Source organism: Triticum aestivum, chromosome 2B (assembly GCF_018294505.1).
Source record: "Triticum aestivum cultivar Chinese Spring chromosome 2B, IWGSC CS RefSeq v2.1, whole genome shotgun sequence".
NCBI lineage: Eukaryota > Viridiplantae > Streptophyta > Magnoliopsida > Poales > Poaceae > Triticum > Triticum aestivum.
The window spans coordinates 19,549,712-19,620,474 of NC_057798.1; the positions used below are offsets into that span (position 1 = coordinate 19,549,712).

General features: G+C 47.5%; 5 protein-coding genes and 2 pseudogenes across 5 annotated transcripts; 3 read left to right on the plus strand and 4 right to left on the minus strand.

Moving 5' to 3' along the window:
* Positions 1-8,911: 8,911 nt before the first annotated feature.
* LOC123038791 (probable amidase At4g34880) lies at positions 8,912-21,530 on the minus strand. Its single transcript, XM_044462253.1, has 9 exons — positions 21,352-21,530; positions 20,346-20,585; positions 19,712-19,910; positions 19,226-19,575; positions 17,428-17,597; positions 15,291-16,017; positions 14,832-15,071; positions 14,560-14,749; positions 8,912-9,459 (listed from the first exon to the last, which is right to left on the minus strand). The coding sequence occupies exons 1-9, from the start codon at positions 21,513-21,515 to the stop codon at positions 9,103-9,105; spliced, it is 2,637 nt and encodes an 878-aa protein (XP_044318188.1). The 5' UTR covers positions 21,516-21,530; the 3' UTR covers positions 8,912-9,102.
* Positions 12,485-14,158, minus strand: LOC123043170 (uncharacterized). The gene is made up of 2 exons (XM_044465535.1): positions 13,160-14,158; positions 12,485-12,986 (listed from the first exon to the last, which is right to left on the minus strand). Exon 1 carries the CDS (start codon positions 13,980-13,982, stop codon positions 13,401-13,403), a length of 582 nt encoding a protein of 193 aa, XP_044321470.1. The 5' UTR covers positions 13,983-14,158; the 3' UTR covers positions 12,485-12,986; positions 13,160-13,400.
* A 3,750-nt stretch (positions 21,531-25,280) lies between the features above and the next one.
* On the minus strand, positions 25,281-27,016 carry LOC123040037 (cytochrome P450 89A2-like). Its single transcript, XM_044462990.1, has one exon. The coding sequence runs from the start codon at positions 27,006-27,008 to the stop codon at positions 25,587-25,589; it is 1,422 nt and encodes a 473-aa protein (XP_044318925.1). The 5' UTR covers positions 27,009-27,016; the 3' UTR covers positions 25,281-25,586.
* A 9,789-nt stretch (positions 27,017-36,805) lies between these two features.
* On the minus strand, positions 36,806-41,181 carry LOC123038792 (cytochrome P450 89A2-like). Its single transcript, XM_044462254.1, has 2 exons — positions 41,065-41,181; positions 36,806-38,565 (listed from the first exon to the last, which is right to left on the minus strand). The coding sequence occupies exons 1-2, from the start codon at positions 41,179-41,181 to the stop codon at positions 37,120-37,122; spliced, it is 1,563 nt and encodes a 520-aa protein (XP_044318189.1). The 3' UTR covers positions 36,806-37,119.
* Positions 41,182-41,720: 539 nt separating this feature from the next.
* On the plus strand, positions 41,721-44,443 carry LOC123038793 (probable amidase At4g34880; annotated as a pseudogene).
* Positions 44,444-45,532: 1,089 nt separating this feature from the next.
* On the plus strand, positions 45,533-47,833 carry LOC123040038 (uncharacterized). The gene is made up of 2 exons (XM_044462991.1): positions 45,533-47,313; positions 47,422-47,833. Exon 1 carries the CDS (start codon positions 45,571-45,573, stop codon positions 46,312-46,314), a length of 744 nt encoding a protein of 247 aa, XP_044318926.1. The 5' UTR covers positions 45,533-45,570; the 3' UTR covers positions 46,315-47,313; positions 47,422-47,833.
* Positions 47,834-51,724: 3,891 nt separating this feature from the next.
* Positions 51,725-53,778, plus strand: LOC123040039 (probable amidase At4g34880; annotated as a pseudogene).
* The last annotated feature ends 16,985 nt before the right edge of the window (positions 53,779-70,763 follow it).

Below are 70,763 nucleotides of genomic sequence, written 5' to 3' on the forward strand. Positions count from 1 at the left end.
TAGTAGCACGCCACTAGAATTTTTTACTAATGGCGCATCACTGGTGCGTCATTAGTATGGCGCACCAGGCAGTGCGTCATTAGTATGTAACACCATGCGCCATTAGTATGCCTCCTAGGGGTCATATGTAATCATGTGCTTTGTCATACTAATGGCGCACTCTACCTTGATGCGCCACTAGTATCATTTGGCATAGTAATGGCGCACTCTGCCATGATGCGCCATTAGTATGAATATTTGGATTTTTTTTTTGCTTTTCTGATTTTTGCACAGGTTATAAAATATATTATTGGACAGAATATAGACAGCAGCACACAGCAACAGCAGATTCATCGAATACAATAGAAGATTAGTCTCCGAATACAATTCATCATATTAGTCTCCGAATTCAAAAGACCGAACAAAGATAAAACATTACAAGTCTCAAGACCGCGAGTATCGAGTTTGTCTTCACATTACAAGGTGATATCGATCATCTAAACTACCATCACATAAAAGAGAGCTGCGGTCATCACGGTGAGCATCATCGTGATCAAACTGGTCTTCATCCGGTTCCTCCAACGCTCCCTCCTCTCTCCCGCTAGATAGCGGGCGTATCTAGATTCGGCCTCCGCCCTAGTGGTGTACCCTTTGTAACTGTTACCGCTGAAACGGTGAACCTGTCTCCGACACTCCTCTCAGTCGTCGTAGACTCCGGGAACCTTACCCTTGTACACGACATATGACGACATCTCTATGCACAAGCCAAACAACAGACAATAGACAATACATAAGCAATATGTAAGTATGCAACAAAAGGATCGGAAGAGAAAAGCAAGACATTAATAGCACGATTCATGATCCTACTAATAAATAGCATCGATTACATCTAAGTTGAATGACTGTCCAAACCAAAGAGACATACGAAATCATTAAAGTTTAATTACAACATGAGCCAATCAATGTTTCAGAACTACACATCACCACTTTCGACTCGACTCATCGGACAGGAGCGTGGATGAAGCCGTCGTCTGTCGTGATGGTCATGAAATCGCGGTCGTTGTCACCCTGCATTTGTAGCGTTCCATCTATCTCATTGTTGGACGGTTGATATCTGAGGTAGAACTGCCCCGAGGTATGAAGGACATCTTGATGGATGATGTCCGCAAACTCCGACTGGATGTGAAAGAATTCTTGTCTGAGGTCCGCGTCCTGGGTTGCCGACAACCTCGCGGCCCAATCTTTGAGACTATCTGGTAGCAGAAGTTGATGATGGTCCCTTACGATCGCCCGCATGTGATGGAGGGCGTAGTAGGCATCCTTCTGACCGCCAGGCGGCTGCTTGACGCAGCAGAAATTCGTATTGTGTGAGAAGGTGTGCTTGCCGTACTTATGAACTGCCTTGGTGAAGGTGCCTCCAGATTTGGCGTAGCCGGGGAGAACATCATCAAAAACTTTCTTGACATTTGTGTAGTCTATCTTGAAGTTACGGTTCGGGTCGAAATACGTGGCCATGGAATATTTCGGGCTTAAGAGGATGAGTGTGCAATGTGTGTCACTGCACAGAACACGGAATGTTAGAAAAAAAAGAACGATCAAAATCTAAGAAATCATATGTTACGGGGCGATTAAGGGATGACTTACTCGGGAAAGTAAGCCACAAGGAAGTTATCCTTATCTGGATTTGCCAGAATGATGCCTTCGAGGTGTGAACTCACAACTTGGCGGTCCCCAGCGCTGCTCAAGTGCTTGGCACGCATGTAGAAGGGGTCGACTATCACGATGTCCGGGGTCTTGTCTCTAATGATCTGCATCTCCATACTCAGCGAAAACAGCCGAACGAAGGTGTAGTGCAGCGGATGAAGGTTAAACATAGCAAAGATGTCATCAAACCGCAGGACGATCGTACCCCCGATGTCGCCATCCACAAAGCCCTTGCCCTCTGGCACCTTGGCCACGAAAACCGGGTATGCCACATCATTCTCTCTGAGACGCCGCTTCTCCAAAGAAAGAGCACTATCGTGCAGACTCCGCATAGCACCGGTTGCAACATTCAGCATATTTGGCGGTAGCATCGCCCTACCCGCCACATGCACCCTCCTCGAGATATCCTTAGGTGAAGGTGGCCCGTCCTGAGCACGGATCAAACTCGGTGCCGGCTGGCTCGCACCGGCGCCCTTGTTAGTCTTTCGCTTCCGTCCCTTCTTCTTGATCTCCTGTAATGGGACCGAGTTCTGCTCACAGACCGCCTTCTTGAGCGTGTTGGGGCTGATAATATTTCGCACCTCAGCTATCTGAGGTCGGTGAAGGCGGGAGCTGGAGGCGTGTCCTGAGAACTGAACGCCAAACGACGCCTGTTGCAATTGGATTTCTCCGTCGTACCATCTAGACGGAGGTCGTCTTGGTTGGGTTCTTGAGAAAGAGGCCCGCAGAACTCGTCAGTGTACCCATGTTCGGCAAGTACTTGTCAACTTTGGTAAATGTACCGTCGTCGTTGTCGTCGCCGTCCGGATCCTGTGCCATAGGGTTGTCCGGATCCTGTGCCATAGGGATGTCCGGCAGGTCCGGTAGCGTTGCGGCGTTCTTGCCATGGCTTGGCGCCGGCACGACTGGCGGTCTTGTCTGTGGGGTGGTGTCCCCCGCCCCCAAACGAATCTGGCTCTTCGGCCAAAGCAGGGGCCAGTTTACGCAGGCGCTGAGGGTCATCTCATCTTTTTCGTCGGCCCCAGCGGGTCGAATCGGAGGTAACAGCTCGTCGCAGCCTGGTAGCACCCGAACCACTTCAACCCTATACACTGTGGGTGGCATCGGATTACCGTGGAACATGGGGTTGCCCGGTTGAACAATTCTGCCCTTGGCGACATCGACCAACTCGGCGCCCATGAAGTGCAGAAGACTGCAAGGAACATCGGCGGTGCCCTGCGAAAACATGTACAGGGCATCAGGGATGCCAAGTCAAAAGCAAGAAGATGAAGTCATCAGCCGAGAGGCTTAGTTACCGTGATGTCGTCGAGCTCGGCTAATGTCGAGGCACCGCCAACGGCGGGCGTGCAACTGATGGAGGGGGCGCTTGCTGGCCAGGTGCCGGTCGGCGTACACCCGGGTGCATTAGGCTCCAATGCCCGTGCCGGCGCCGGAGACATGAATACCGCCTCCGCCAGAGACACCAATGGCGCCGCCGCCGGAGACACCAATGGCGCCGCCTGCGCGCTGTGCGAGTTGCTGGCCGTGAAGCTGGGAACCGGGGGAGGCCCCTGTTGGCCGCCTGCAATCCACGTCGTCAGCCCATGAATCAACGTAGGCACCATGGTGTTGAGCTTCGTTCCCAGTTGTTGTTCCACTTGCTCTTGGACAAGCTCCAGAATCCGCGCCACTTGTGCCTTGAGTTCTTCAACCTCGCGCGTCTGGCTTTCCGAGCTGGTCTTTTTCTCCTTCCGCACACCAGCGGTATAGTATGACCCCCATTTTGTGGACAAGCCTTTGCCGGCCACACGACCAGCTGACGTCGGCTTAGTGAGCTTATCCTTGTTTTTCATTACGTTCAACGCCCTATTTAAAGGGGTGTCGAAAGGGGAGCTCTAAGACGACCCCGCGCTACTGCTTTCAGTGTCCTGCGAAAGGAACGTGAACCATTTAGAAATATTGGGGATTAATTAGAGTGCAACCATATGGAGCTAATTACGCGGGGGTGTATTCCTTACCATAACAAGCTCAAGCGCCCTGGTCTTCGGATCCGTGGCAAGCTCCGTTGTTATCGGGTCCTCCTTGTACCGGGCCCTGACATAGTTCCTGGTCTGCTTGTTACCGCTGTATTTCTCGAAGCGGGGCGGTAGGCCTTGCTCGGCACGCTCCGCGTCCTCCTTGTCCCATATAGGCTCCTCCACTCTGTAACCGCCGGGACTAAGTTTGTGTTCCCCTAAGTTCAACTCCCGCATTTCTTTCCCCCACTGACTTGATTCGGAGGTTGCACTGCTCTCGCACTTGATCTTGAACTCCTTGTAGTCATCTTCGCTCATCAAAGGATATTTCGCCTTGATCTTCTCATAACTATCACCTTTATCAATCATTCTCTTCACCGCGCTTCTCCAAGTAGACAGGGCCGTGCTCATCTTCGTGAGGGCGGCACTGTTCACTTTATTCCCTGAGAGGCGTGTGTTTTCAAATTCGGCGGGGAATTTGTATTGTTCGTGCAGCTTCGTGAAGAGGAGGTTGCGCAAATTCCCTCGGTCCTTATGCCTAAGGTTCTTGGTGTTGATCGAGACGGTGCTCCGGAGAATGCACCCGAGCTGAACCGAGTACCCCTTGACTATATGTTTGGGCTCCGTTGGATTCCCGTCGGAGTCCACTTGAGTGAATTCCTCCTTGAGGGTGCGGAGCGCATTCGGGCGCCGGTCCTTCCTTTGCTTCTTCGGTTGGCTGCCATCTGTGTGTGCGCCGCCATCATCAGTGGTGGCATCCTCGGCGGCACCATCAGTGGTGTCATCCCCGACACCACTAGGGGTTGTGTAATCAGGATCAGTGTCTTCCGCGGCGTCCTCATAGCGGTGAGGTTGTTCCTCCATCTCCTGGGACAGCTCCCAGAATTGCTTGCTGCCCGAACCACCGGCCTCATCGTTGTGGGCCATGTTTCGCTCTAAATAGGAAAAAAGTTTGGTCAAAAAGTTGGTTATTGTCAAGGAACAAGATCATGGTCTCATCATTTAGGGTTTGTCAATGCTGAGGCACCCTAAAAGTCTAAGCTTTCATCATTTAGGGTTTGTCGACGCCGAGGCACCCTAAAAGCCTAAGCCGAGGCACCCTAGGCAGTTTGGGAATACACAACTGGGGATATTGTCAAGGAACAATTGAGAGATGTTTGTGATATTACCTAGGTGTTTTGGGATGGAACCTGTTAGTGTGTTGTTGCTAAGGTCCAAGTCCTAGGCAGTTTGGGATGGAACATGTTAGTGTGTTGTAGCAAAGCCACAACTCCTCTAAGTTCTCAAGATAACCTAGTTGTCGAGGGATGTGTCCAGAAAGTTGGTTGATGTCAAGATACATGCTGATTAATTTTTGTTTCGGTTGAGAATCGGGCACCTTCTAGGTTAAGAAAATTGGGCATGACCTTTGCTAATTTTCTTGACCTAGGAGTGCCCCATTCTCAACTGAAACGGAAATTAATCAACATTTCAGGAGAAAGGGGTAACGAAATGATGGGGCAAATGTGCCGGGCACCACAATGTGATCACAGAAACAAAGCAGCACCACGATGTGCCTCTGTATATATGTGTGTGTTGTCTAGATGCCAGCCATAGGTCAATGGCCATGCCACTGCACTGCTCCATGTCACTTCCTAGTACAACATTTAACAATGCAGATAATCATTTTTTTCTCACAGTACTGTTCCCAAGTAATAATAAACTAAATAACTGAGTAATCCAAATGAGGAAACAGAAAACAGCTAGCTGCAATAACATAGCAAGCCTTCACTTACACAAGAATTCATTTCAGGCATCATTTATTATGTGAAACAGATCATGCTAAAGATACATAATACATCATTTCAGGCATCATTTAATATCAGTACTACTAACTGGCAGTACTTAAACAAGTTAAGCTACTCACTAAAGTACTGGCTACTCACTTAAGCTAGAAGCTACAACTTAAACGCATTTGTAGTACTGAGAAATAATGCAACTAGCAGCAAGGAGTATAATGGCAATCATGTAGCAAACTTCTCTGTTGATGCATTGGAGTGGTTACAGGGGTGGATCTCCTGTGCAGTTAATTAGAAGGGTGCAATTAGTGGGTGATTATTTAGAACTTAACTACAATCTCTAGTGTAGTTATAAGAAGGGGCTTCTCTGATTTTGCTTGCATTAGTTGGAAGAATGTAGTATTGCAAAGGAACTTCTAACTAGAATCTTGCTACACGATTAGTTGCAGCAAGGAAAACACTAAATCTTGACAGCATCATACACAGACCATGCATGGAATGAGATGAATGATTCCATTTATTTCATTAATGGCAATGTACCACATATATATCACTTGAAATTGCTACCAACTGTTTATGTTCATAATAGCAAAGCCAAAAAAGGGAAAAATCATAGTTAACCCAGATTACAACCAAAATGCAGACAACACTGAATTTTGGTGCACACACTACTGAATTTTGGTGAACTCACCTCGACGGACGCGGTCGCAGACGAGGTCATAGACGACGGTGGAGCAGAGACGAGGTCGCAGACGCGGTCGTGGTGCTCCGGTGGACGCGGCTGCATCAATCGTTTGAATTGACATTTAATCAAACACCTCACAGGCAAGAACAGAAGGTGGAGACAGAGAAGAGAGGGGATCGATCAGAGAGGGAGAGGGCAAGGAGGGAGGAGCAGAGAGGGAGAGGACAGGGCGCGGTGGCTCACCGGTGACGTCGGAGGAGAGGCCCCGACGAGCACGTCTACTGGGGGCGAGCGAGCATGTCTACAGCGGCGAGTTCGGCTCTGCTTCCCCAAGGAAGAAGAGGTGGAGGGGGGTGGAGGGGTCGAGCGCCGTCGCGCCCTGCTTCCGTGGCTCGCTGGACCGGTGTTGAAGCAGATTCCGCCCGCCGCCTTGCCTGTCGCCTCGCACGGTGGAGCTCGAGCGGAGAGGAGCCGCAGGTTTCTAGGGTTTCCAGGGCTGGGAAGGCGAGGGAGGGGGTGGGTGGGTGCGGTGAAGGCGAGGGAGGGGGTGGATTGGGAGCGGACGATGATGGGGGGCAGGGCAGGGGCTGACTGGGGGCAGCGACGAAGACGGAGGCGCGGGGGCGGCGGCGGCATGGGTCGTGGCAGCGGGGGGAAGTGGATCTGGCGAGGGAGAGGGACGAAGGGGATCTAGCGAGAGGGAGGAAATTAGCTAGGGGGGAATCTTACTAATGGCGCACCCGCGGTCGGTTCGCCATTAGTAATTTTTTTTACATAGCAATGGCGCACCAGGAAGAGGTGCGCCATTAGTAAATTTTTTTTTACATATAGCAATGGCGCACCAGCCAGAGGTGCGCCATAAGTAATTTATTTTTATATTTTGTCTCATGTATTAATTTTTTAGAAAATGAATATGAATATGAAACAGTAATATTTTTTTATAAAAACAGTAATAATTGTTGTTTAACAACTATTGTAGTCTACACTTTATTATTATTATTATTTTAAAAATGAATATGAATATGAAACGGGGGGTGCTCGTCGGCGGCGGTGGAGCGGGGGAGGGTGCAGGGGGTGCTCGTCGGCGGTGGTGGAGCGGGGGAGGGTGCGGGGGGTGCTCGTCGGCGGCGGTGGAGCGGGGGAGGGTTGCGGTGGGTCGTCGGCGGCGGTGGAGCTAGCGGGGGAGGATGCGGGTGGGATCGAGATCGAGATCAAAAAGTGTCCATGAAATTTAAAAATATTCATGATATCAAAAAGTGCCCATGAAATACAATCGAGAAATGAAGACTACGATTTAAATACAATCGATCTTAGCTAGCTATCTGTTCACAATTTTCTTGCCCTTCTTTTTCTCAAATGGAGTTCTTTTGTGGAACGGACGTCCTTTAGGTAGGGTTGTCCTACTTCTTCTTGTGGTGTGTGCTGCTACTTCATCGTCGTCGTCATGTTCGATCTTCGGGTCGCCGTACTTGTCGAAGTCTTGCTCATTGACTACTCCATCCATTCCGATGACCTTCCTTTTGCCTCTCCTCACGACAACACGACTGGGCTTTGACGGGTCGGTAATGAAGAAGCATTGGTCCACTTGGGAAGCCAGGAGGCGGCGGGCCCTACCGCCACCGCCGGAGGCGGCAACCCAGCCAGAACGGCTTCCGCACAGTACATCATGCCACGACGGAACGGGCCAGGCGTTGTGGGCCACGCCGCCACAAGACCAGGCGGCCTCCCCTGGCGCGGTCGCTAGCGGGCCGACAGCCTCTGCTGCGCCCGGGCCCCGCCAGTGGGCCACGCCGCCACAGCCGGAGGCGGCATCCTACTGGCGCGCTGGCTGGCCGACAGCCTCTGCTGCGCGTGGGCCGAGGCGCGGGCCAGGTCGCCACTATTTCTGGCGGCATCTTTTCTTCTGCATGCGTGGGAAACCGACACTGATTCTGTGACTGACGGCGCTGATTCCGATACAAACTTCGCTCATTCCGATGATTCGAAAATTGATGCTGATAGCCTGCTTTTGCTTGTTTTGCTTGAGTCATGCGTGGCGACAGGTTCCCTGTTGCAGACTTAGCTGATTCCCACGCGCGTGCTGGCTACTGCTTGAGAGGACGCGACGGCACTGCAGAAATACACTCACTCGTTGCGGGAATCCGAGGTTCCCTGTTGTACCGACACTACAGGGATCCTAAAATTTCCCGCCTAATTTCCTCTGTTCTCGCTTATTTTCTCGCCATCATTTATCGTCTGAGCCTATAAAAGGAGACACCGAGGCTCTCGTCCAGCCATCCTCGAAATCGTCAACCGAACGCAGCCTCAGCGGGCGCTCCACCTGGCGTCGACTGGACGGTAATTGGCCCACTCGGACAGGCTGGCCTTGCCAAGCACCACTGCGCCAGCACGCCGGGGACGGGCCGCGACTCTGGCGTCCCGCCTCACCACGGAGCCGAGGAGAGCGAGGGAGCCGGCCGTCGGGTCACGATGTTGTCCTTGAGCAGGGCGGGGACGCCGTGCAGCAAGCCGGTGGCATGGCCGGGGAGCGATGCTCTGCATCGGCACGCTTGGCCAGCCGGAGCGCATCCTGGTTGACCTCGATGATGGCGTGCAACAGCGGGTTGAGGCGGCCGATCTGGTCCAGGTAGAACCGGATGAGCGCCGTCGAGGCAGATATCCATATAGTCCGCTAAGAGTGGTACTGCAAAAGTACTCGCTTATGGAATTTTAGTTTCATAACTAACATACTATGTGTCAACAACATATACAGAACAAGGTCAACAAATACATACAAAAGAAATTCTCCACCTTTAGAACAACAGTCGATTTATTCGGAGTAGCACTTGCATACAATCCTTGTTGGCCCAAGAAGTAACATTTCGGATTTATTCTTTTACACCAAGAGAGAACAGTGCAAGTGGAGACTTTTTGGGCCATACTGCAACACATTATCGCTACTCAAGAAAGCCACGCGTCCTAGTTAAGGCTTGAACATGGGTGGCCTTCTCACTTTAGTAGCCTGCTCGAAAGCATAGGCCATCTCGATCAACCTCGGCTCATATCCCTGCAGCCCACCAAAGCATATGCCAAAAGGGACACCCTTCTCGTTGTACCCAGCCGGCACAATGATGCCGGGTTGGCCGCCAATGGCGAGATGGTTGGAAGCATAGTGCTCGGGTGCAACGATCGCGTCCAGTTGATGCTCCTTCATCAGCTTCTCCAGCCCATTTGCGGAGAGCTCCTTCAGCCAGCGGATCCGAGCTCTTTCCAGACGGCCAATGCCGTTTGTATTTTGGGCCAAGATAAGGTTTTGTTGCCCGAAATCTTTTAGCCTCTCCTGTACAAAATGTAAATGAATATCTAAGAAAGTATATACAGAATAAATGACATTAGCAACCATCTCCTTTTTAGAGTTTTATTGCCTGATGTCCTCCGCAACATGATTCTGTAAGATGATAAGCGTTCCCTACCCCTCGAGGGGGAGTCGCGGGCTGTATATATTGATGTGCCGAAGCCAAGCCTTGACGTACAAGGAAGGTTTACAAGAGTTTGAGTAGAACAAGTAAAGGAAAGAGTTGGAGGCTGCTACGGAAACTATATTCGCTAACACCCTCCCTTAATCTTAACTAACCTAAATTAAGATTACTCTTGAACTCCTCAAACGGTCTTGCTGGTAAAGCCTTTGTAAAGCCGTCCGCCACTTGATCCTTAGAGGGAATAAACCGTATCTCAAGTTTCTTTGCTGCAACCCTCTCTCGCACAAAGTGAAAATCAATTTCTATGTGCTTTGTTCTTGCATGAAACACAGGGTTTGCAGACAAGTATGTTGCTCCCAAGTTATCACACCATAAACATGAGATACGATTTTTCTTGATCCCCAATTCCTCAAGAAGTGATTCAACCCAAATGATTTCAGCAGTTGCATTCGCCAAGGACTTGTATTCAGCTTCTGTGCTTGATCGTGACACAGTTGCTTGCTTTCTAGCACTCCAAGAAATAAGATTGGACCCAAAGAACACTGCAAAACCTCCAGTTGATCTTCTATCATCACTGCATCCTGCCCAGTCAGCATCAGAGAATGCACTCACAAGAGAGGAGCCAGAATGTTTGAAGTGAAGTCCTGTTCCCATAGTATGCTTCACATATCTTACAATTCTCTTGATAGCTGACCAATGTGCGGAAGTGGGAGCATGAAGATATTGACAAACTTTATTAACAGCAAATGAGATATCTGGACGCGTGAGAGTTAGATATTGTAATGCTCCCACAATACTTCTGTACCTTGTGCTCTCTTCTTCTTGAAGTGGCTCACCTTCATATGCTGAGAGTTTTTCTGAGGAAGATAAAGGTGTAGGTACTGGCTTGCAATTCTTCATTCCCATGCGAGACAAAAGCTCAATGATATATTTCTCCTGATTTAACACAATACCATCTTGAGTTTTTCTAACTTCAATCCCAAGGAAGAAATGCAAGTCACCCAGGTCTTTCAAGGCAAACTCGGAGCTCAAGTCATGCAGAAGTGCATTAGTAGCATTTTGTGAAGAACTTGCAACTATGATATCATCAACATATATAAGCACAAAAATGACTACTCCAGCCTTGTTATAAATAAACAAAGACATATCAGCTTTAGAGGCAATGAAACCAAGATATTTCAACCGTAAGCTTAATCTGGAGTACCATGCTCTGGATGCTTGTTTTAGACCATAGAGTGCTTTGTCAAGCTTGCAAACATAATGTGGTGATTCCTTATCCTCATATCCAGGTGGTTGTCTCATGAACACTTCCTCTTCCAGAACACCATGCAAAAACGCATTCTGTACATCTAGCTGTCTTAGGCTCCAACCCTTGGATACAGCAATGGCTAGCACAAGTCTGATAGTTGCAGCTTTCACAACAGGACTAAAGGTGTCCTCGTAATCAATACCATAATGTTGCTTAAAGCCCTTTGCAACTAGACGTGCTTTATACCTGTCAATGGAGCCATCTGCCTTCTTTTTGATTCTGTACACCCATTTGCAATCGATGATATTTTTGCCTTTTTGGTTTGGTACAAGATGCCAGGTTTTGTTCCTCATAAGTGCAGAATATTCCTCATCCATTGCCTTCTTCCACTTAGGATCGTCAAGTGCACTACTCAACGTTGTTGGCTCTCCTGAAATACACAACATTCCATATGGTATAGTTCCATCTTTTCTTATTTTAGGATTCTGTATACCTTTCTGTAGACGTGTCATAACCCGTGAAGAAGCTGCTGGCTGAACCTCAGGAATGCTGGCCACGGAAGATCCTGACGAGCCTGCATGTGCTGACACAGGGGAATCTGCTGCCTCCTGCGCAGATGATCCTGCAGCCAAAGGTGTGGCCGCCTCCCCAGAGCGCACACAAGGGCCAACCGCCCGGTCCGGCACAGCCGATCCGCTGCCCGACCGCGGTTGCAGGCGCACGTGGGGCGAGGGGGATCCGGCCCCACTGCTGGTCCCGCCTGTTGTTGAGGTGGCGGCGCGGGAGTGGCCCTCCCTGGATTCGTTGCCGCAGCTGACAGAGGCGCGATCCGAGGCGGATCTGCTCGCGCGATTCGAGGTCTGCCCGCGCACATGAGTTCCAGGCGCCGCCGGATCACCTTCGTTGTCCGTGCCAGGTTCGTCTTCTTCCTCAGCATGCAATATAGGATCAATTTGAGCTATATTTTCAGGATTTTGATCAATTTGAGCCCTGTTTTCTCCAGTGACCTGCACAGGCAACAGAGAAGAGCAAGTACTAGTAGAAATATCATCACTTTGATTAGTACAATTGTCGCCCCCATGATCAAAAGACCGAAGATGTGGAGGAAGAAGAAGAATTTCCTTGCCAAGAAGTGCACCGGCATTGGGATGAAGTGATGCAAACGGAAACACGGATTCATCAAAGACAACATCTCGGGATATGTAGACCCTACCACTAGGAACATCAAGACATTTGACCCCTTTATGCATGGGACTATAGCCTAAAAAGACACACTTTTTTGAGCGGAAAATCAAGTTTGCGTGTATTGTAGGGTCTAAGATTGGGCCAACATGCACAACCAAAAACACGAAGAGATGTGTAGTTTGGTGTGACACCAAGGAGTCGTGTAATAGGAGTTTCAAATTTGATAACTTTGCTTGGAAGCAAATTGATAAGATATGTAGCAGTTAAGAATGCTTCATCCCAAAATTTAAGTGGCATGGATGCATTTGCGAGCAATGCAAGCCCCATATCAACTATGTGACGATGCTTTCTTTCAGCAGATCCATTTTGTTGGTGAGCATGAGGACAAGAGACATGATGTGATATGCCAAGTTTTTGGAAGAAAGAGTTCAATTTTTCATACTCACCACCCCAGTCACTTTGCATAGCAATGATTTTAGAGTTCAGTTTGCGTTCAACAAGATTTTGGAAATTGAGAAAGACTTGGAAAACATCAGACCGTTTCTTTAACAAATAAATCCAAGTAAATTTACTATAGTCATCAATAAAGCTTACATAATAAGAAAATCTCCCAACTGAAGTAGGGGCTGGCCCCCATACATCTGAAAATATGAGTTGTAGAGGAGCAGTAGACACACTAGTAGAGATGGAATAAGGTAATTGATGACTTTTTGCTTGTTGACACGGATCACAAACTGACTCAACACTATTCTCATAAGAGAGTTTATTTTTGCTAAGAACGTATTTAACTATGACTGAAGATGGATGACCTAAACGACTATGCCACCTTGATGATGATGGCTTGGTGACAATGTTGGCTTGCTTATTTGACCGTGAAGATGATGATGATGATATAAGTGGATAGAGGCCTCCCACGCACCGTCCTCTAAGAATGATTCTCCTTGTTCTCAAATCCTTAACCAAGAAAAAATAAGGGTAGAATTCTATGAGAACATTGTTATCAAGGGTGAATCGATGAACGGAAACAAGATTTTTTGATGTTTGAGGGACATGCAAGACATCATTCAGGTGCAAATTTTTCATGGGGGTTTTAACAATTGAATTACCAATGTGAGTGATATTCATACCAGAACCGCTTGCCGTGCGAATTTGGTCGCCTCCATTGTACTTCTCCCGTGTTGTCAGCTTCTCAAGTTAACCTGTGATGTGATTTGTTGCTGCACTGTCGGTGTACCAGTTTGTATCTACGCCATAGGAGACAGCATGCACCTCCTTCTCTTCCTGATCGTTCTCTTCATAGCGCCACCAGCAAACACATGCGCCTCCTGGATGGTGCCTATAGCATATCTGACATTCCGGGTAATCGTGCTATTGTTCACGCACCTGTTGTTGTTGTTGTTGTCGAGGGCGTCCTCTGAATCCGCCGCCTCTGTTTGCAGGAGAGGGCTGGCGGTCACCGCGGTCACCGCGATCACCACGGCCGCGCCCCCTTCCTCCTCGCCCACGGGGTCTGCCGCGGGACTGGCCACGGCCTCTGTAGACTGCGTTGGCCGATGAATGAAATCCTCCTGAAGATGAATCACCCAGCATCTCCATCCTCTGATCAAAAGCAGAAATCTGAGCGAAGAGGTCGTCGGCGGTGATAGTGTTCTTGACAGCACCGATCGCTGCAACCACAGAGTCGTAGTCGCGATCAAGTCCCGCCAGGATGTAGTCCACCATCTCCGGGTCAGAGACAGGGCGCCCAGCAGCAGCAAGTTCATCCCCAAGGCTCTTCATCTTTGCCATATACGCCGAGCTCGACATGGTGCCCTTCTTGGTGTTGGTGATGGCGATCCTCAGATTGGTGATCCGGGATTGTGGTTGCGAGGCGAAGAGATTTGTCACCGTCGTCCAGAGCTCGTAGGTGGAGTCCTTCCCGACGACTTGTGCAAGGATTTCAGGAGACATGGAATTGAGTAGATATCATAGGACCTGTTGATCTTTGGCGATCCAGGGCCCGTAGAGGGGATTCGGCTCTAGGGCCGTGGTTTTATCCGCCTTCGTGATCTCCACCACCCTCGATGGAGCGGCATCGGAGTTGTCCAGGAGCCCAGTAACCTGCGCACCTCGCAGGGCTGGGAGAACCTGAGTCTTCCAGAGGATGAAATTTCCTCTTGCGAGCTTCTCTGACGGCGGCGATCCAAGCTTAAGAGCAACGCCGGCTGAGGAAGCCATGGAGACAATGGTATGTGGTTTAGGGTTTTGATCTTTGGCTAGATGTTTTGGGAAGAGGTGGCTCTGATTACCATGTAAGATGATAAGCGTTCCCTACCCCTCGAGGGGGAGTCGCGGGCTATATATATTGATGTGCCGAAGCCAAGCCTTGGCGTACAAGAAAGGTTTACAAGAGTTTGAGTAGAACAAGTAAAGGAAAGAGTTGGAGGCTGCTACGGAAACTATATTCGCTAACAGATTCCACACTGTTTGAATCTATGACAAGAAGACTTAAGAGTTGAAAGCTAGAATGTTTTTTTTGTATGCTTGCCTCTATAGGATGCGCTTTGTTGAAAGCTATGATGTCCGCAAGAGAATGGACCGGAGAGTAGGACAAGTCCGCCAAGTACTCGTTTATGCTCAACTTGAACTCCGTCAGCATGGCAGTCCACTCATTGGAAACGATATCTTGACTGTCGATGGCGATGTCAAGGTTCTCGATCACCATGGCTCCTTGTTTCCTACAACGGATTAATAATGAATCCAATGTTTCATGTAAGTATAATAATTTACACTAGTCAGAGAGATTTGAAGTGTGATAACCTCATTGTGGCGAGGTGCTGTTTGTACACCCTCATCTGCTTCTCTCCAAGTCCTTGTTGAAATAATTCATTGGGGACGCCGATCCTCTTCCCTCTCAGCCCATCCTTCTTCAGGAACTGCAGATATCCGCCGTGAGGTATGTACTTGGATGCTGCTCGAGTGGCCGCGGCATCGAGCTTGTCGTAGCCGACGATGGCATCCAGTACGTGGACTGCATCCGACACTGTCCGACACATCGGCCTGCAACATTGCAAACAGCATGCTGAACTTTTCAAATTTCCAACTATTTTTTCAAAATCTAAAAATGCCCGGTCAGATTCTAATTAAATCTAAACAAAATTGAAGTTAGGTAAACTTCATTGAAATTTTATACTAAGTGAGTAAAGTCAAAGATTTTTACATGCTGCATAAATTTCAAAGCTCGGTGATGGGGACAAAACTAAGAAATATGAGAAGTACCCAACGCTGTCCTGTCTAGGGGTGATGGGGACGACGCCGGCGCGGCTAGTGAGCCCGAGGGTGGGCTTGATGCCGACCACGGAGTTGAACGACGACGGGCAGAGTATGGAGCCGTCGGTCTCGGTGCCGAGCGTCACGGCCGCCATGTTCGCCGCCGCGGCCACACCTGACCCAGAGCTCGACCCGCACGGGTCGGACGACAATACATATGGGTTGCGCGTCTGCCCGCCGCGCGCACTCCACCCATTGCGGACGTTGCGGAAGTTGGCCCACTCGGAGAGGCTGGCCTTGCCGAGCACCACGGCGCCAGCGCGCCGCAGCCTGGCCGCCACGCCGGCGTCGCGCTTCACCACGGAGCCGAGGAGCGCCAGCGAGCCGGCCGTGGTGTTGAGAGCGTCGCGGGTGGCGATGTTGTCCTTGAGCAGGACGGGCACCCCATGCAACGGGCCGGTGGCTGTGCCGCGACGGCGCTCGGCGTCGGCGCGTGCTGCCTGCCGGAGCGCGTCCGGGTTGACCTCGATGACGGCGTGCAGCAGCGGGTTGAGGCGGCGGATCTGGTCCAGGTAGAACCGGACGAGGGTGGCCGAGGTGAGGCTGCCGTTGCGGAAGCCAAGCTGGATGGCATCCACGGTGGCCTCATGGAACTCGAAGCTGTGCGTGACGCCGGCGGCCGTTAGCAGAGCTAGGACGATGGCAACAGCCTGCACTCGCAGCCAAGCCATGATTGCTTAGCTGAGCCCTGGACTAGACGGTGTCGGTGTGGTTGGTGGCCTGGCTATGGCTAGTGCTCGTTGCTTTTATATAAATTAGTAAAGTATGACCAGCTCCACGAGTACTATGTTGGATCCACTCAGCTTTTGTCTGCTTGGCACTTTCCAAAAGATCCTCCATAAGAGCATCTCCAGCCGCGCCCCCAACAGTCCCCCCCTCCCCCGGCGACTTTTTCGGCGCCGGCGGCAAAAAAACGACCCAGTCGCGCCCCAGGACGACGAAAAGCGCTGGTTCGGCCCTTTTTTCCGGCCGGCGGCCGCAGGCCGAATCCGGCGCGCTAGGGGCGCTTGGGGGCTCCGGCGCAAGGAAAAAGCGTGGCTGGCCCACGCCGTCAGGTGAAAAGTCAAGATTTTCTTCCCCGACCGCCTCCCACCCCCCGCGCTGTCGGCCGCAACTAGGTATATCCCGGCGCTGCCCCGCCGCCCTTCACCGGTAGATAGCCATTCCCTGCCGGAAAAATAGCTTAGGTTCGCCGCGACAACCCCTCCGACACCAGCTGGGCGTTTCCGGCCGCGGAGGGGCAGTTTAGCGACGGGTGCACGCCCACCCCGCGCAAGGTGTTCGGCGATTTGCCTGCCTCGGCGATGGACTCGGATGACGAGGAAGTGCTCGCCGCGCTGCTGGAGGAGGAAGCCGAGGCCGACGTCCAGGAAAAAGAGCATCTCATGGTGAAATATGAGTTTTTATTTGTTGAACTATATAATTTGTATTGAACATTTGTTGTTGTACTATTTTGTTGAAGTATTTGAAATTTTTGTGATGAAATATGTGATAAAAAAATATTTATGTTCATAATTGAACGTCGAGCCACGGCGAAACATGCCGAATATGGGCCTATTCTCGCCAATATGGGCCTTTTTCGTCAAAATCGGGCTTCAAAAGTGGGCGAAAATCGGCGACTGGGAGCGACGACTGGATGCAAAACCGCCCCCAACGCCGAAAGAATCGCTGGGTCGCCCCCAGGGCGCGATTTTTATGCGCCCCGGGGTGCCGAACGGCTGGAGATGCTCTAACATAAGCGCTGGAATCCTATGAAAATTGACGCTGGTAGTATCACTTGGTTTGGGCTCTTGGCCTGCTCTTCCTCTTAGCCTGCACATATCTCGCTTATATTATACTCCCTCCGTTTTTAAATATAAGTCTTAGGTTTCACTATGGACTACATACAGAGTAAAATAAGTGAATCTACACTCTAAAATATGTCTATATACATTCATATGTAGTTTGTAGTAGAATCTCTAAAAAGACTTGTATTTAGAAACGGAGGGAGTAAAAGAGAAGAAGTCAGCTCAAATGGTGGTTGGTGATCCGTCGAGGAGAAGAAACAGCCGCCAGATGGCACCACCGGCTCGGGTGGCCAAAATACATGTTGATGCAGGGCTCTTGCGATCGGCCAGTGGAGTTACTGCAGCGGCCGCGTGCAGGGATGACCAGGGCGCCTTCCTTGAGAGCTCTGCTCTGGTTGTACAAGGCATCCTACATCTGGCTACACTTGAAGCGATCGCGTGCAGGGAAGGATTCTCCTTGGCAGAAGACCTAAACATTCAGCGGATGGTGATTGCTTCTTACTCCAAGCAAGTGGTGGGTGATATAAACACAGCTAACCGAGGAAGATATGGTACGGTGATCAAGGAAATTCGGCAGAGTGCTTCTCATTTTACATGTAGTTTTACGGAGGCAATAAATGATTTTTTTTGCGGAGGCACGAATTTGCTTTTCGTGGAGGTACAGATTTTCTCCTGCGAAGCACATTTGTACTTCTTTGGAAAGGGAAAAAGTCGTGAGTATTTTTGTGCATATTTTTCTGCTTCCACAAGAAGCATAGATTTGTATCTCACGGATACATGAATCTGTGCTTCTCGAAAGGGAAAATAATGGAGAGAAAAATTGTGCCTATGGCTCCGGTTTTTCATAAAAAGAAAGTTCATTGAAACCAATTAACATGGGATATAATTTCAAATATCTCAAAACTAAAAATCCAACGGTTAAAACAATTCGTAATTTGAAGACACGATTCAAGAGATAAAAGGTTTTTAAAAAAGAATCTGCAAAAAATGGGAAAACTCCCATGTTGCAGTGCGCCACTTGTAAGCGCCAGAGAAGCTGAGAGTGACCTTTGCAAGGGGTACCCCTTAACTAGTGATTCGGGAGTACCTACCGTCTGACACTTTTTTATGCATATTACAGTACTGGGTCGGCCCTTTTTCGTGTCCTCCTTCGCTGACAAGTCATCGCTCATTATGTTTGCTTCACTAGTTTGATTATTTTTTCAGGTTTTCTCTGTTTCTTCGCTCTTTTTTTTCTTTGTTTTTCTCTGGGGTTTTTTATCGGTCTTCCTAGTTTCTTTGGTTTTCTTTGTTTCTTTTTTCATTTTTACTTTTAAATTATTTTCTACAGTTTATTTTCGTTTATGTTCTTAGTTTTTTCTCATTGCATTGGTTTTTCTCTTGTTTCTTGTTTTCTTTTTTTTGTCAGTTTTCTTTTGTTTATTTTCCTGCATATCTATTTTTCTTTGTTATAGTTTGGTTTCCTTACGGATTTCTTTACGTTTCTATGTCTATTTTTATCATTTTCCCTTTTTGCAAAACATACCCTATTTTTATTTCTACATTTTATAAAATTCATATTTTTATGTCCATACATGTTATACATTTTTTATACATCAGAAACATGTTTTATATACATGTTTAAACTTTTTTAAATACGTGATTAACAGTGTTTCATGTATATGTTTTGATGTATAATTTTTGCCACACACACGGTACATTTCTTGTATACATCAGGGACATTTTTTTTACACGTTTATCATTTTTTAAGTGTGCGATCAAAATTTATCAATACTTTATGTAAAGTTATTTATAAAGTAGATATATTTAGAACATTTAGGAATATAAGAAAAATAGAAAACCAAGAAAAATGAAAAAAACACAGAAAAGGCGATGAAGGCCTCTCTACCTCGCTGGGCCGGCCCATTTTGGCAGCTGTTGACGCGAGGCTGCGCTCTACCTCACATGAAGCGAGAGGAAGTCACGACCGTGCACCCAACCGTAATGTTTATGAACTACTAGTTTGAGAAAATGATTATATCATGGACGTGCATAAATATTGTGACACAAAAATAAATAAGTTCCAACACCACCTTTCCGCATTGTCAGTTCTATGGCAAGAACGTAGGCGGCTTCCTGACCATGGTGACCTGCTCGAAGGCATATGCCATCTCGATCAGCCTTGGCTCGTACCCTCTTAACCCACCAAAGCAGAGACCAAACGGCACCCCCTGCTTGCCATACCCGGCCGGCACGGTGATGGCCGGCATGCCGTCGATGGCTAGCACCGAAGATGCTGCATTATTAGGTGTCATGATGGCATCTAGCTCATGCTCCCTCATCAACTTCTTCAATCCATTGGCGGACAACTTGTTTAACTGTCTAATCGCCGCTCGCTCCAAGGCACCGATGCCAGTCGTGTTCTCAGCCACCAGGAATACAGTTTGACCATTTTCCTTCATGTTTTCCTACAAGGCATGGAATTATCAAAAGTTAAGTTGCACTTGTTTTTCAAAAGGCTAAACAGGTAACTACAAAGGAAATATGCATCATAACGAGAAACAAATACATTAAAAATAATAATTAACTCTAAATTAAGCTGACCTCAACAGGATGTGCATTGTTGAAAGCTATGATCTCTGCAAGCGACCGAACTGGGGAATGTAATACGTTTGACAGATAGGAGTTGAGGCTTAACTTGAACTCTGCTGGTAATGCAATCTGTTGGCCATTGTTTTGGGAATCCAATAGGACACTTAAATTCTCTATGTCAAGCTTCTCAATAACGATTGCACCTTGTTTCCTTCAAACCAAACAAAAATATACAAGTTGATGTGATATGACACCATAGATGGCATATGTTTTGATTTCCTCCTAACAAACAAACCAATATTTAGGGGCATTATGCCCCTCGCAATGAAGAGGCCAAAGTATTTCACTTCTATGACAAAAAATAAAGATAAATGAAATCAGCTAAGTTGTACTCTATCGATAATGGGTCACAAGACTCATTTATCAAGTCATAGGTTCCAAATATTTAAGTTTGACCAAATTTGTAAAACATAGTAGCATCTATGATTTAACGCAAATACAATATGAAAATATAATTCATGATAGATCTACTCACATTGATATGATACTGTAAATACTGATATTTTTCCCAATAAATTAGTCAAACTTAAAAGGCGTGACTTAAGACAAATCAAATGAGCTTTGTAAACCCAGACAGTGAAAGTACCTCATTGTGTTGAGATGTTGCGTGTAGACCATCTGCTGCACATTACCATTTGGGAAGTTGAAGAAGCCATTAGGAACGCCGATTCTCTTCCCTCTAAGCCCATCTTTCTTCAAGAACTGTGTGTATCCACCAGGAGGGATGTATTTGGAAGCCGCCATTGTGGCTGGAGCGTCAACTGGGTCATAGCCAACAATGGCGTCCAGCACGTGGACCGCATGAGCCACCGTGCGGCAGATCGGCCTGTTTGTTGATAAAATGTTAATTCCATTTTTTTAACATGGTGTAAATCACTTTGACAAATCGATGCAAGCGATGGCCATGTGTGTGAGCCTGTGAGCTGTGTATCATAAAAATGAAGCAAAAGCAATGTTGGCAATATGAAGGGAAACTACACAGGAGCTCCCGGGTCCTCCACACCCCTATACGGATATTAAATGTAAAAACTATCAATAAAATTCAAAAAATCAGAAACTTGGAGATATCAAACCTGGGTTCTCAATATACCCGCATGTGAAATGTCCTGAGAAAATACCAAGAAACGTATCCGTTGTGAAGGAAATATTGTCCGAATAAAAATCCATCCAAACAGTTTTTTTCGATACATAGATTTTTTCTGTCTTTTTTGCCATGAATACGTTTCATGATATTCTTTCACGAAATTTCAAACAGGAGTAGAACGAAAACCCATGTTCTATATCCTAAAATCTCAAAAAAAAAAAAACGAAAAATCTCGGTATTTTTTCTAAATTTAATGTTCGTACCCAATATGAAGCCTGTGGAATAAAAGATCACAAGGCTTTGATACGATCCACAAGGTTTGAATACAGGCCACGTGAACCCCTCAAAAAAAAGAATGCAGGCGCTGATCCGTATGTGGTCATTACTCACTCCGACGGAGACCAAGGAGCGTTTTGGTTACTGGATCTGTCCGGTGGGAGATGGTAGCGCGGGATATTTTCAACCGGTTTGGATGGCGGTCATGTAATAGGATAGGCGATTAGTTTACCTATCTTTGTTATGCCAGCCGGTTGAGGCTTGGCGTGGTGTGGTGGGAATAACCCCAGCCCGGCTGGTCAACCCCACCATGGGCTTGATCCCCACCACCGAGTTCAGCGACGCCGGGCAGAGTATCGAGCCGTCCGTCTCCGTCCCCAGCGTCACCGCCGTCATGCTCGCCGCCGCGGCGATCGCTGATCCCGTGCTCAACCCACACGGCGTCGCCGACAGCACGTAGGGGTTCTACACGAAAGCGAGAGACGATCATACTGTTCTTCGTTACAAAGGACCCATTAACTCAAAATAGAAGGATTTAAGGCGTGTTTAGTTACCCCGCCCTTGCCGCCGCGGGCGCTCCAGCCGCCGCCGGAGAAGCTGCGAAAGTTGGCCCACTCGTCCATATTCGCCTTGCCGAGCACCACGGCCCCGGCGTGGCGCAGCTGGCGCACCACGCCGGCGTCCCGCCGCACCACGGAGCCGAGCAGCACGAACGACCCAGCTGTCGTGTTGAGCGCGTCGCGCGTGGCGATGTTGTCCTTGAGCAGGACGGGCACGCCGTGCAGCGCGCCCCTGGCCCGACGGTGGCGGCCGGAGCAGCACTCAACGTCAGCGCCGGCCGCCTGTCGGAGGGCGTCCGGGTTGACCTCGATGACGGCGTGCAGCAGCGGGTTGAGGCTGCTGATCCGGTCCAGGTAGAACCGGACGAGCTCCACCGAGGTGAGGCTCCCGTTGTTGAAGCCTAGCTGGATGCTGGCCACGGTCGCCTCTGTTGGCGCCGCCTCCTCGCAGTGCCGCTTCTTCTTCTACCTTGAGCTGGCTCTCACAGCTCTCTTGTGGTTTCTCTCTATCTTCTTCTCTTGTACCTTCTCTCAAGAACACACACACACACGCATGGACCAAGGGAGGAGTACGAAAGCTTTGCGATAGGCTCTTCTCCTTGGCGAACACACAGGCTACATATTTTTTGCTGGACCTCGTCGGCCTCTTTGCCATTACTGAATGAGATGACTATTTATACAAAGTTTGGCACTCAGCCAAGACCCACGCACTCACGTCCGGCCATCACGATCGGCCACTAACAGCACGTCCTGCATGCACTAACTAGTCCTATCTACATGCACATACTAACTGCCTTATCCTACTCCTAGCTAGAATCACTCCAGCAGCCACAAGACTCGGCCATATCTAAAACCAATTCCACGTCTCAACGTGGCCTACTACTACCATGCAGCTAATCACCTACGTATGCATCGGCTACTTGATCAACACAGCAGCCGAGAACTTGCCAGATCACCTGACTTACTTGGTCATACTTTAGTCCATCACACTTCAGCCTTCGTCGCGCCTTGCCACTTCACACAGCACCACGGCTTCACGCCGCCTCGGCATCTCGTCATACTCGCCGCTTCACACGGCATCCTGGCATCTCGCCTTCTTCGTGCGCTCAACCAAAGTTTCGACGACTAGCTACTACTAGACCATGTAAGTTACATGCATAACAAAAACAAACTAAATGTTGATACAATAATATCAAGATTAGCTCTAACAGCCTCCTCGATCCAGAAGCTATGAGCACCCGCGAGCGCGGGCACGAGGGCGGCGATGACGACTGCCGGCCGAGGCATCCTGGAGGGCAAAGAAATGTGAAGTCAATGTGCCGGCTGAAGTGTGCTCAGCTCCAGCTGCTCACTGAACCTTGGATTTCTCCTTTCCCTTTGAGCTCTCACTTTGTACCGTACGATGGACTCCAATTGGCAAATCATACAAGCAAGCAAGCACACAGGCTGCAACGACCCGCCGTGCAGATGGTGGATAATGCAAATTAGAGGCACGTGGTCAACACAATTTTCGTATGACCAACGGAATCAGCAAGACCCACCACCAATTCTTTTAGAAGAAATTGTGGATTATGATAACATATACTACATTTGTAACTTAATATAAGACGTTTTTTTGGCACTAACATAGAGAGTATCTTCTTTCTAATCCGCGATTATAAAATAGTATGTTCAGTGCAATCTTCCACATTCCCTTTTAGTGATGAACTAGATGAGTGCCCGTGTGCTCAATGTGGATATATATCTTTTTTTTGATTTCATCAATTGTGTCTAACATTTTTTCTTTTAGGAAAGGCATGAGCCCGACTTTATAAATAAAGTCACCAGGCGACAATTGCGTCTAACATATGATTTAGCATCCTCATACACACCAACGACATTTTCATCGTTATAATTCTCTTCTACTTCTTTCTTCACCCACTATCTTTGCATCTCCGCCATAGAAATCAAAGCTTGCCATCCCCTCCCACTGGAGCATCTGGATCACAATCTGCCTTCGACCCCATTTCGATCTACCCACACTTTAAATTTCAAACATGTAATCATGCAATTATGTTATTCAACATCATGTGTTTCCTAGCATGGCATGTCTTCAATTTTTCATTGCAAACAGAGCTCCTCCCCCCCCCCCCCCCGCCCTGCCATCATTGAGAGGGACAAATATGTATGTCGGGTGTATTGCATGGGTAGGGTTGAGGTATGATCAATTACGGTCACAACACAAAAATAACACACGAAACAAACAACCAAATGTATTTTTTGTATTTTTGTATGTTCTATAACACACAAACACAGGACAAAAAGTAACACATTTTCATGAGCAACATACAGATCTAGCATGAAGCAATTACAATCAGTAGTTACACACCTCTCTGTTCTCTAAAGCAACTAGCGGCTATAGTTGATAATCAAAATTTAGAAATCATATAGTGAGTAAATATCTCAATTTCTCTTAAGTTCTCTCTATTGCTGTTTCATAATCCTTTCCCCGAGACAACACTCAACAATAACATCATATGCACATGGTTAGCAAATAGACATCATATACACATAGCAGCAACATCCTATCCATATACCTCACTTTCTCGCTCTTGCTCCCTACTACTCAGTCTTATTCCTCTCCTAAGACAACAATCAGCAGCCGGAGTTGCATATCTGCATAGCAACAACAAACTAAATCTATTATATTCCTCGCTTGCACCTTCCCACCACCACACACACCTCACCTCCTCTTCCCCTCTGTCGTCGTCCCCGATATACATGACATTTATGTCTCCCATCATCTCCATGAGGAGACACTGGACATGCAACTTAAGACCTTGAGAGTCACTAGACCACAACCCATCATGAGCTGACATGGAGCTCGCCTGAAGGTCTACACCAACAACCCCGATGACATTCATTTCTCCTTCGAATTGTTCTCATATCTAAATCTTTCCTCCACCCATTGCAAGATGATGAGTCTATATGCGTAGGTAGCAGAAGCAGTCTTGGTCACTTAGGCTAATGTTGTGACGTGGTACTCACAACAGTGATCATAGACAAAGTAGCCCGACCAAATAAGTCATCGTAGCCGAACTAGCCGATCCATGAATAGATTGCAACCGTATAAGTTGATTGACAAAATGGTAGATGGCAAAGCAAACTATGAAATGAACCATCACACCAAGACGCTTCGAAAACAGCTTAGCACTGCTCACAAGTTGCATGTCTTCATGGGACATGGTTTCTGATACACACTCTTCTAGATGGTTGTGCACACAACCGCCGGGATGAGATAGCCTTCTAACAATGGAACGAAATGTACCCGCTAAATAACACAGCAAAGTGATTTTGGCAATGTGTGAGAGAGGTTGCGCAGGAGACCGGGAGATCAAACCCGGCATCTGGAGATGAACTGATTAGCTTCTCTGCATGAATACTTCTTTAACTACAGATCAACAAAATGAAGTAGTAGTTGATGGTTACTTATTTAATTTTCATGATCCTAAATGGCAAAGAGTCCAATTCTCAACGAACCAATACTTGGTATAGGTCGGCTCGTCATGGTCACAAAACACATGTGTGCGAGCTGAGGGAAGGAGAAAAAAACAAGAACAGATGACAAAAAACACATGTCATGCTATATTCGTGGTATCTTATACGGAGATCCGTGCAAAAGAATTTGGTTTTTTCTTTTTTTTCTTTCTTACATGTTATATATCATTTGACTTAGACTTGGTTAAGTCTTAGCCAATTGAGACGTAGCCACACCCAAACTAGATAGGTTCCTTGCCGGAGACGGCTGAAACCGACAGAAAACGGCAGAAGGACAAGCTTTCCGCGGATCTAGGCTCGGCTGCAACAACGGTAGAAAACAACTTTTTTATTATGCACAATCGTGCAGATTCGCGAGATGTTGAGATCTTTAGATGGATTTGGTGCGTCGCGTGACACGTGCGGTAAGAGGCTTCTTCATCACCTTGAAGAAGGAATCCAGCTCCGTGAGGTCAAGGGTGTTAGTGCCAGTCGGCGGCGCCCACTCGAACTCGCGCACGAGCGCCGCCAAGAAGCACTTCATGTTCACCATCGCCATGCCCACGCCGGGGCAGAACCTATGCCCCGCGCCAAATGGCATCATCCTGATCTGCTTGGGACCCGGCACCGGGCCAATGCCCTCCCCGTCGCCGCCGGCCAGGAACCGCTCCGGAAGAAACTGGTCGGGATCCTTCCATATCTTGTTGTCCCTGCCAATGTCTCCGGCAGAGAAATTGACGTAGAAGTCGCCGGCCGGCGGCGGCACAGCCATTCCTCCGACCAGCACCCCGACGGCATCAGCATGGACATGGCGTGGGATTACCGGCAACGGGGGGTGCATGCGGAGGGTCTCCAGCACGACGGCATGCAGGTAAGGCATGCCTGCACCTGCACGGGAGACCACGCCGTCGTCGACCTCGCCGCGTAGCTTCTCCTGCACCTCCGGCTTGTCGACAAGGTGGGCGAGGGCCCATTCAAGGCTCGCCACCACCGTCCCCGTGCCGGCGCCAAGGAACTCTGAGATCAGCCGCACCATCTCCTCGTCCCTAAGAGCGCGCCGGCCGCCGTCCTCATTGGGGACGCGGAGATCGATGAGTGACTCGACGTACGGACGACGGCCGTTGTCGTCACGTGGTCGAGGAGACCGGACCGCCCGCCTCCATGCCTCGATGGGAGGGAGGAATAGCTCCTTGAGCCGGACGTCGATGGCGAAGAGCCTGCGCAGCCACCTCCACTCCTCGAGCTTCTCCATCACGGAGCCGGTGGCCGAGAAGGGCTTGACCAGCCCAATGGCGAGCTGGAAGCGTTGTATGACTTGGCGCATAGCGCGCACGTGGTCCTCGTCGACAACGTCACCGAAGCACAGGCGCGCGACGACCGAGAACATGGCGCCATAGAGGTGCTGGTGCAGCTCCGTCACCTCCTCCTGGCTTCCCCGGGGGGCGGACGACAGCGCGGCGATGAGGCCCTGGACGGCCTCCCGCTGCAGCGGCGCGAGGCAGGCCAGGCGCGACGGGTGGAGGGTCTCGGCGGTGAGGTTGCACCGGAGGGCGCGCCAGTGCGGTCCGTGTGCCAAGGTGTTGAGGTTCTCGTTCCGCTGGCCGCGTCGCCGGGCGGCCAGGGCCACGTGCAGGCGTGCGGGCGGGCGATTCGAGAAGGCGTCTGCGTTCTCGACGAGCGCGCTGTGGGCGACAGCTGGGTCGCTGATCTTGTGCATGACGAGTGAGGGTGGAGGGGGAGGAGCACGGCCGCGCCGGAGGACGGCGAGGAGGCCGCACAAGAGAAGCGCGAGAAGCAGGAGGAGCTGATCCATTGATCTGCTGGAGCTAGCTGCTGCATGCCTGCAAATGATTGCGTGTTTCGATACTTATAGGAGTGAGCAGAGAGGGAGGGGGGGGGGGGGGGGGGGGGGGGGCCTCGCCGCGTCATTGACTTTTGATCGTTCCAACCATGAATCATGAATGGTCATATGCTGGGTGACTATCTCTGGGTGTGAGTGCGATATACAGGCATGCACGGCCACTCACACCCAACACTTGCCATTATTGTATCATCCACTCACACCTAACGAGTATGATAGGATGCTCCTCACACCACTCTGTGTTAGTGTTCTTTTGCTTACTTTTTGGAGTGCTCTCACTAAGAGGGTGTTTGTTTTTAGGGACTTATTGGTTTAGGGACTTAAAAAAGTCCCTATAAGTCTCATCTAAACCAAACAGGAGGGACTTATAAAGACTTAAAGTGTTCATTTGGGACTTATAAAATAAGACTCTCAAGGAGGGACTTATAAGGACTTATAGTTGTAATATGGTCTTATAGGGACTTATAAGTCCCAGGAACAAAACAGGTAGGGACTTTTTAGGGACTTGAGACTTATAAGTTAGGTCTAAAAAAAGTCCTAGAACTTATGAACCAAACATGGCCTAAATACACTAGCCATCAGTAGTTTACAAATAAATACTTCCCCTGTTCCTAAATACTCCCTCCGTCCTAAAATTATTGTCTTACATTTGTCTAGAGACATCGCTGGGAGATGTTGAACTGGGTTTTCCCAGCGACAAATATTCCAGTATAGAGGGAGTACATATGTCAATCTATAAGTTCAAAGTTGGACGAAAACAAAAGAAATACGCATGCACAACTCACTTTTCGAACATACTCCCTCCTTTCCGATTTATAAGGCTCAATTCAAAAATCTCACCAACCAAGATAGATGGTGAATGATGGAATATTTTTTGTAGTTTGCAAAAACACCCAATTAATGTTCTTGTTTTCCTTAAAAAATTATGTTTATCAATGCGTTAATTGCAATGCATGCATGCATAAAGTATATGCATTGGTCGATTTTGTCTTAATACTTGCATGCAATGATTTAATGCACCTTAAAATCTGAACATGTGATGGGAAACAACCAAATTGAGCCTTATAAAATGGAAAAACTAAAATTTTGAGATAAGTCATATAAACCGGAAAGGAGGGAGTATAGAGCACTGGAGGATGAAGCTATGAACTGCATGGATGCGTCAATTTTTGTTCTTGATTAAAACTCTCATAAAGCAGCAATTACTGCATGCATGCATCAGTTACTACATATGATGGGTACAGCAGCCCAGAATGTGTAGATCGGATGGATATTGTTGAGTGATCTAGTATATCCAAAGGCTACATTAATTTGGGTGATGTGACATAAGAAGGAGCTACAAATTCTTTGTAGTGGGGGTTAGCTATTTAGATATAGTAGATTTCAGTTTGTTTTGATAATGATTGTTGACACTTTAAAAATAATGCACTAGTTAGGGAATCTTTAAGGCGGACCCGTAAACCTCCCGCAGCCGTCTGGACTGGGCTGTCCGGATCGTGGAAGTCATCTAACGCCGACATGTATAAGTCCGCGGAGCAGTCCGGACGCGATTACCCCGCAAACCGGAGACAAAAGTGGGGGAGGTTTGCGGGAGTCCGGGCGGCTCCCAAGCCTGCTTGTGATCGCCTTGGCCCACCAAAAACCCGTCAACCGCCCCTCCTGCGCTTTTCTTCCGATGCACGCGCCGCTTACCGCGCCGCATTCATGCCGGAGGCCGACATTGATGTCGCAATGTGACCGAAGGGAGGGAGGGAGGGCGGCACTAATCGACGCGACTTCTCGGCGGCCGCCTCTTCAGTGCGGCGCACTAAAGTATTTTACCATCCCTTCGCCTGGTCCTCGTCGCCGCTATTTAAGCCGTGCACCGGAGTTGCACAGAGATGCACCCCCCTCCCCTGAGTTAATTGCACAGAAGTACCACAACTGGGGCATCACATGCAGATTGATACCACGATTGCTAATTTTTGCGTGTTAGTACCAACATTGCTCCAGGCTGTTGCAGATAAGGCTAAAACTCTATTTTATATGTATTGACGCTAGATCAGATAGCTCAGGCCCACCCGTCAGGTGCCACGCTGGCCAATCGCGCGTGCTCGCGCGCTGACTAGGACGACCCGCTCTCCAAACCTGACCCGGTCGCACCAGTTCGTCCCCCACCGCACCATTCCCCTCCCCTCCCCTCGACTCGACTCGAACCCTACTCCGGCAGGCGGCGGCGAGGGTGTCGACGGCGATGGTGACATGTCGTTCTGGCCTCCTAGCGGCCCGGCTGGCGTCGACGGCGATGGCGCGACGACTCCAGCTCCGCGTACTCGACCGAAGACGAGGAGGAGTCGATGTTACTCACCATGGAGCAGCGGTTGCGGTTGGCGCAGCTGTGGGTGGCGAACCCTAGCAGCAGCCATGAGTTGACGCATGGACTTGGCGGCGTGCTGTAAGTACCCTTCTCCTCCTCCTCCTCCTCTGATTATTTATCCAATTGGGGATTTTTAGGGTTTGTTCATCTTCTGCTTTATCCAGTTGGGGATTAGGGTTTGTCCAATTAAAGTGAGTAGTATAGGAAAATTACAGTAACCTAGTAACGTAGTGTAGTGCACTCTCAAATTAGTTCAATTACGGTAACAATTAGGGATTAGGGTTTGACTAAGTGAAGTATTGCGGCCTTGTCTTTTTCCTTGATTTTGCTATTGTGCTGAAATAGTAAAGTACATTGATTCATGTTCTGTCATTTGTAATAGTAATAGTAAATTTTAGACTTACAGGTTACTTGAAATTTTCCTTTACTGTACTATTGCTCTCCAAATTTAGAGTTATGCTAATGAATACATGAAATTTAATTTGTTCTGTAGTTTGGATGAAGATATTTGGCAAGTAAGGATCCATTTTGATGCAAGAGAACCATTGGAGATGAAGCTGTGTAGTTTAGACATTACTTATCTGAATTTGGTTGCAGTGATGGAAACCCAAGGATTTAATGCATATGATTGTTTGTATCACATTGAAAAACCATCTTTAATAGAGAAAGGGCTGGATTTGGTAGACAGTCATGCAGAATTACAGATGATAAAGAGGAAGATCCAGGACAAATTGGTGCTTAATTTGCTAGTTAGGGCTTGTCCACCCCCTGATACTGATTTTGAGAGGCAACATTGTGAAAGGCCAGAGTTGTCCACTATTGTGTACCAAGAGCCTGTTGTTTTTTATCTGAGTGAGCCTCCTGTCTTAGCTGTTGATCAGCAAGGAGTTGTTTCTGATAGTCAATGTAGCAGCTCTAGCACACATCCTCCTCCTGGTGTTTGCACACAAGAAAGCAAGAATGCAAATGCCAAGTTGAAAGTTGTTTTGGAAGAAGAAGAAGAGGAATATCAAGGATTTGAGGTATATGAGGACAGTGATGCTAATGCCTCTGATGAGGATGGTCAAATTGGAAGTGACACCCTTATTATATGGGTGATGATGAAGATGTAGAGGTGGAAGAGGGAAAGAGACAGAGAGAGCTAGAAGTACAAGAGGAAGAATCAGATGATGAGCAATCAGAGGAGGAAGATATGCTGCATTATGAGGGTGACACTGAAGTCGAGGACCCATTTGAGGTAGAGGAAGATAGAACTTTTGAAGAAGAAGAACAAACTATAGTTGAACCTGTAAAGAAGAAGCAGAAGCTGCCAGTTAGAAGAGGACCAACAACTATGTCACATTCTAGTAAGCTACCAGAGGTTGAACCTGATTTCAGACCATCATTAGATGAAGAAGAGAAGGGATTGTTGAGGGAGAGTGATGATGATGGTTTTGAGCCACTCTCATTTGTTCTACCAAAGAAAAGAAAGAGTGGGGCAAAGAAAAGGCCTGCTAGGAAGTGGTACAATGAGAAAATGGAGCAACCACATGAACAATTGTGTCTAAAGTTGTGTTTTAGGGATCAACATCAATTCAGAGATGCTTTGTTGAATTTGCACATCACTCAGGCCAGGAATTTTAAGTATCACAGGAATTCAGATCAGAGGATAACTGTTGAGTGTATAGATAAACAATGCCAGTTCTTTATGGTGGCAGCAGTTATAAAAGGGGAGAAAACCTTTGTAATTAAGAAGATGAGACTAGAGCACACTTGCCCTAGTACTACTGAGACCACCAGGGTTAGTGCTAAGTGTCTAGCACAAAAATATGAGCATCTCTTTAGATCTGATATCACTACTGGTATTCAGACTATAATTGATTCATGCATGAAAAAATACGGTGTAGATGTGCCCAAGTGCATGGCATATAGGGCAAAGAACATAGCTATTGAAGTTGTGTTAGGAGATCACAAGAAGCAATATCCTAGGCTTAAAGACTATGCTCAGACTGTCATGGACACAAACCCAGGGAGTAGAGTAATAGTCACTACTGTTACTCCAGTACCAACTGCAAAAATACCCCACCAAGGCCTAAGATTTCATGCCATGTTCTTTTGCATGAATGGAGCAAGGGAGGGGTTTCTCAAGGGGTGCATGCCATTCATTGGTTAGTTTCTGAACCTTGTGCACCACTTACATATTGTAGAGTACTCCATATTGTATCTCACTTAAATGTATTTAATGTTGGAAAATGTTGATTATACATGTGTTGATGGATGCTTCATTAAGCTCACTACAGGTGCTCAACTCCTTGCTGCCACTGGTAGAGATGAAAACAACAACATAGATCCACTGACATTTGGCATAGTTGGACAAGAGGACACACCTAGTTGGTGTTGGTTTCTACACCAACTCAAAATTTGTCTGGGGGGGGGGGAGTGGGCCAGTTTGGACCTTATACTATAATGTCAGATAGACAAAAGGTATGTGTTTGCATATTTCATTATGTTTTCACAAGTGTTTACATTAGCTTAGAGTTTCATTGGTGCAAATTTCTTTAGCTTGTAGCTTAGACTTGTTAAATTGTGTGTATCAGGGGTTACTGAATGCAGTGAATGATGTGTTTCCAAATTGCAACCAAAGATTCTGCCTTAGACATTTATATGCAAATTTCCAAAATGCTGGGTTTAGGGGTGAAGATCTTAAAAAGTGCATGGATTATGCTAGCTATGCCTACAATGAACACAAATTTAATATTACAATGAATGATCTTAGAGCTGAAAGTGAGGAAGCTTGGGAGTGGCTTACTGCAATACACAAAAAAACATGGGCAAGGCATGCATTTGACACAAACTGCAAGACTGACTTGGTAGTGAACAACTTGTCTGAGGTGTTCAACAAGTACATTCTAGATGTTAGGAGAAAACCTATAAGGACAATGTGTGATGGGATAAAAGATAAGCAGATGGTGAGGTGGCACAAGAACAGAGAGAGTGGAAAGGCAGCAAGATGGGAGATAACACCTCATTAAAGTGAGAAGCTAGAGGTTGAGAAGGAGTGGGCCAGATACTGCAAGCCAATACAAGCTGGGGTGAACTTATGACAAGTTACAAGTGGGCAGCAAACACATGCTGTCAACCTGGAACTTGAGACTTGTGGATGCAGGAAGTGGGACCTTAGTGGCATACCATGCAACCATGCCATCTCTGCAATAAACAAGGCTAAAAGGAAACCAGAGGATTATGTTAGCAAATTCTTCAAGAAAGATTTTTATGTTGCAGCTTATGAACCAATGATATTTCCTGTGCCTAGTGAGCATGATTGGACAAGGATCCCTGGTCCAGACATAGAACAACCTGCATTCAAAATCAAGAGAGGAAGAAAGAAAGAAAAGAGGATCAAGGGCAAATTTGAAGTACCAAAGCCAAAAGACACATCAAGAATGGGGACCATAACATGTGGCAATTATGGTCTCCAAGGGCATAGGTACACAAACTGTCTTAAACAGTTGAAGCCTGAGCTTGCTTTGAGGAAGAATAAACATGTGGTAATAATTTTGCACCTTGAAATATACTAATGTTTCCTTTCTTGTACAATTCTTTCTAGTATTATTAATTGTTTTCCTTTTCTTTGCAAGGCTACTCCAAGCAACTCACAGCCAGAGCTGCTGGTCCTTCTCCTACAACAACAACAAGACATGCAAGAGCTGCTGCTTCTGCTCCTACACCACCATCAAGACAAGGAAGAGCTGCTGCAACTACTACTACACCACCACCATCTGGAAGAGGAGGAGCTGACAGAGGAGCTGGAAGAGGAGGAGCTGGCAAAGGAGGAGATGGCAGAGGAGCTGGAAGAGGTGCTCCAAGGCCATTCACTGCCCCCAAGCAATATGCTGCCTCCACTTATGTTGATATTCCTACAGATGTTACACACACTGGCTGGATGTCCTACTTCACTGCTAGAAGAGGAACAGGTGTCATGTAATGTTGAACTAATGTTGTGTTATTTTGTTTCATGCTTGAATGCTGTAATGCTACAAAATGATGCTCAAGTTGATGGAGTACTCTAGTTGATGCATATGTGGATGCATATGTTGATGATTACGTAATGCTAAAAAAGGAAAAAAAATGTGAAGAATCCTCACCAGAGGCCGGAGCGGAGCCGGACAGCAGGGGGCGGAGCAGTGATGGGCGGCAAGGCGCCGGGGCGGCGGGCGGCCGGAGCTGTGCGGGGCGGAGCGGCAACGGGCGGCGAGGCGCCGGGGCGACGGGAGGCGAGGCGCCGGGGGGGCGGCGGGGGCGATGGTGGTCAGGTGCGCCGGGGGGGGATCAGGGGCGTCGGGGGCGGTGGGGGTCGGCATCGGGGGCGGTGGGCACGGGGACGGCGAGCACGGGGGTGGCGCGGGTGAGGTGAGGAAGAAAGAAAGAGAGAGTGGAGAGAGAGGGGTGGGCGCGGGGAAACGGCCGTTGTTTGGTTAGGTTTAATTTCTTTGTCGTTTGCTAGTAGACGGCAAAGAGCGTAGCTAGTGGGGTGGGGCCAAGGGGAAACGGTCGTTGGGTTGGGTACTACATGGTGCTACCAGCATATCCTCGTCATCATTCTCATATCTAAATCTTTCCTCCACCGTTTGCAAGATGATGAGTCTATACGCGTAGGTATGATGTCTACTACACAACCTTCTTCTTGTAGATGTTGTTGGGCCTGCAAGTGCACAGGTTTGTAGGACAGTAGCAAATTTCCCTCAAGTGGATGACCTAAGGTTTATCAATCCGTGAGAGGCGTAGGATGAAGATGGTCTCTCTCAAACAACCCTGCAACCAAATAACAAAGAGTCTCTTGTGTCCCCAACACACCCAATACAATGGTAAATTGTATAGGTGCACTAGTTCGGCGAAGAGATGATGATACAAGTGCAATATAGATAGTAGATATAGGTTTTTGTAATCTGAAATAATAAAAACAGCAAGGTAACTAATGATAAAAGTGAGCGTAAACGATATTGCAATGATAGAAAACAAGGCCTAGGGTTCATACTTTCACTAGTGCAAGTTCTCTCAACAATAATAACATAGATAGATCATATAACGAGCCCTCAACATGCAACAAAGAGTCACTCCAAAGCCACTAATAGCGGAGAACAAACGTAGAGATTATGGTAGGGTACGAAATCACCTCAAAGTTATTCTTTCGGATCGATCTATTAAAGAGTGCGTACTAGAATAACACCTTAAGACACAAATCAACCAAAACCCTAATGTCACCTAGATACTTCATTGTCACCTCAAGTATCCGTGGGTATTATTATACGATATGCATCACAAAATCTCAGATTCATCCAACCAACACAAAGTACTTCAAAGAGTGCCCCAAAGTTTCTACCGGAGAGTCAAGAAAACGTGTGCCAACCCCTATGCATAGGTTCATGGGCGGAACCTGTAAGTTGGTCATCAAAACATACATCAAGTGGCATGTGATATCCCATTGTCACCACAGATAAACACGGCAAAACATGCATCAAGTGTTCTCATCATAAAGACTCAATCCAATAAGATAACTTCAAGAGGGAAACTGAATTCATCACAAGAGAGTAGAGGGGGAGAAACATCATAAGATCCAACTATAATAGCAAAGCTCGCGATACATCAAGATCGTGTGAAGTCGAGAACATGAGAGACAGAGAGAGAGATCAAACACATAGCTACTGGTACATACCCTCAGCCCCGAGGGTGAACTACTCCCTTCTTGTCATGGAGAGCGCCGGGATGATGAAGATGGCCACCGGTGATGGGTTCCCCCTCCGGCAGGGTGCCGGAACGGGCTCCCGAGAGGTTTTTGGTGGCTACAGAGGCTTGTGACGGCGGAACTCCCGATCTATCTTGATATTCAATGTTTTTAGGGTACGTAGGCTTATGTAGGCGAAAGAAGTCGGTCGGGGGGTGCTCGAGGGGCCCACGAGACAGGGGGCGCGCCCAGTAGGGGGGGGGTCCCTATCTCCTGGCCTCCTCGAGGATCTTCTGAGGTGAACTCCAAGTCTCCAGGATCATATTCTTCCAAAAAATCACGCTGCCGAAGGTTTCATTCCGTTTGGACTCCGTTTGATATTCCTTTTCTTGAAATACCGAAACAGGCAATAAAACAGCAAATATAGGCTGGGCCTCCGGTTAATAGGTTAGTCCCAAAAGTAATATAAAAGAGTATAATAAAGCTCGTAATCATTCAAAACAAATAATAAAATAGCATGAATGATTCATAAATTATAGATACGTTGGAGACGTATCAAGGTAGTAGAAGCAGTCTTGGTCACTTAGGCTAATGTTGTGACATGGTTCTCACAACAGTGATCATAGACAAAGTAGCCCGACCAAATAAGTCATCGTAGCAGAACTAGCCGATCCATGAATAGATTGCAACCGTATAAGTTGATTCACAAAATGGTAGATGGCAAAGCAAACTATGAAATGAGCAATCACACCAAGATGCTTCCAAAACAGCTTAGCACTGCTCACAAGTTGCATGTCTTCATGGGACATGGTTTCTGATACACACTCTTCTAGATGGTTGTGCACACAACCGTCGGGATGAGATAGCCTTCTAACAACGTAACAAAATGTACCGGCTAAATAACACAACAAAGTGATTTTGGCAATGTGTGAGAGACCGGGAGATTAAACCTGGCATCTGGAGATGAACTGATTGGCCTTCTCTGCATGAATGCTTCTTTAACTACAGATCAACAAAATGAAGTAGTAGTTGATGGTTACTTATTTAATTTTCATGATCCTAAATGGCAAAGAGTCCAATTCTCAACGAACCAATACTTGGCATAGGTCGGCTCGTCATGGTCACAAAACACATGTGCGCGGACAGACATGGCAAGGTGAGGGAAGGAGTGAACGGGCGTTGTTGCTCGCTTTGTCATCTGTTCTTGTTTTTTTTTTTTTGACCTGATGTACTCTTATAGGTTTATCAACGCAGTTGGATGTTCACTAAAAAACAATAATGCTAAACATACAAAGGTTTACATGCTTTTACACACTGACTAGGATCTTTTTAAACTAACTAACCTCTCCCCCCCCTGATTTTCATGGGGGTGGGCCCCATCTCCCCCTTAATCTTCAATCAAAACCCACCTTTATGTAAAAGCATGTATCCTTTTGTATGTGTAGCATTAACCAACCGTAGGTTTACAATTAGCAGAAAATGAACTACACCAGCATTAACCAACCGTAGGTTTACAATTCAGCCCATAACTACTTCCGTGCGGAAACAACCCTTAAGTGTAGCATTCTCCGTAGGTTTGCACGGGTGAACCAACAATTTGTGGGACCAAAACCCCATATGTCAACCACGTCGCGTCACACCATGAACGTTCTCACCAGGACGGGGGTAGAGGCCGCGGAAACTAGATTAGGATTGCTAAATCTCAGTCGACTGAGAGTCATGTTATATTTGTGGTATCTTACACGGAGATCCGTGCAAAAGAATTTGGTTTTTTCTTTTTTCTTTCTTACATGTTATATATTATTGGACGTAGTCAACTGAGACCTAGCCGCACCCAAACTAGATAGCATTGTGTACAAATCCGGGGTTCCCTTGCCGGAGACGGCTGAAACCGACAGAAAGCAGCGGAAGGAGAAGCTTTCCGCGGCTCTAGGCTTGGCTGCAACAACGGTAGAAACACAACTTTTTTTATTATGCACAATCGTGCTCGCGTGATGTTGAGATCTTTAGATGGATTTGGTGCGTCGTGTGACACGCGCGGAAAGCGGCTTCTTCATCACCTTGAAGAAGGAATCCAGCTCCGTGAGGTCAACGGTGTCGGTGCTAGTCGGTGTCGCCCACTCGAACTCGCGCACGAGTGCAGCCAAGAAGCACTTCATGTTCACCATCGCCATGCCCACGCCCGGGCAGAACCTATGCCCCGCACCGAATGGCATCATCCTTATCTGCTTGGGCCCGGGCAATGGGCCGACGCCATCCCTGTCGCCGCCGGTCAGGAACCGCTCCGGAAGGAACTCATCGGGATCCTTCCATATATTGCTATCCCTGCCAATGTCCCCCGCGGAGAAATTCACGTAAAAGTCGCCGGCCGGCGGCGGCACGGCCATTCCTCCGACCAGTACCCCGACGTCATCAGCATGGACATGGCGCGGGATGACCGGCAACGGTGGGTGCATGCGGAGGCTCTCCAGCACGACAGCATGCAAGTAAGGCATGCCTGCACCTGCACGGGAGACCTCGCCGTCATCAACCTCACCGCGGAGCTTCTCCTGCATCTCCGGCTTGTCGACAAGGTGGGCGAGGGCCCATTCGAGGGTTGCTACCGCCGTCCCCGTGCCGGCACCGAGGAACTCCGAGATTAGTTGCATCATCTCATCGTCCCTAAGAGCGCGACGGCCGCCATCCTCGCCAGGGACGCGGAGGTCGACGAGTGAGTCAACGTACGGACGACGGCCGTCGTTGTCGCGTGGTCCAGGAGACTGAACACCGCGCCGCCGTGCCTCGATGGGAGGGAGGAACAGCTCCTTGAGCCGGACAACGATGGCGAAGAGCCTGCGCAGCCGCCTCCACTCCACGAGCTTCTCCATCACGGAGCCCATGGACGTGAAGGGCTTGACCAGCCCAATGGCGATCTGGAAGCGCTGTATGACGTGGCGCATTGCGTGCACGTGGGCCTCATCGACGGCGTCGCCGAAGCACACGCGCGCGACGACCGAGAACACGGCGCCATAAAGGTATTGGTGCACCTCCGTCACCTCTTCCCGGCTTCCCCGGGGGGCGGACGACAGGGCGGCGACGAGGCCCTGGACGGCCTCCCGCTGCAGCGGCGCGAGGCCACCGAGGCGCGACGGGTGGAGGGTCTCGGCGGTGAGGTTGCACCGGAGGGCGCGCCAGTGCGGGCCATGCGCCACGGAGTTGAGGTTGTCGTTCCACTGGCCGCCGCGCCGGGCGGCCAGGGCCACGTGCAGGCGCGCGGGCGGGCGGTTCGAGAAGGCGTCGGCGTTGTCGACGAGCGCGCGGTGGGCGACGGCTGGGTCGATGATCTTGTGCATGGCGAGTGAGGGTGGAGGAGGAGGTGCGCGGCCACGCCGGAGGACGGCGAGGAGGCCGAACAAAAGAAGCGCGAGGAGCACGAGGAGCTCATGCTGATACATTCTTAATCTGCTGCATGCCTGCAAATGATTGTGTGTTTCGATATTTATAGGAGTGAGAGACAGAGGGACCTCCCACCATGAATGGTCATGCTGTGTGACTCGGTGCGAGTGTGATATAACACCGGCATGGCCACTCACACCTCACGAGTATGATAAGATGCTCGTCACACCACACTTTGTTAGTGTTCTTTTTGCTCACCTTTTGGAGTGATCTCATTAAAAGCATCTCGTTTCGTTTCGAGGATGAATGTTGGCACTTTAAAAATAATGCACTAGTTATATTCTTAAATATAGCACTAATCAAGCGATTCATTTTGAGAATGAGCACTAATCTCGGTTTGTGCCCGTGCCAAAGCCAAAGCTCTGGCCCTTCCAACCCTAGCCGCCGCCGCCCTTCCCCGCTCGTCGCCGGCGGGATCCGGCCTCCCTCGCCGGCGCGCGGCCCGGATCCGGCCGTTCCTCCCCCCGCCCCTCCTCCCCTCCCCCTCCTTCCGCCCCCGCGCCGCCTCCCCGGGAGGCGGCTCCTGCGCCGCTGCTCTCGGCGTCGATCCGCCCTTCCCCTTCCCTGCCGTCGCCGGTGGGCGCCCCTGGCTCCGGCCCGGGGGGTGCCGGCGGCGGCAGGACCTCCTCTCCCCGCGCGCGCGTCTCCCTGGTCCGGGACGGGGGGGCGGCGGCGGTGTCCTTCGGCTTGGCGGCGACCCGGCGACCCGGCGCGGTCGCCGGCAGTAGGCGCGGTGGTGGTGCTGCCCTTGGCAGCAGGGCGGCATGGTGGCGTGCGGTGGCCGGTGGCGCGTCCCCGACCCAAATCTGGGCCTTCCCGGCCTCATCTGGGTCCTAGCGGGCCGGTCCCTGGCGTGGCTTCGTCGTCTTCTGTGTGGTGAGGCGGAGGAGCGGCTCGGACGGGGGGCGGCGATGCCGATGGCGTGCCAGCTGCAGCGCGATGGCGGGAGCTGTCCGGGAATGGAGTTCCCGGCCGGGCCTGTGGGCACATGGGCCTGGTAGGCTCCTGCTTGTGTGTCCGGTCGGCTACCGTCGTTGACGGCGGAGGTTGTGCCCTCCCGCGTGCCGACGGTGCTGCGGCCCCTAGTCCCGGCTCCTATTCCTCGTCGTGCAGGCCCGTCCTCGTGGTGCCGTGGTGAGACGGCGTGGAGGCTTCTTGACCATGGTGGCGCAAGATGGTGGTCGGTTTGGTGGCAGGCTCCGGAGCACCCGAGGTCAAGGTTGGGATCGGGGGAAACCCCTGTCGGCCTGTCCGACACCGACGCGGCGACGCCAGTGGGTGCCGCCGGACCTTCCTGGAGGGCGTCGGGGGCGACCCTTCCTCTCGCCTCGTCGTGTACCGGGGGAAACCCTTGGCAGCAGCGTCGTCCTCGTCGCGGTCCTTCTTGGAGGTGCTGATTGGTACCGGTGCTTCAGAGCCTTGGAGCTTGGTGGGAGATCTTCAGTGGGCGCAGTGGTCATGAAGCTTCTCCGTTTCCGTCGAACCGCCGTTGTCGGCATTCTTTTCTCTTGTTGTTTCTCTTTCGTTTCTTTTAGGTGTGTCTGTGCTGCTTCCGCCCCAGCACCTATCCTTGGTTGTATCGGTTGGTTTCTTTGGAATACAAAGCGGGGGAAACCCTTTTTCGTCAAAGCCAAAGCTCTGGGGCGCCACCAAGCTTCTTACCTTACTCTCCCTTTGAGTCATCAAAAACGGATGAGCCTCAAATCAGTTTATGTTGATCTTGAAGGCCACACCTTCACAAACTTCCCAAAGCACACCACAAGCAAAGAAGCTTCCGGGCCTTGATACCTAGCTATCATCTAGGAGCCCAAATCTCCAAGAATAGCAAGTGTTGGCAATGAATGTCAAAGGTGCATATTACCATTTATATGGTTTGTGAGGGGGTTGTACGGAAGCGGGGCTCATACATCTGATTCGATATAAAGTTAGAACATCTTATATTTATGAACGCAGGTATAGATGCTTAACTTTCTATTGCTAAGCTTCCTTCTCTTTTAATTATTTAGCAACTGAAACTGCCTCGCGTAGATCCGTAAGCTTGGCATCGTTTCTTTACAAAATGCTTGAGCAACGGGCTGATTTTATGTATTACGTGCAGCGAGCCTTCTGCTAATTCATCCCTCACGTTGAATTTCGGGGAGGCACCTGCGTATGCTCGTCTCCCCGTCTCCGTACAGAAGTGCCCGTAACAGTAGCATTGCTCGTTTCTTTATGAGATCTTCAAAATGGTCTCTTCTCTTTAGTTGCTTTGACACGTGAGTCTTTTGTCTATGTGACATACATTCTTAGCACATGTACATTATAAAGCATCTGGAAGGGCCTTAGGTATTCAACGCAACATTTCATCAAATCACTTTTAAGTATCCCAATTTTGTATATTCCATGGCTAAATCCCTTTTAGCCCTTCCCTCGAAATTGTTTACTTCTCAAAACTTTAAAGAATTGCCTCTCAAACCTTCTCTCTCCTCTCATGGCATCCTCTTTCTTTTGGCGGGCATGCAACCACTGTCACCAACCTTCATGTCGGCGACACCCCCGGCCCTCCCGCCATCCGTGGTGACCTCACACGTCCCTGCCAAACTCCTCCGGGCCCTCTCCTCGCCCGATGGCTGTCCCATGACCAAAATCGTCATCGCTCCATTGACACTCCAAGATGCATCCTTTTGTCGGCTACTCCGATGCCTCGCTTTCGCACGCACGCGTCTGCCAAATAAGCAGGAGACCACTAAATGTACATGGCCAAAAAGGCTGAAATAAATCAGAAAAAATGAGTACCCTTGCCAAGTCTAGAACATGAACTCTAGCTAGTGGCCTGGTTCGACCACTTGCATTTTAACAACCATTGTGTATGCCCAAAGAAGGAATCAGGGCGTTTGCCGATTCCGTTGGTCAAACGAAACTTATTTTGGCCCGTTCCGTTTGGACTACCCATTGGCAATTGGCAAGACATGTACTGTGCCTTGCAGCATTTTTTTTCACTTGAAGCATGTGCGCTTCCTTGCTTGTATAATGTGCCAATTGGAGTCCATGGCGGGTGCCTTCCTAGCAAAACAGTCGGGTTTTTTTTATCATGGGAAAGTTATTAATCTATATGTTGATCTCATCGGTAAGCTTGTGTTCAGTCAGCAGAGCACTAGACTTCACACTTGGACAGGCCGGCGTTAGCTCCAGGATGGCTCGGCCGCTCCTGGCAGTGGCCGCCGCGCTCATGCTCCTGCTGTTTGCCGCCGCCGGCGCCCATGGCTTCGAGATCGAGGAGGCGACCGTGGCCAGCATCCAGCTCGGCTTCAACAACGGCAGCCTCACCTCCGTGGACCTCGTCCGGTTCTACCTGGACCGCATCCGCGGCCTCAACCCGCTCCTCCGCGCCGTCATCGAGGTCAACCCGGGCACGGTCCAGCAGGCCGCGCGCGCCGACGCAGAGCGCCGCTCCTCCTCGTCCGGCAAATGCGGGGCCCTGCACGGCGTGCCCGTCCTGCTCAAGGACAACATCGCCACCCGCGACACGCTCAACACCACGGCCGGCTCCTTTGCGCTCCTCGGCTCTGTGGCCAGGCGGGACGCCGGCGTGGTGCGTCGGCTGCGGCGGGCCGGCGCCGTGGTGCTCGGCAAGGCCAACATGGACGAGTGGGCCAACTTCTGCAGCCTCGCCGGCACCGACGGCTGGAGCGCGCGCGGCGGCCAGGCCCGGGTAAGTAATTGTACAATCACCTCTGTTAATCTTCTCATTTTGCTTGCTCTAGTGGCGAGGCGAACGAACTAATCCTCGCATTGTGGTCTGCATTCTGTGGTGTAGAACCCGTACGTGCTGTCGGCGAGCCCGTGTGGGTCGAGCACGGGGTCGACCATTGCGGCGGCGGCGAGCATGGCGGCGGTGACGCTGGGGACGGAGACGGACGGCTCAATACTGTGCCCGGCGTCGCTGAACTCGGTGGTGGGGATCAAGCCCACGGTGGGGTTGACCAGCCGGGCTGGGGTCGTCCCCATCACACCACGCCAAGACACCATCGGGTAAGTGATTACTCCCTCGGTTAAGACACCATCGGGTAAGTGATTACCGTATTATGCATTACTTTGTTGAGTTATTGCAGATGAAATGTTTTATTTTTTCCGTTTGTGCAATTTTGGAAGATAGAATCCATGTCAATTTGTTTTTTACATATCAACTTAAATATCAGGCTAAATACTTGGCCACTTCTACCAAGATATAAGTTCATATCGACCGACAATGTGGTTTTTCTTAAACTATGTGTTGTATCACTATAATTAACAACCCATAGCAAAATATCGACAAATTTATTAGTTGCTATTTGGAAGATTAGTTGCCGATACACCCTATATTTGCCTCTTCGTTTTTCTATCTTCCGTGTTCCCAAAAATAGAGGGGGGGGGGGGGGGGGGGTGGCAGCAAGTCAGCTATATCTTGTGCACCTGCAATAATTCATCAAAATAGTGATTATTTGTGACCAAGGAAAAAAATATGAGAGGTCTTAGTTATACCCACAAAATGATCTTTTTACATGTCACAAGTGCTCATATTCTCAGCATCACTACTGCAGGCACGGATGATATACCATGAATTACATCCAAAATTTTGTTCAAAAGAATTTAATACTCATGCAATGGTTTTTAAATAACTACGATGCAGTGAATTGCATAAAGTCTGACTGTGAACACCGATTGATGTAGAGATTAGGGTGCAACCTCCTCTTCCTAAGAAGTATGAAATGTTGCACAAAGACCACTTAGATATTCAACTGACCAATTGTACTTGCTACTCCTTACTAGAATTATAAACACTCCTAGTGGTCCAAGTAAGAGAAAACAACATGCCAAAATGAAAATTCTTATTGTGTAGATGAACTAGCATGTATGATATTTTTTCTACCGCAGGCCGATTTGCCGCACCGTGACGGATGCGGTGCACGTGTTGGACGCCATTGTTGGCTATGATGAGCTCGATGGGGCAGCCATGAGCGCAGCTTCCAAGTACATCCCTCATGAGGACAGATGGACTAAACGGGAAGAGGATCGGCGTTCCTAATGGCTTCTTCAGCTATCCAAATGGCAGCGTGCAGCACACAGTTTACCAGCAACATCTCAACACAATGAGGTATTATTTACATTTCTTTTCTTTTATAACAGCAGATAAATCATTCGGCATCTGCAATGTTTGTGAGATGCGCATTGTCCAAATAATTGCAAGGTTTATTAAAAAAATTACATCAACCCATGAGCTATATATGATACCATTTAGAAAAAAAAGGAAAGTATACCACCGGCCTATACGTTGACTCTACATCATATCATAACATTTTCATTTTGTTTCTTTTTTAAGGAAACAAGGAGCAAACGTGATTGAGAACCTCCACATAGAGAATTTAAATGTCATCCTTGATACCCTTAACAATGGCCAAGAGATTGCATTAGCAGCTGAGTTCAAGTTGAGCCTCAACTCCTATCTATCAGACTTATCATATTCTCCAGTTCATTCCCTTGCAGAAATCATAGCCTTCAACAATGCACATCCCGTTGAGGTCAGCTTAGTTCATAATTAACTACAATTTTGTTACTGTGACACACGTTATCTTTGTAGTTACATTTTCAGCTAAACTTAAATTGTGAGGTATACATTTGTGGCAGGAAAAGATGGATGAAATAGGGCAGATCATCTTCCTGGTAGCCGAGAACACGACCGGCATCGACGTCACCGAGAGAGCGGCGATCAATAAGCTGAACAAGTTGTCGGCCGATGGGCTTGAGAAGCTGATGAGGGAGCATGAGTTGGACGCGGCGCCCTGCACGGCGTCCCCGTCCTGCTCAAGGACAACATCGCCACCCGCGACGCGCTCAACACCACGGCCGGCTCCTTGGCGCTCCTCGGCTCCGTGGTGAGGCGGGACGCCGGCGTGGCGGCCCGGCTGCGGCGCGCGGGCGCCGTGGTGCTCGGCAAGTGAGTAAATTGCTGAAAGCCACCACATTTGTGGCACGGATACTGCAAAGCCACCACTATTGCCGAAAATTTCAAAAAACCACCACTTCCTCGGCAAGTGAGTAACAAAAAGCACTAAACGTGCTTGAGCCGCGACTAACTGAGAATCTGACTTGTCGGGCCCACCTGTCGGAGCCACGTGGCAAAGGGGAAACGGAATGGCGGAAACGGCCGTTAGGACACCACGCCGGCCCTGGTGCTCTCATTCCCCTCCCTCTCTTCTCTGTTGCACGCGCAACCATGGCAAGTACTCCCTCCGGCGATGTCGAGGGTGGTGACGACGGCGGCTCCAGATCCGGACGGAGTCGCGGGCGGGACCTGCTTGGGGTCGACTATGAGTCGTCCTCCTCAGAGGGCAGCCCGCTATCGCCGTGGCGCGGGCAGAGGGCGGGTGTGGCGGCTGCGGGGGCGGCGGTGGCTGCGGGGGCGGCGGCGGCTGCAGGGGCGGTGGCGCCGCCTGCTGCTCCATTTGGATCCAGATCCATTCAAGCTGAAGGCGCGGGAGACCAACCCGATGAGGATGAGCCACCATCTTCTTGCCGTGCAGGCAAGGCTACCGCTGCGGCGCGGAAGCCGTCGGCTGCAGCAGTCGTCCCTACTAACGCCGGCGACGACACGTACAGCTTCTATCTCCTCCTTCTGCTTTCGTTTTATGATTTGATTTTCGTTCTTCAGGTTTAGGTCGATCTAGGGTTTGAGTACAGATTAGAACCTACAATTATTTTGTTCTCCAAATTTTGTGCATATTTACATTGTTAGGATTGCAGTGTGCTTGTGTTGTATAAATTTAGGTAATTACACTGTTAGGCTTACATTCCAGTAGTACAATGTGTTGTTCAAATTTATGTTATAGTAACTTGTACATTTTAATTGGTATTGTAGGTCGAGCTATGAGCAGTGGGACGTGCATATTGATTTTGAAGGGATTAAATACCTCAGGACAAAGTTCTTTAAGAAAGACATAAGATATTACAATCTTATGTATGTGATGCTTGACAATGGGTATAGTTTTTCAGACTGCCTCTATTACATGAGCTGTGGTGGAATAGGATTGGATGGTTTCAAACTGCTTGACAGTCAGATGAAGGTGGATGAAATGCTTAGGCAAAACCAGGACATCAGGAGGATCACATTGTCAGTTACTAAGGGCAAGAGGCAGCAGGCAATTGTTGTGTCTCCAGCAAAGAAGGGAAAGAGAAAGGCAGCAGAACTAGTTCAGATATCTGATGAAGAATATAGCAGTGATCCTGATATAGTGTTTGCAGTCAGTGAAGATGGTGTGGCCCATAAGGAATCTGGTGATTATGTTGGTTCAAGTTCAGGCCGAGGCACAAATGAGTTTTTGTTCTTTAGCACACAGCAGAGTGTAAATTACCAGCCCATCCAAACTATGCCACCTCCCCAGACAGAAGCTTATGATGAATACCATAACTCTCAGATAGAAGACAGTGCCAATTATGCAGACATGGATCTTGATTCAGAAAGTGAGGAGGAAAATAGCTCTAATGAAGATAGTGCTGACCTGCAGTCAACTGTAGCAGATATGAAGAAGGCAGCACTGCACTTTGAGGGTGACACAGAACCAGAGGACATTTATGATGTTCCTGAGGAGCAGGAAGAGGAAGAGCACAGTGAACAAGCTCCAAATGTAGCTGAAGAAGAACATTTCACTGAAGATGGAGTACTGCAGCAGCCTGTGCTTAGGATTGGAAAGAGAGTGGGGCCAACAACAAGAACACACTCATCAGCCAATGATCCAATTGAGCCTGATTAGTTTCCCTCAGGTGATGAGGATGAAAATCTTGGTTTTTTGGACTCAGAGGATGATGATGACAATGAGCCTATGTCTTTTATTATTCCCTCGGGAAGGAAAACAAGAGCAGAGAAGGCAAAGCCAAGAAAATGGTATGATGAAAGCAGACTGAATCCAGAGCAGCAGTTTTGTTTGAAGCTATGTTTCAAAGATGTGTACCAATTTAGGAGTGCTCTACTTAACTTTCACATCAAGCAGCTGAGGTCTTTCAGATATCACAGGAACTGCAAAGACAGGGTCATTGCTTGGTGTGACCACAAGGACAAAGGATGTCCTTTTTATATTGTTGCTTCTCAGATCAAGAATGAGCAAACATTCTGTGTAAAGAAGTTTAGAGCAGAACATACTTGCCCAACTAGTGACAAACATAGTAAAGTGAGCTCAAAGTGGCTAGGAAGCACTATCTTAGAGACAATTAGATCAGACCCAAACACAACTATGCCAGCATTGGTAGACAAGGCAAAGAGGAAATTTGGAATTGAAGTTCCAAAGATGATGGCATGGAGAGCTAAAAAGGTAGCAAAGGAAATTGTCCTAGGAGATCATAAGAAGCAGTACCATAGGTTGACTGATTACATTGAAACAGTTAAAATATGCAATCCAGGATCTAGATGCTTTGTCACAACTGTCACTCCAAAAAGCACAAATGAAAACCCACATCCAGGTCCCAGATTCCATGGTCTTTTCTTTTGTCTCAATGCACCTAGGGAGGGTTTTCTAAATGGATGTAGACCTTTCATTGGTTTGGATGGATGTTTCATAAAGCTTACAACTGGAGCACAAATCCTAGCAGCTACTGGTAGGGATGCCAACAACATCATGTATCCCATTGCTTTTGGAATTGTAGGAGTGGAGGACACACCCAGTTGGAGCTGGTTTCTCACCCAACTTAAGTATGATCTGGGAGGCACAGAAGAGGGAAAGTTTGGCAAATACACCATCATGTCAGATAGGCAGAAGGTCAGTGATCTATTTTCTCTTTTGTGCCTTAAGTATGCTCTAATTGTTTATTAGTTAGTGATTGTTTGAACTTAAGGTTGAAACCTAGTTACCTTCTTTTGAAACCAGGGCATGCTAAATGCTATCAATGTTGTATTTCCAAACTACCCACAAAGATTTTGTTTAAGGCACATTTATGCAAATTTTCAAAGAGCTGAATTTAGAGGTGAAGATCTGAAAAAATGCATGGACAGTGCTAGCTATTCCTACACAAAGCATGGTTTTGATGTAGCCATGGCCAATTTGAAGAATGAGTGTGAGGATGCACGGAGGTGGTTATCTGGTATTCCAGTACACACATGGGCTAGGCATGAAATGGACACCAATTGCAAAACAGACCTGGTGGTCAATAACATAAGTGAGGTCTTCAATAAATATATCTTGGATGTTAGAAACAAACCAATAGTGACAATGATTAATGGAATCAAAGACAAGTTGCTAGTCAGGTTTGATGGAAAAAGAGAAAGTGCAGCAACTTCTAGATGGGAAATAGCTCCAACATATGCAGAGCAGCTGGAGATTAGCAAGAAATATCAAAGAGATTGCAAAGCAATTAGGGCAGGGCCTAACCTGTGGCAAGTAAGCAGTGGGCCAAAGACCTATGCTGTGAACCTTGAGGAGCACACTTGTGGATGCAGGAAGTGGGACATGTCAGGGTTGCCATGCAACCATGGTTGCAGTGCAATTTACAAGGCCAAGATGCAACCTGAGGATTTTGTAAGTCCTTTCTTGAGGAAAGCAATGTATTTGGAGGCATACAAACCAATAGTGTATCCAGTTCCTGGAGAAGATGCTTGGGTCAAGTCAGGAAAACCTGATATTGAGCCTCCTGTATTCCACAAAGAGGACCAGAGTGGGAGAAAAGAAGAAAAGAGGAAGAAGGGAAGGTTTGAAGTTCCTAAACCAAAAGATACCTCTAGGATGGCTACAATCAGATGTGGCAACTGTAGGTTAATGGGCCACAGGTTTACTAACTGTGGACAACCTTTGAGGCCTGATCTCCAGCTGAGGAAAAATAGAAGCATGGTACATATTTCTTAGATTTTAATTGTTGATTGTTGATTGTTGATTGTTTTAAAAACTGCAGGAAAAGAGAAGGCAAAAGGCACAATCCTACACTCCACCTGATGCTACTGCTGCTCCTATGGCACCAAGAGCTGCTCCTAGGGCACCAAGAGCTGCTAGTAGGGCACCAAGGGCTGCTTTCTCAGCACCAAGGCCAACATCTAGGCCTCCATGTGGAGAAGGGACTTCTTCTGCTGCTGGTACTTCTACATCTACATCAACTGTTGTTGCTGCTGCTAAAAAACAGAGGTCAGTGAGAGGTGGAAGAGTTGGTGGAGCATCTAATGCTGCAACAGGTTCCGGAAAGAAACCTCAGAAATATGCAAGACTCAAGAGCTACTTCACAGCAAGTGGAAATGTGTGATCTTTGATATGTGCAAGTGTTTGCAACTTTTGGGGCTAGAACCCTTGTATCTGTCCTGACAACCTTGGATGTGTGATGATTCGAGTCCTTTGAACCTGTGTTTGAATTGAGGTCATGTGAACCTGCTTAATTTGAGTCCTCTGAACCTATGTGGTAATTTTAGTCCTGTGAAGCTATGTTATGTGTGATCAAGCCTTCATGCTGTTGTGGAGTTATGTTGATCTAGCAGAATTATTTTTGGTTTTTGGTGAAGCCTAAATGCTGTTATTGTAGTAGAATTATTGTGGGTTTTGAGTGCAGCCTAAATGCTGTTATTATACCAGAATTATTGTGGGTTTTGGGTCAATCCTAAATGTTGTTATTGAAGAAGAATTATTGTGGGTTTTTGGTCAAGCCAAAATGTTTTGGGTGATCAAAGCCTCGACGACAACCTAAACTACCTTACCATAGAATAGGGGTCATCGAGCCTCGACGACAACCTAAACTACCTTACCATAGAATAAGGGTCATCGAGCCTCGACGACAACCTAAACTACCTTACCATAGAATAGGGGTCATCGAGCCTCGACGACAACCTAAACTACCTTACCATAGAATAGGATCATCGAGCCTCGACGACAACCTAAACTACCTTAACATAGAATAGGGGTCATCGAGCCTCGACGACAACCTAAACTACCTTAACATAGAATAGGGGTCATCGAGCCTTGGCGACAACCTAAACTACCTTAACATAGAATAGGGGTCATCGAGCCTCGACGACAACCTAAACTACCTTAACATAGAATAGGGGTCATCGAGCCTCGACGACAACCTAAACTACCTTAACATAGAATAGGGGTCATCGAGCCTCGACGACAACCTAAACTACCTTACCATAGAATAGGGGCCATCAAGCCTCGACGACAACCTAAACTACCTTAACATAGAAGAATAGGGGTCATCGAGCCTCGACGACAACCTAAACTACCTTAACATAGAATAGGGGTCATCGAGCCTCGACGACAACCTAAACTACCTACTCCATAGACAGAAACAACCAAAACCACCTACTCCCTAAACAGAAACAACCAAAACCACCTACCACCTACTCCCTGGAGTACATCTACATCAACAGGTTCAACAAAAATGTGGCAGAAATAGCATTATCCAGCAACACAAATTAATCCAGCATCACAAATTAATCCAGCAACACAAATTAATAGCATTATCCAGCAACACAAATTAGTACAAATGTCTTGCACTTTTAGTGACACACATAGCATATAGAGTACTCTAGCAGATACAACTACAATAACATTGAATTATTCATCAACTATCTCTTTGATCTTCCTGATCTTCCCCTTGGTGGCCTCCTTCTCTTTGAACAGATCACCTGTAGTGTACTCCAGGTGCCTTTTCTCTTGCTTCCACTTCTCCTTCTCCTCCAACAACATGGACCTCTCCTGCTTGATCTTGTCCATCTCCTGCACAAGCTTCACCTTCTCTTCCTTCTCTTGATCTCTCTCTTTCTCTGCTTTGAGCCTCAACACTTGATGAATGTTAGTGTCTAACTTGTCAGCCAAGTTCTTTTTCTCAATCTGTTCCTGCAAGTCACTAATAACCAACCTTGCATTGCCTAACTGGGTAACTGCATCCTCCTTGTCAGCCACCATTTTGGCAAAGTCAACTTTAAAAAACCTGAGGTCATTTTCCATCTTCCTCTTCTCTTCCATTACCTTCACTACTTCTTCAGCATTAAGTACATTCTGCCTCAACCTATTGCTCGTCTCCTCATACATAGTCCAGATGGTATTTAAAGCTTGCTTCAATTGGACTGACCACTCAGGGTCAATCCAGTCCACAAAGTTGCACTTTGGTACATCCTATGAATGTGTGAAGAAAGGAAATATAATTAAACCAATTTCTAAAAACATTACTGATAAAAATTAAAAAAGCCAATCCATTAATTAGTCATGTTTTCTACTACTGCATTTTAGAAGTACTGCTTTTAGAAGAAAAATAACAGGAACAATGTTCAATCCATTAAAAGCAGTACCTAAACTGCCTACTACTGGAAATAAAATATAGAGCTAAAATGATTTCAAAAAACAATGGCCACAACATATAAGAAATTGGAAACTGCCTAATTTCAGACTTATTGCATCAGTCAACTCAGCAGTTCAGTGGATTCACATATTACAGACCAATTCTATCAGTAATGAATTCACATTTTCACAAAATCACTTCAACACTTTAAGAACTAATTGAACTGGTAAGAAAATCACCTTCTTTGCACACCCCAGGAACCTCCTGCCGCTATCAGTCCATTCAAAGGCAACAAACTTCTCACACGGGGCACGATGCTCACAACGTGCAGGGTGATTCAAAGCAATGCCGCTCCAGTCAGTGGACTCCATTTTGGCAGGTACCTAACCAGAGGGAAAATGAATTCACATGCTATCGGGAAGAAATTCCCCTTTCTCCCTAACCCTAACCCTAGATGCGATGCTCATGAGCAGAAACTTACCCGGCTCACATCGTCAGAGGAAGAGTCGGAACAGTCGGAAGGCTCGGACCAAGAAACCATGTCTCCCCTCCCGTCAGTGGTGCGAAGCTGCTCGCAACGGCAGCAGCGGCGGCGGCGGCGGCGGCGCGAGAAAGGAACGAGCAGAGCAGAGTAGAGAGCGGTTGGGGAGGAATGCCCTAACGCGCGCGCGACCAGGGCTTAACTAGCGGTGTCCTAACGGCCGTTTCCGCCATTCTGTTTCCCCTTTGCCACGTGGCTCCAACAGGTGGGCCCGACAAGTCAGATTCTCAGTTAGTCGCGGCTCACAGCACGTTTAGTGCTTTTTGTTACTCACTTGCCGAGGAAGTGGTGGTTTTTTGAAATTTTCGGCAATAGTGGTGGCTTTGCAGTATCCGTGCCACAAATGTGGTGGCTTTCAGCAATTTACTCTCGGCAAGTCTAACCCCTCCGAGTGGTCCGAGTTCCACCAAGTCGACAACGGGTGGAGCGCGCGCGGCGGCCAGACGCGGAACCCGTACGTGTTGTCGTCCGACCCATGCGGGTCGAGCGCCGGGTCGGGCGTCCCTGCGGCGGCGAACATGGCGGCCGTGACGCTGAGCACCGACACCGACGGCTCCATCCTCTGCCCGTCGTCGTTCAACTCCGTGGTCGGGATCAGGCCGACCCTCGGGCTCACCAGCCGCGCCGGCGTCGTGCCCATCGCCCCGTTGCAGGACACGGTCGGGTGGGTAGTAATTCTTTTTTTTGTTGTTTCTCTTCGTCCAATATTGTTGAAATATATTGTCTGTCTCTCTCTATTAGTTTAGACTTTTGGATGTTCGCTAGAGCATGAATTCAATATGGCAGGAAGTCTATAGTTTAAGACTCTGTCAATGCGGTGTTAAAAGAAGATTTTGTGGCCTACTTAAATCCCATGTTCAAGGACTAAATAAGTCTAGACGTGAAGGGGTGTTGAAATATATTGCCCATATTTCTTATTAGTTTGTATTTTTGGATGAGTTGACTGGAGCATAAATCCAAAAAACATGAAACTCATGGCGAGTCAAAATGAAATGCAGGCCGATTTGCCGGACGGTGTCGGACGCGGTGCACGTGCTGGACGCCATCGTCGGCTACGACGAGCTCGATGCCACGGCCACCGGAGTGGCGTCCAAGTTCATCCCTCCCGGCGGGTACGTTCAGTTCCTGAAGAAGGACGGGCTGAGAGGAAAGAGGGTCGGCGTCCTCCGTGGATTCTTCCAATCATATGCAGGCACGAGGCGACTGAGGGTGTACGAGCAGCACCTCGCCACCATGAGGTGAGTGACCAACAATTTAAATAAATTCAGCCAACTGTCGATGGCTTTCTATTATTTTGGAATGCAAATTTAGAACCTTTATGACCGATTTGATAGAAAAGAGGGAATGGTGTGCATTTTTCATTAGGGATTCTGTGAAATAAGACGTTGAGTCTTCCTCCGATTCCTTATGTGGGATATCCAATGTATTGGAACTCAGGTTAAAGATGGTCTTTATCCTCATCTTATTCTTTATATGGAATTCGGGGGGCAAGGTACCTTCGGGTCCTTCTTCTCGGTTCAACCAAATAAACTATCAAAAATAATGTGAATTTCAAAATTTTAGTGTATTTTGTTGAACTAAAGAAGGAACCTAAAGGTTTCGATTTTGCATCAATATACTCTTATTCCGTTTTATATTAATTTTGTCAAAGAAAACATGGGGCCGTGGTGGTCGATAACCTGCGTGTCGCGGCCAATCCGACGGCTCTGTTGGATGATATCAGCTCCAACGAGGGGATCGCAGTGGTGGCAGAGTTCAAGCTCAGCATAAACGCCTACTTGGCAGACTTGGTCTACTCCCCGGTCCATTCGCTTGCGGACATCATAGCTTTCAACAATGCACATCCTATACAGGTAATAATAAATAGCGTAAAAGAACTGAAAATTCTTGATTTATCTTATTATATGTTCGAAACAATAAGAAGCAATATATCCAAGAACATCTCGTGTAACTTAGTTTACCCACAAACTTTAGAGGTCGTGTTGCTTGTGCATCCGTAGTTACATCCATCGATGCAGAGGCCCGGATCCAATAAGTGAGCTGAAACCTAATTGATGACATGTTTGCTGCAGGAGCGGATGAAAGATTTGGGCAGGATGACCTTATCGCAGCCCAAAACACAAGTGGCATTGGCCCCGTGGAAAGAGTGGCGATACGACGGCTAAAGGAACTGTCAGCTAATGGGCTGGAGAAGTTGATGAAGGAGCACCAATTAGACGCGATTGTGACGCCCAACAGCGATGCTTCTAGCCTTCTCACCACAGGTGGTCACCCTGGCATCGTTGTGCCGGCAGGGTTTAACGAGCAAGGGGTTCCCTTTGACATATGCTTCGGCGGGCTGCAGGGGTACGAGTCAAGGCTGATCGAGATGGCGTATGAATTCGAGCAAGCTACCAAAGTGAGGAAGCCACCCATGTTTAAGCCCTAGCTGGAACGCACAACCAAGAGTTAAGTATAACCCTAGTATGTGTGCATCAGTCATTCAGAAACTTGGTGTGTGTTCATGATGCTTTGTATTCCCTTCATGCTCAATACTATGAATTAATAGAAAACACCCTTTATGTCTCTTAGTTGTGCGTATAAAACTTGCTCCCGTTGTCGGGTCTTGGCCTGCTTTATATATTCGTGGTATGGTGGTAGCCTCATCTTCTCCGAGTAGGCTTATTTCTAGGAACCCAAAGCGTCTACCAACTAGGTTCGTGGTCTTCGTGTGGGCACCAAGGTCTACATATACCTAGGTCCATACACCCCTTATACTACATACATAGTATAGGCATACATAGTACGATTACTCATTGTCACACAACATTTATTCAAAACATTGCAACTCATGTGAAATATTGTCGCATGAAGTTCATCTAAGATGTTTCAGAGGGATCTCTGGCCAACAAGCATGAGGGGTGTAGGCACGCGCAATGTAGAAAAGTAGGTCTTACCCGATCTGTGGGCTTTTTTTTTCGAAAAGGGGGGGTTCCACGGCCTCTGCATCAGAATGATGCATACGGCCAATTTATTAAACAAAAAAATAGCGTCAACAAGGTTCCAAGGTCTCCAAAACAATAGAAAAGTAAAGCAAGCTCACACAGAGCCATGAAGGGCTAGAAACATCGACTAGCCAAGATAAGAGGCCATAACCGGCTGGCTATGAATAGATAAGTAAACTAGATGCCTATCCTATTACATGACCGCCATCCAAACCGGTTGAAGATATCCCGAGCTACCATCTCCCATCGGAAAGATCCAGTAACCAAATGCTCCCTGGCCTCCGTCGGAGTGAGTAGCGACCACGAACGGATCCGTGCCGTAGTTCGGAATATAACCTGCAAAAAGTGAATACATGATATTCTGTTAAAAACCAAATCATTTCTGCAAGTCCAGATAGTCCACGGCAACGCGCAAACCCCAACCCGAATGTGTTTCACTAAGTCAGGCTGAATCCCATTCAGCCATGTCCCAAATAACGCGTTAACAGAATTCGGTGGTTTGATATTAAAAGCAATGTGAACCGTCTGCCAAAGGACTTTGGCCAGCGGGCAATCAAAAAAGAGGTGTTTTATAGTCTCATCCCAATCACAGAAACTACACCTGGTAGGTCCTGTCCAATTACGCTTTATTAAATTGTCCTTGGTTAAAATAACTTGTTTGTGGACAAACCACATAAACACTTTTACTTTCAAAGGAACTTTGACATCCCAAACATGCTTGGAAGTAGGAATGGAGTTCGAATTGATAATATCAATATACATTGATTTAACCATGAAAACTCCAGACCTAGTCAGCTTCCAGCGTAATTCATCAGGTTGTTGGGAAAACTGGACCTCCATCAGTCTCCTAACTAGACGGAGCCATTCTTCCCAACGATTGCCCGCCAGCGTCCGTCGGAACTGAATATTAAGTGGGATAGATTGAAAAACCGAAGCTACGAACACCTCACGTCGTTGAACAATACGGTACAACTACGGATATTGGATGGCCAAGGGTGTCTCGCCGAGCCAAGTATCCTCCCAGAAACGTATGCAAGTGCCGTTGCCAAGCACAAACTTTGTCCTATTAAACATAGATTGTTTGACTTTCATTAGTCCTTTCCAGAAAGGTGAATCAATCGGCCTGACTGTAACCTGGGACAAAGTTTTTGTCTGAAGATACTTGCGGCGAAGGATTTGAGCCCACGTGGCATCATTCTCCGAATAGAGCTTCCACAGCCACTTGCTAAGAAGGCATCTATTCTTAACTTCAAGGTTCTCTATACCAAGACCCCCTTGGTCTTTCGGTCTACATATGATATCCCATTTAGCAAGCCGGTATTTTCTTTTGGTCTCATCACTCTGCCAAAAGAACCGCGATTGATAGAAGTCCAGTCTCTTCCGAACACCAACTGGGACCTCAAAGAACGATAGGAGAAACATAGGCATACTCGTGAGCACCGAGTTAATCAGGATTAATCGACCTCCGTATAACATGAGCTTACCCTTCCAGCAACTCAGTTTCTTCTCAAATCGGTCCTCGATGCACTTCCATTCCTTGTTTGTCAGCCTACGATGGTGGATTGAAATACCTAAGTAAGAGAAAGGTAACTCTCCCAACTCGCACACAAACAATTGCCTATAAGCCTCCTATTCGTCTTTGGCTCTACCAAAACTGAACAGCTCGCTCTTATTAAAGTTAATCTTTAGCCCGGTCAATTGTTCAAAAAGGCATAACACCAGCTTCATATTTCTCGCCTTGGCCAAGTCATGCTCCATAAAGATGATCGTGTCATCAGCTTACTGAAGTATGGAAACACCTTCATCAACAAGATGAGGTACCAATCCACCTACTTGACCACTTTCCTTAGCCCTTCTTATCAAAATTGCTAACATATTCACCACAATGTTAAACAGGATAGGGGACATCGGATCTCCTTGTCTTAGGCCTTTATGTGTCTGGAAATAGTGACCTACGTCGTCATTTACTTTAATTCCCACACTACCTTTTTACGTAAATGATTCAACCTGTCTGCACCAGGCTTCATCAAAACCTTTCATACGCAATGACTGTTGGAGAAATGGCCATTTGACCTTATCGTACGCTTTCTCGAAATCCACCTTAAAAATTACTCCATCTAATTTTTTGGAATGGATTTCATGGAGCGTTTCATGCAGGACTACCACCCCTTCAAGGATATTCCTGTCCGGCATGAAAGCAGTTTGGGACTGTTGCACCACAGAATGCGCAATCTGTGTAAGCCTATTAGTCCCGACCTTGGTAAAGATTTTGAAACTAACATTGAGGAGGCATATCAGTCTGAATTGTTCAATCCTCACAGCATCCGTTTTCTTAGGAAGCAATGTAATAGTTCCAAAATTCAAGTGAAATAATTGAAGCTGTCCTGAGAACAAATCATGGAACATAGGTAGCAAATCCCCCTTAATAATGTGCCAGCACTTTTTATAGAACTCGGCCGGAAACCCATCCGTTCCGGGCGCCTTATTGTTTTTCATCTGTGCAATAGCATCAATCACCTCCTTCTCAGAGAACGGTGCCACCAGAATGTCATTTTCGGCAGCCGAAAGTTGAGGCACATCCTCAGTCCTAGACTCATCGAGGGACACACAATTATCCTCCGGCGGTCCAAATAACTGCTCCTAATAGTCAGTAATATATGTTTTTAGGTTATCCTGACCTAAAATCGTGCCCTCATCCTGTTCAAGTTGAAAAATGCGCTTCTTTCGGTGCTTGCCATTAGCAATTAAATGAAAGAATTGAGTATTCGCGTCCCCTTGAACTACTTTGCGGACTTTAGCTCGCAAAGCCCACTTCAATTCTTCTTCACGTAGCAACTCTTTCAACCTCTTCTCCGCCTCATATTTAACCTGAAGCTCAGCTGGCAGCAAAATCGTAGATTCGGCCTTTATGTCTAGGGCCTGTATAAGAGAAAGGAGTCTATCCTTTTCAATCTTATACACACCACTTAGGTGTTTAGCCCAGCCCCGTAAGAAGCTTCTCAAGTGCCTAATTTTATTCTGCCAACGCTCGACCGCAGTCCTGCCTCCTGCACCTCTATCCCATTCCCTGGCAATCAAGTCCAAAAACCCCTCTCGTTCGAACCAAGACATCTCGAAACAAAAGGTATTTTTGTTACCCACGTGGTTAGGCTCCCCTGAATCCACGAATAAGGGTGTGTGATCGGAAATTCCCCTCGAAGGAGCTTGCACCGTAACCAGAGGGCACTTTTGTTCCCACTCCACGCTTGCGAGAACTCGATCAAGTTTTTCATAAGTTGGGTTTGGCAGAGCATTAGCCCAGGTAAACTTTCTACCAAAAAGCTCTATCTCCCTCAGATCCAAGCTTTCAATAATGGTATTAAACATAAACGACCATCTGCCGTCAAAGTTACCATTATTCTTCTCCTCTCTCCTCCTAATGATATTGAAATCCCCTCCAACCAAAAGTGGAAGTTGTTCCGATCCACAGATCCGAACAAGGTCCGCCAGAAACTCTGGTTTAAGCTCAGGCTGTGCGGCACCATACACCGCCACTAAAGCCCAGTTGAAACCATCTATTTTAGACCTGACTCGAAACTTCACCGCGAAGTCGCCCATCACTACACTTCGGACTTCAAGCGAATCGCATCTCACGCCAAGTAAGATACCACCCGATCTTCCTCGCGGAGGGAGGCAATGCCAATCGAAATCAATACCACCCACAAGAGAAGACAGAAACTGGGGCGCAAAGTTTTCTCTACCAGTCTCCGATAGAGCAATGAAATCCAGACGCTGCTCTAAAGCTGCCTCAGCAAGAAACCTTCTTTTAGCCAAGTCATTTAGACCTCTGCTATTCCAAAAGATTCCTTTCATAATTCGTCATGGAATTTTTTAGTAGTACGAATTCTAGCACTCCTACGAACTGCAGAATCGGGATAAATCTTCCGTTTCCACTTGCGTTTTGGTTTACTAGGCTCTGACGTCCGGTCCTCATAACCGGGTTCAACTGTAGTACCAGCCTCATTCTCTATGGGCACATCATCGTCCTCAGACTCATGAATATGGGGTGCTAGACTAAGCGTTCGATCTTACCCTAAGCCCTAAGATCAAGTGTCTGAACCCTATGATCAGCAGGAATCTAAGTATATTCAAACTCTGTATGTGATGGTCAATATATCTTCTACTAATCCACATAACACAGTGTTCTTTAGAAATTTTTGGTCTTAGGGCATGTACAAAGTACAATGCAAGATGCTTAGAGAGGGTCTTATCAAAATAAACCAGTTTTTTTTCTTAAGCGCCGATGAGTATATATAGCACAGGGACTTACTTACACACCTCTGCTATAAAAACAAGCAACGACGCTTAATCAAAATTTTGGTTTATTTTCACTAGCACATTGCACTGTACAAGTACATCAGAGCCAAGTCATGAGAGCACTAGACATGTTCTTCGCCTTTTAGGCTCAAGACCCGTACAGGGAAGATCTATAAGCATAAGAGGAGATATGATATACGGCTCCTGTATATCGATTGCAATGATGACACTGTGCAATGTATTGCACGGTCATTCACATCCTGAGTAAAAATGAACTGCACTAATTTGATATGCACTCGCTCATACAACTTATTACTTACATAAACATAATGTACACCATACGAACACCAATCGCACCACCTCTGTCATGTTGTACACTCTGATCACTACCTCGAGCCATTAGTAGAAAAATGCCATTTGTCCCGGTTTATAAGGCCCATTTGTCCTGGTTCTTGAACCGGGACTAAAGGGTCGGTACTAAAAAGCCCAATACCTTTACTCCCGATTCGCCTACGAACCGGGGCCGATGGGGCTCCACGTGGCCGTTGCGGCTTGCCCAAGCAGGAGGGCCTTTTTCCCGGTTGGTAGCACCAACCGGGACCAAAAGACATCCACGCATCAGTAGTTCAGGGTCTGGGGTTTTTGTTTTTTTAAAGGAGGGGGGGGGGGGTTGGGGGTTTTGTAGGGTTAATTTAGGGGTTTCATATATTGTGTCAGTTAGCTAATAGAGAGAAGTGTCCTTTCTTATCTCCGTGCTTGGTCGACGCTACATACTGTACGTATAGAGAGGACTCGACACGCTAGCTAGCTAGTAAGCAAATGAAGGAAACCATTAAGTACAGAAGATCATCATGAACATATACAGAGAGAAGTGATCGACCTCTCCTTCTCCGAGAAATTGGTCGAACAACAAGTTTTCGTATATCTATCCGACGCTACTGGCTACATATATACAATAAAAGATCTCTTACAACCCCCTAACATCTGAACTCAAGTTCCACATGGTATTCTCCGTCTTTAACGATAGCGTGGTCAAGAAAGAATCCTGCCAATTCCTGTTGAATTGCTCGTATGCGATCTTGTGGTAAAGAGTTCATCCCGCATCTGAAATATCTAATTTGAAGAATTGGGTCAATACATATATATGAATGAAACTCAACACAAATGATGGTAATAAAATAAAATTATGAATATTATTGCTTACGCACTTCATATTGCTTTTTAGAGTAGCCCCGCTTACAGGTCGTGTGGCGGATGAACTCGCAAATGTAAATGTAGTATCCACAGTAATTATTCCCAGGTTCCTGCCACAACCACTTTACAAGAAATACAGGTCAATCAAACTGATAAGCAAGCATGTTAAATGATATTGATGAAACTAGATAGAATCAATGGGAGATGCGTGGAACTAAATAGTATTACTTACTTTCGGGTGTTTAAATCGCAGCTCCACCGGCAGTCCCGGAGCTCGGTGAACTTTTTTCAAACCCTGCCAGACAAAGAAAAAACAATTACTTGATATCAGGAAATGAATAAAGTTGTCGATATGGTGCGATAATAGTCGATTGAACTTACCTTTCGAGCATTTTAGTCATGGTTGCATACTCCTCGAGATCTTTTCGTCTCGGGTCTATGACGGTTACTAGTCCCTGCTCAAGCTTAATCTGTAGCAGAATAGAGTGGAAGCTGCGCACACATGCATAACTCATCAATTACATTACTATAACCTCGAGTAATAAGGAAAACTGAATGTGCACAAGACAGGAACACTCACTTGAAGTTGTAAGGAAAGAGTATTATATCTTTGTTTTGATTTCGAAGTAACGATCGTAGCAAGTTGGCCTCGGTTTGTTTGGCATCATCTTGAACATTCCATTCATCTATGAGATTTGTGTTAATGAACCAAATATCACCGATTTGTCTTTTCTTACATTCGGCTATTTTTAATCTGCATAATATAGTGAGGATAATTATATATACATGCAATGAAAGAGCTGAGCTATATATAGAGACTTAATTACAACCACGAACCGGGACCAATGGATGTGGGCCAGGAGCGAGACCCATTGGTCCAGGTTCGTGTCTGGAACTGGGACAAAAGGGTCCAGACGAACCGGGACCAATGCCCCACGAGGCCCCGGCCGGCCCCCTGGGCGCACAAAACGGGACGTATGCCCCCATGGGTCCCGGTTTGTGACTGAACCGGGACTAATGAGCTGGCCAGGCCTGGACGGAAGCCCTGTTTTCTACTAGTGAGCTAAAAAACTATAAACTAAAAAAATAGTTCACCCAAAACAACAAAACCTATTCTAACGGTCAATATACACATATTGCAGACTAACAAAATTTCATTTCGGACACATCTACACTATGTCGGAATAAGTTTTGGGTCTAGAGCGCCATGACACCCATTAGACCGACGAATACAGGTGACAAAATACAGAAGCGCCATGCCGTTGAGATTCTGCCATTTTTGCGACTAGGTACACTACATTGTCCAGAATCTGTCCGGGTCAGGGCTAAACAAGGAATGATCTTGGATCTCCAGATTTGTTATGTGCCAGTTGACCAATCCGGCTAGAAGCGACTTGACGACAAACAGGACAACTGGCAGTATCCACCATCCATCACTAGTAGAAAAGGGGGCATCAGTCCTGGTTCGTAAGGGCCTTTAGTCCCGGTTCTTGAACCGGGACTAAAGGGTCGTGACTAATGCCTCCTCCCTTTAGTCCCGGTTCTAACACGAACCGGGACAGATGTGCCTCCACGTGGCCGGTGCGCCGAGCCCAGGTAGGAGGGCCTTTGATCCCGGTTGGTGGCACCAACCGGGACCAAAACGCATCCACGCATCAGCATTTCAGTGGTCGTGGTTTTTGTTTTTTTTTTTGAAAGGGGGGAGGGGTTGGGGGTTTTGGAGGGTTAATTTAGGTGTTTAATATATTGTGTTAGCTAGCTAATTAATAGAGAGAAGTGTCCTCTCTTATGTCCGTGCTTGGTCGACGCTATGTACTGTACATAGAGAGGCCCTCGACACGCTAGCTAGTAAGAAAATGAAGGGAACCATTAAGTACAGAAGTTCATCATGCATACTGAGAGAAGTGATCGATCGACCTCTCCTTCTCCGAGAGATTGGTCGAACAACAAGTTTTCATATTATCTATCCGACGCTACTGGCTACATACATATACAATATATAAAATCTCTTGCAATTAATCCCCTAGCAATTGAAATTAATTTTCATGATATTCTCCGACTTTATTGATGACGTGGTCAAGAAAGAAGCCCGCTAATTCCTCTTGAATTGCTTTCATGCGATATTGTTCTAGGAGTTCATCCCGCATCTGCCACGTCTAATTTGAAGAAGGGGGTTAATACATATATGAATGAAACTCAACAGAAATGATGGTGTAATAAAATGAAATTGTAAATATTATTGCTTACGCACTTCATATTGTCTTTTAGAGTAGCCCCGCTTATGTTTCAAAGTCACGTTGTAGATGAAATCGCACACGTAGTATCCATAGAAATCATTCCCTTGTTCCTGCCACAAGCATTTTACGAGAAATAGAGGTCAATCAAACTGATAATGAAGCATTATAAATGGCATTGATGAACGTACAACTATAGAATCAACGGGAGATGCGCGCAACTAGCTAGCTAGTAGTACTTACTTTCGGGTATGTATATCGCAGCTCCTTCGGCAGTTCCGGAACTTCTGCGGTGAACTGTTTCCAAACCCTGCAAGACAAAGAAAATAAATATTATTAGATGAGATATCAGAAAATGAACAAAAAATTGCCGATATGGTGCGATAAATGATCGATTGAACTTACTTGTTGAGTATTTTAGTCATGTCCGCATAGCTTTGGGGATCTTTTCTTCTCGAGTCTAAGACGTTTACTACTCCCCGCTCAAGCTTAATCTCCAGAAGAACATAGTGGAATCTGCGCACGCATGCATAACTCATCAATTACATTACTATAGTCTCGCTCGAGTAATAAGGGAAACCGAATATGCACACGACAGTAACACTCACTGGGAGTTGTAAGGAAAGAGTATTAAATCTTTGTTTTGATTTTTGATCAATGATTGTAACAAGTTCTCCTCGGCCTCTGCGGGGTGCTTTTTAACCAGAAATTCATCTATGATATTTGTGTTAATGAACCCAATATCATACATTTCTTGTTTTTTGCACTCGATGATCTTCAATCTGCATAATATAGTGAGGATAATTAATTATAAATACATGCAATGAAAGAGCTGAGCTATATATAGAGACTTAATGACAGAAATAGTACTTACAGACAGTAGCAAAAGACCATTAGTTTATCGAGGGCCTTTTGATTGAAGAACGCGAAGAACTCATCAAATGGAACAGTCAACAGATCAGTTGCAACGAGGTCATGCTCCTCTTTAATATTCAGATACAAAGCATTTGTCCCCCCAGACTCTCTGCAGGTTTTCATGTACCAATTATGGAATCTTCGCATCATAGTTGTTAGAGATTTTTCATCTTTGACGAGAGGCTTCCCGTACTCGTATTTGTGTTCGTCCATCTCCAAGAAATCAGGAAGTTGATCATCAGGCAGGTAATCTCCAAGATTGCCATAACCGGCCACCGTCCCCGGAGCATTAGACACATTGAGCGGGGGGCACGATTGTTGTGCTTGTTCGCCGAGTTGGGCAATTTTTTTCCCAGCTGCTCGTTCTTTTAACCTTTTATCACTAACAGTACTTCCCGACCGCTGGGCTTCGAGATATGTCTGTTCAGTAATGCGCTGATAGTTGGTTCTCGGCGGAGACTTTGGTGGTTTCCTCAGGGCATCGATAGTGCGCTTTGCTTTCACCGGATCTACCTTCTCCTCCGGAGGTGGATGTCTCTTTGCTTTCACCCCTTCAAAGAAGTCCTTCACGTGGGCCCGCACGATCGTCTCGTTTTCCTCCTCTGTCCTCTCGTACGGTAACTTCTCTAGAGGCTTGAGAGGTGGACCATATCTGTATTGCCTCCCGCCTCTGCTTGCTGCTGTACTGCTAGACACCGGAGCAGACGGAGCGGCTGTGGCACCTGTCTTCTTGCGTGCTTGCTTACAAGGCAGAGGAGAAGGACTACGACGCGCCGGAGCAGCCAGGGTGGCGGCGGGTCTGTTCCGCCCTTGCTGGCGAGGCGGAGAAGGAGGAAGGTGCTGGCTGCTCGGGCACGCCGGTGCAGGCGGAGAAGGAGGCGGAGTGTCATCACGTGCCGGAGAAGGAGGAGGCTGCTGGTTGCTCGAGCACGCCGATGCTGGCGGAGAAGGAGGCGGAGTGCCACCACGCGCCGGAGAAGGAGGAGGCTGCTAGCTGCTCAGGCGCGCCGGCGCAGGCGGAGAAGGAGGCGGAGTGCCGCCACGCGCCGGAGAAGGAGGCCCAGTGCCCTGATCGACACTCACCGGAGGAGGAGGCAGTGGAGGAGGCGGAGTGCCCTGACTCGCCGAAGGAGGAGGAGGAGGCGAAGGCGTCCAGTTCAGAAGGTTGATGAGCTCCTTCTGCCATAGGCATGGAGTCTTCAGAGCAGAATCCAGCCTAGTCTCCCCTTCACCGGTAAGGTAGTCAAGCTGGAGGTCCTCAAATCCCTCCGTTATTTCATCTACCATCACCCTGGCATATCCTTCTGGAATCGGCCGGCAGTGAAAAGTTGCGCCTTTTTCAGTAGGATAAACAGAGCCAACAGCCGCCTTGACCTTCAAATTCATCCATCGCATCATTAGGTGGCAATTTTGAGCCCCCGTGATAGCATCCACGGGATAGCTGGCAGGAGCCGTCAAGACATGCTCCGGCTGAAGCAGCTTGGTGGAAGCCACGCTGCTTCTCCGCTGAGATGGCGGGGTAGCTTCGGGGGAAGCTTCGGCAGGTCATTCGTTGCGATCTGCTTCTCGTTCCTCTAGCCCCATTACCCTTTCGTGCAGCGCCTGCAGTTGGCTCTGCTCCAGTTTCTTCCTCCTCTCGTGGGTTTTGTAACCCCCTACGTCCGGGAAACCAACCTTCCACGGAATGGAGCCTGGCGTGCCTCGTGTCCGTCCAGGGTGCTCAGGATTCCCGAGGGCCGTTGTGAGCTCGTCCTTCTCCCTGTCTGGAACGAACGTCCCTTGCTGCGCTGCATGGATATAATGCCAAAGCCTTGTGACTGGTGTTTTCAGTTGCTCGTCCGTCCAACAGCACTTCCCTGTTACAGGGTCCAAGGTTCCGCCAGCCCCGAAGAACCAAGTCCAGCAACGGTCTGGCCATCTCATTGTCTCCGGTTCGATCCCTTTATCAAGTAGATCATTCTCAGCCTTGGACCACTTAGGCCGGGCTTGCAGGTAGCCACCTGACCCCGTGCGATGGTGAAACTTCTTCTTCGCAGCATTTTGCTTGTTTGTCGCCGATATCTTCTTACTCTTTTCCGATGTCGTGTAGGCCACAAATGCGGGCCAGTGATCTCTGATCTTCTCATATTTGCCGATGAATTCTGGTTTCTCTTCTTTGGCGACAAACTTTTTCAGCTTTTTCCTCCACCTCCTGAATAGGTATGCCATCTTCTTAAGAGCACAAGACTTGATTAATTGCTCTTTAATTGGCTTCTCCGGATCCTCCTCTGGCGGTAGGGTGAAATTTGCCTTCAGCTCAGTCCAAAGATTATCTTTCTGCATATCATTGACATAAGACACCTGAGGGTCTTCCTCCTTAGGCTTATACCATTGGTGGATGATGATCGGGATCTTGTCCCTAACAAGAACCCCGCACTGAGCAACAAACGCGTTCTTTGTCCGGATGGGTTCAATCGGTTCGCCGTCGCGCGCGATTGCTGTGATCTCAAACTTTTCATCCGAGCTTAACTTTTTCTTCGGTCCTCGTCTCCTTACCGAAGTTGTGCTCGATCCGGAGGGCCAGAAAAAGGAAGAAAGACGAGAGTTAATTAATATGTGTACATATACCAAAGCAATGACTACATCAATTAACTAGTCAGCACGGGCTTAACTAATATATATATACCTGGCCGGACTCGGTTCGGTCACCGAAGCAGTCAGCACGGTCTCCTTCTTGTACCTCCATTGGGTCATCACCGGAGCCATCATGAACATAGCCCTCTTCTTGTATCAGCATTAATGGGCCGGAGCCATCATGAACATAGCCCTCTTCTTCACCCAATCCTTCCTGAACGACGTCGTTGAAAAATGACGCAACGACATCAGTTCCTTCTGCGATTATCTCCCCCAACATCGCTTCTGTTGCTTCGTCTCGGTAGTGCTCCATAGTTTCTGCAAATATTTACAACATGTCAATTATTATTCAAACATGGTACAGATGGATATATATTAGTGACAAACGTAGAACTAGCTAGCTAATCACAATAAGGAATCATGTTAGTGGCCTCGACGCTGCTTCTCTAGGGTTTGAGGTGGCCTAGACAACGCTTCAAGGGTTTGGAGTGGCCTTGACACAACGCTTCAAGGGGTTGGGGTGGCCTCGACGACAACGCTCTTTTAACTTGGTAAATTTGGGTGGCCTCAAGAGAGTTTGTCGGGTAGGGGCGCAGCGGGAGGGGGTAGGAGACCAACATCGTTTTTTCTCTAGGGTTTGGGTGTCCTCGAGAGTTTTGGTCGAGCGAGAGGGCCGAGGGGGGGTATATCGACGACGATAGAGGAGAAGATCGAAGAAAAAAAAGAAAAAAAAGAGGAGAAGAAGAAAGGATCTATTCCTTTCTTCTTCTCCTCTTCTTTTTATTCTTTTTTCCTCTTCTTATTTTACTTTTTCCTCTGCACTAACCTAAAATGCACTAACCTAAAACCTAATACTAACAACCTAAATAAAAAATTAATACATATATTAAAAACATATATAAACAAAAAAAGGCCACATCCATTCATCATATAACTACCACATACATATATACATTATATATATATATGAAAGAATGCATATATACACATATATACACATATACACATACAAACACATATATACACATATACATAAAAAATGCATATATACACATATACACAAAAAAAATGCAGGGCAGGGGCGGTGGCACGGCGGCCGCGCAGGGCAGGGGCGGCGGCGCGGCGGCCACGCAGGTGCGCGGTACGGGAGGGGCGTGGGACTGCTCACAGGGGGCGGCGGCGACGGTGAAGGCGAGCAGCCTGACGGCGTTGGTGGCGGCGGTGACGGCGAAGACGAGCAGCCTGACGGCGTTGGTGGCGGCTGCGACGGCGAAGGCGAGCAGCCTGACGGCGTCGGTGGCGGCGGTGACGGCAAGGTGGAGCCGGGGCGTCGGGCGGCAACGGCGATGAGGAGGAGCAGGGAGAAGTGGGGGATTTGGTCAAAAACTGCTAAGTGTTGTATATATATCAAGAGCATTGGTCCCGGTTTGTGGCACCAACCGGGACTAATACACCCTTTAGTCCCGGTTCGTGCCACCAACCGGGACCAAAGGCCTCTTCTTAGCAGCCCAAAGGGCGGGAAGCGGCGGCCTTTGGTCCCGCTTGGTGGCTCGAACCAGGACTAAAGGGTGGGCATTGGTACCGGTTGGTGCCACGAACCGGGACCAATGCCCCCCTTTAGTCCCGGCTGGTGCCGCCAACCGGGACCAATGGTCGTGTGCTGGCACGGTGCGGCACGAAAGTTTAGTCCCACCTCGCTAGCTGAGAGGGGCGCGCAGTGGTTTATAAGCCCCACTGCCGCACCCCTCTCGAGTTCCTCTCCACTTCAGGCTTACGGGCCTACCTACTACTGCTTTGCCTGATGGGCCTACTGGGCCTCCTGCGGGCCTGAATCCTGGCCCATGGTGGGTTTCTAGTCGTATAAAGGCCGTGGGGGCCCAGTAGGAGGCACTTTTTTTTCTTTACTTATTGTTGCTTTTTTTATTTTTTTTCTCAGTTTTTTTGTTTTGTTTTCTACATTATTTATTTTCTTTTATTTTTTTGCTTTATTTTTTAATTCCTTTTGCTTTTAGTTTTAGAAAAATTATAAACTTTCTGTTAGTGCCATTAGTTCTCAAATTTGAAAACACATTTTTTGTTTTTTTGTTTTGTTTCTTGCTTTATTTATTTTATTTTGTTTCTACTTACAACAAAATACTTATTTTTGCTAATTTTTTGCCAGTTTTTTTGTTTTGCTTTTTGCATTATTTATTTTCTTTTATTTTCTGCTTTATTTTCTAATTCTTTTTTGCTTTTAGTTTTAGAAAAATTATAAACTTTCTGTTAGTGCCATTAGTTTTCAAATTTGAAAACACTTTTTTTGTTTTCTTTTTTTGTTTTCTTTTTTTGTTTTCTTTTTACTTACAACAAAATACTTATTGTTGATATTTTTATTTTTTTTCCAGTTTTTTTGTTTTGTCTTCTGCATTATTTATTTTCTGTTGTTTTTTTGCTTTATTTTTTAAATCTTTTTGCTTTTAGGTCAGCAAAATTATAAACTTTCTGTTAGTGCCATTAGTTTTAGAAAAATTATAAACTTTCTGTTAGTGCCATTAGTTTTCAAATTTGAATAGAGAAAAAAGGTCCAAACGAACCGGGACCAATGGCCCACGTGGCTGCCCTCTTGAGAGTGTTCTTGGTGAGAACATAGTTGACAAGGAGCGAACCGGGATTGATGGAATTACGGGGGCCGAACCTTAAGACATTAAAGCATTTCAAATGAACTCTGAAAACGTTGAAAGTTGGCATGGTATCATAATTTCACGCACATAGCATGTGCATGTACAAAACGGACAATGGTATCATACTCGTCTGTTACAAAGTTGGCATGGTATCATCATAATAGTTGCGGGAGAAAGTCTTCACTTTTTCTTCGCTTGTGTCATTTGCTTATTGCGCCGTAACCATGGATAATCTTCATCGTTTATCAGGATGCTGGGGTCAGCCTTGACTTTGAAGGGAGGAATTTCATGAAACTTTTCATAATCTTCAGACATGTCTGTCTTGCTCTCCACTCCCGCGATGTCCCTTTTTCCTGAAAGAACTATGTGGCGCTTTGGCTCATCGTATGATGTACTCGCTTCCTTATCTTTTCTTTTTCTCGGTCTGGTAGACATGTCCTTCACATAGATAACCTGTGACACATCATTGGCTAGGACGAATGGTTCGTCAGTGTACCAAAGATTTTTCAGATCCACTGTTGTCATTCCGTACTGTGGGTCTACCTGTACCCCGCCTCCTGACAGATTGACCCATTTGCACTTAAACAAAGGAACCTTAAAATCATGTCCATAGTCAAGTTCCCATATGTCCACTATGTAACCATAATACGTGTCCTTTCCCCTCTCGGTTGTTGCATCAAAGCGGACACCACTGTTTTGGTTGGTGCTCTTTTTATCTTGGTCAATCGTGTAAAATGTATTCCCATTTATCTCGTATCCTTTCCAAATCGTAACAGTCGAAGATGGTCCCCTGGAAAACAAGTAGAACTCATCATAAACAGTGTTGTCACCTCTGAGACGTGTTTCCAACCAAATGCTGAAAGTCCTAATGTGTTCACATGTAATCCAGTCGTCGCATTGCTCCGGGTGTTTGGAGCACAGACTGTTCTTGTGTTCATCGACATACGGGGTCACCAAGGTAGAGTTCTGTAGAACTGTGTAGCGTGCTTGAGACCAAGAATATCCGTCCCTGCATATTATTGAGTCCCTTCCAAGCGTGCCTTTTCCAGTCAGTCTCCCCTCATACCGCGATTTAGGGAGACCTATCTTCTTAAGGACAGGAATGAAGTAAACACAAAACCCGATGACATCCTCTGTTTGATGGCCCATGGAGATGCTTCCTTCTGGCCTAGCGCGGTTACGGATATATTTCTTTAGGACTCCCATGAACCTCTCAAAGGGGTACATATTGTGTAGAAATACGGGGCCCGGAATGACAATCTCGTCGACTAGATGAACTAGGACGTGCGTCATGATATTGAAGAAGGATGGTGGGAACACCCGCTCGAAACTGACAAGACATTGCACCACATCACTCCTTAGCCTTGGTATGATTTCTGGATCGATCACCTTCTGAGAGATTGCATTGAGGAATGCACATAGCTTCACAATGGCTAATCGGACGTTTTCCGGTAGAAGCCCCTCAATGCAACCGGAAGAAGTTGCGTCTTAGTCGCGTGGCAGTCATGAGACTTTAGGTTCTGGATCTTTTTCTCTGCCATATTTATTATTCCCTTTATATTCGACAAGAAGCCAGTCGGGATCTTCATACTAAGCAGGCATTCAATGAAGATTTCCTTCTCTTCTTTGGTAAGAGCATAGCTGGCAGGACCTTCATACTGCTTTGGAGACATGCCATCTTTTTCGTGCAAACGTTGCAGGTCCTCCCTTGCCTCAGCTGTATCTTTTGTCTTTCCATACACGCCCAAGAAGCCTAGCAGGTTCACGCAAAGGTTCTTCGTCACGTGCATCACGTCAATTGAAGAGAGGATCTCTAGGTCTTTCCAGTAGGGTAGGTCCCAAAATATAGATTTCTTCTTCCACATGGGTGCGTGTCCCCCAGCGTCATTCGGAACAGCTAGTGCGCCGGGACCCTTTCCAAAAATTACGTGTAAATCATTGACCATAGCAAGTACGTGATCACCGGTACGCATGGCGGGCTTCTTCCGGTGATCTGCCTCGCCTTTGAAATGCTTGCCTTTCTTTCGACATTCATGGTTGGTCGGAAGAAATCGATGATGGCCCATGTACACATTCTTCCTGCAACTTCCCAGCTATATACTTTCGCTGTCAAGTAAACAGTGCGTGCATGCGTGGTATCCCTTGTTTGTCTGTCCTGAAAGGTTACTGAGAGCGGGCCAATCGTTGATGGTCATGAATAGCAACGCCTTTAGGTCAAATTCCTCCTGTTTGTGCTCATCCCACGTACGTACACCGTTTTCATTCGACGGCTGTAAAAGTTCTTCAACTAATGGCCTTAGGTACACATCAATGTCATTGCCGGGTTGCTTAGGGCCTTGGATGAGAACTGGCATCATAATGAACTTTCGCTTCATGCACATCCAAGGAGGAATGTTATACATACATAAAGTCACGGGCCAGGTGCTGAGATTGCTGCTCTGCTCCCTGAAAGGATTAATGCCATCCGCGCTTAAAGCAAACCATACGTTCCTTGGGTCACGTGCAAACTCAGCCCAG

Bases quoted from the DNA above. Each gene is read 5' to 3' on its own strand.
- LOC123040037 (XM_044462990.1), bottom strand. From the start codon at position 27,008: ATGGATCAGCTCCTCCTGCTTCTCGCGCTTCTCTTGTGCGGCCTCCTC.
- LOC123040038 (XM_044462991.1), top strand. From the start codon at position 45,571: ATGAGCTGTGGTGGAATAGGATTGGATGGTTTCAAACTGCTTGACAGT.
- LOC123043170 (XM_044465535.1), bottom strand. From the start codon at position 13,982: ATGTCTCCTGAAATCCTTGCACAAGTCGTCGGGAAGGACTCCACCTAC.
- LOC123038791 (XM_044462253.1), bottom strand. From the start codon at position 21,515: ATGACGGCGGTGACGCTGGGGACGGAGACGGACGGCTCGATACTCTGC. The intron at 19,911-20,345 runs GTACTTTCACTG...TTTGGTTTGAAG, and splicing joins CAACATCTCAACACAATGAG to GAAACAAGGTGCAATCGTTA. The intron at 17,598-19,225 runs GCCATAGAACTG...CTGAATGTTTAG, and splicing joins AGGAAGCCGCCTACGTTCTT to GTCTTCTGCCAAGGAGAATC.
- LOC123038792 (XM_044462254.1), bottom strand. From the start codon at position 41,181: ATGACGATTTTGGTCATGGGACAGCCATCGGGCGAGGAGAGGGCCCGG. The intron at 38,566-41,064 runs GTTGGTGACAGT...AATCATTTGCAG, and splicing joins GGGGTGTCGCCGACATGAAG to GCATGCAGCAGATTAAGAAT.